This window comes from Pleurodeles waltl, chromosome 4_1, assembly GCF_031143425.1.
Source record: "Pleurodeles waltl isolate 20211129_DDA chromosome 4_1, aPleWal1.hap1.20221129, whole genome shotgun sequence".
NCBI lineage: Eukaryota > Metazoa > Chordata > Amphibia > Caudata > Salamandridae > Pleurodeles > Pleurodeles waltl.
In genome coordinates this window covers 7,744,088-7,816,176 of record NC_090442.1, presented here as the reverse complement: position 1 = coordinate 7,816,176, position 72,089 = coordinate 7,744,088, and the positions used below count along the sequence as shown (strand labels likewise).

The following is a 72,089-nucleotide window of genomic DNA, read 5'->3' as shown; positions in this document are numbered from 1 at the left end:
CCGCCCAATTATGAGCATGGTGGTCTTCTCAACAGAAGCCAGCCAAACTACTGCCAGTACCGCCAGTGTGGTCAAGCCACTACGGACGGTGATAGACACCTTCAGGCTGGTGGGGACCATGTTCTTGCCGGACACATTACGAGATTGCACACCGCCAAGGTTTCCGCTGTGGCAGAACCACCATGAAAACCCTGGTAGAAATCAACTCTATAAAAGGAGACACTCACCTTCAGGAACACATACCAGTCTGGAGCCACCATGAAACCCGGACTGAAAGTCCCCCCCACTGTTCCTGCTCGCACAACGACTCCTGAACCAGCAGCGGCGACAAAGACAACTGTGAGCATACACATCTACCTGAACCTCTAGGGAAAAGCCAAAGTACACACGCATACACAACATACACATCCAGGGCGGCAGACGACGGCGACACACGCATGTAACCACATACCCATGTGCACATACACACACCTACAGACACACACCCACACCCACACAACGCACACCCATACTACACACACCACAGCCAACACACACGTGCAAGACACACAGCAACTCGCAGATACACAGCAACGGCACATTCGTACACAACAGCACCGATTCATACAACAACATCACAACCTAAACTACATGAATGCTTCATCTAGCGCTTTCAGTACACACCTCCACACGACACCACATACATACTACAACACGTAACAACACCTGACATACAATATACACAATCACACAGCCATACAACGAAGCATACATCATATCACGCTAAGAAAACACACAACGCATCTAACATATCCATCACCATACACACACACATGCACACATAACACCCATACAAGAACACACAACAACACCATTACACATCTCAACACAAACAATTTATCTACACACATGCATGTACCAAACACAACCATATCCTACACACAGTACACAGCCATCACATAGTGACAAAAGCCAGGGCCACACACACGCAGGCCAGACACTACAGCTAGCACAACCCACACAAACACACATGTCACACATAAACAAACCAAAGGCGGCAAATTCAATACACCCATGTAGAAAGAAAGGCTATACAAGTATGTTACCATCGAAGACAACACCAAGTTTGGCCAGATGTATTAAAAGCATTTGTATGGCAAGAAAATAAATAACTACGTACAAATATCAGCTCATAGGGCAGTCCAATGTCCAAATTGCCAAAGGCACAAATGGCACCTCTGTGTGACCCTACCTGACTACCGATTGCCAAATGACCTCCACAGGGTAGGGGCATTAAGTGGGCAGGCAGGCACCTCAGAGGTTGGGGGTGTAGAGAAGCAGCCTCTTTCTAGCATGATTACCCACACTTTTTGCCTGTTTGTCAGTGTGTTTCACTGTGTTCACTAGGATCCTGCCGACCAGGACCCCAGTGATTATGCTCTCTCCTTTCTAACTTAGTAACTGTACCTTTTTCTTCCCACAATAGGCATACTGGTACACCCATGAAAGTCCCTAGTATATAGTACCTAGGTACCTAGGGCATTGGGGTTCCAGGGGATCCCTATGGGCTGTAGCAGTTATTCTGCCACCCCTAGGGAGCCCATGAAAAGGGTTCTGCAGGTCTGCTTGAAACAAGTGCCTGCACCCATTTTCACTAGGGGTCACTGAACCAGATCACTATAAGTCACCCCTATGGTAGGCCCTCTCAGCCAAGAGGGCAGGGTGCAGGCACCTGTGTGTGAGGGCATCCCTGCACTAGCAGAGATGCCCCACAAACTCCAGATACATTTTCCTGGACTTTGTGCGTGCAGGGATGCCATTTTACGCGTGTACTCGACAGAGGTTACTACCTATGTCCAGCTACATAATGGTAACTCCGAACCTGGACACGTTTGGTATCAAACATGTCAGAATCATACCCCAATACTATTGCAAGTATTGGAAGTATGATTCCATGCACTCTGTCTTATAGGGTTTTACCGGCAGCCCAAGCTGCTGCCACCCCTCAGACAGGTTTCTACCCAGGAAGGCAAAACAAAGGATTTCTGTGGGAGAGGGCTCTTCCTTTGGAAATAGGTGTGACTGGTTTGGGAGTGGTAGCCTCCCCAAGCCACTGGTATTCTTTGAAGGGCACATTTGGTGTCCTCCATGCATAAACCAGTCTACACTGGTTCAAGGACCCCCAGTCCCTGATCTGGCACGAAACTGGACAATGGAAAAGGGAGTGACCACTACCCTTTCCATCACCACCCCAGGGGTGGTGCTCAGAACTACTCCTGAGGGTCCCTGGGTCCTGCCATCTTGGTTCCAAGGTTGGCAGGGAACTCTGGGAGCATCTGAGTGGCCAGTCCAGACAGGTGACATCAGAGCCCCCTCCTGATAGGTGCTTACCTGGCTAGGTGACCAATCCCCCTTTCAGGGCTATTTAAGGTCTCTCTCTTGGGTGGGTTCTCAGATTCAGCTTGCAAGACTCCAGCAGGATTCCTCTGCAATCTCCACTTAACTTCTGGCCACTGGAACTGCAACTGGACCCTAGAGGAACCGAAAACGCTGCAATGAACGAAGAAGACTCTTCTGCAACTTTGTTTCCACGACTCCTGCCAGCTTTGCAACATTTCCCCAGCCCTGCATCCTCAGAAGGCAGCAACTCTTCAGCCTGCACACGAAGAAGAAGGAATATCCATTGAAGTGAAGGAGTCACTCCCCTGCAACCGCAAGCACCTACAGCAAACAACGACCGGCCGCGTGGATCTCCCCTCATCCTGAGCTGCGTGAATCTTGCATCATGGGTGGTGGGCTGGAGTTGTCCTCTTGGTCCTCTCTGCCAGCTGTCCAACTTTGGTGAAGGTAAGCCTTTCTCATCCCACGCAGGACAGTACCCCTGTGCACCACGTCTTTTGCAGCTGCCAAGGCTTGTTGGCACCTCCTACAAGGGATCTTCAGGCTACGTGCAGCTCCAGCCCCCAGCACTTCTTCCTGCAAAGCCTTCTGCATGGTTCCCCGGCAGTGTGGGATTCGTTTTTATAGTGCTGCGTGGGCTACTTCTGCGACTCCTGTGTCTCCGTCCTGTGGGACTTCTGTGGGTGCTGCCTCTGCTCCTGTGGACTCTCTGCAACGCTGAGGGTCCCCTGTGACTCCCCCTCCTGGGTTCTTTGCCTTTGCCTAGGCTTGTTCGGAATTCCTGAGCTGATACCCGTCTGCAATCTTCACTCCAGCGTTGGAAACCTTCTGCATCCATCAGGAACTCTTCTCTGGCTCCAGGGCTGCAGTGCTGACCTGTTCTTCATCACCATCGACCAACTCCTGCAAGTACAGCTGGACTCCACTGTGACTCTTGGACTTGGTCCCCTCTCGCCACAGGTCTTCTTCCCAAGGAATCCACCGCTGGTTTCTTGCAGTCTTCTCTGGGTGTCTTCTTTTTCTTCTTTTACTCTTTTTGGGTGGTTTGGGGCAATTCCAGTGATTTACTCCTGGTTTCCTGGTCGCTAGGGGGTACTGTATTACTTACCTCTCTGGTTTTCTAGTACTCCTAGCTCCCCGCTACACATTCCACTTACCTAGATGGGGGTCCTGTGTTCGTATTCCATTTTTTTTGTATATGGTTTGGGCTTCCCCTAGGGTCACTATTGGTTATTGCTATTTGCACTGTTTTCTAACCTCTTCTATGTCTATTTCTGATTACTAGTGTATATATTTAGTGTGTTACTTACCTCCTATTGGATGGTTGCCCTTCTAGTATTTTGTGGTATTGTGTTCCAAAAATAAAGTACCTTTATTTTTGTACAACTGAGTGTTTTCTTTCATGTGTGAAAGTGCTGTGTGACTACAGTGGTTTTGCATGAGCTTTGCATGTCTTCTAGATAAGCCTTGGCTGCTCATCCACAGCTACCTCTATAGAACTTGGCCTCTAGACACTGCCTACATTTCACTAAGAGGGGATGCCTGGACCTGGTATAAGGTGTAAGTACCTTAGGTACCCACCACGCACCAGGCCAGCTTCCTATAGGGGGTTAGTGGAGGGGGTTTGGGAGGGGGGTTCTTTGAGTTTGGGCTTGTGAGGGGGTTCCTTGGGCTTGGGAGGGGTCGACTTCTTAGCAGGGGGAGGGGTATGGGTACTAGCAGGGGGTGCAGAGGAGGTGGAAGGGCTGGATTTGGGGAGGGACACAGACCTTTTGGGGGTATCACGGGTGGGAGAGGAGTAGGGAACATGGAAAACTCAGAGAGGAAATGCTTTTTAGTCATACGCAGGCGTTCATGGCAAAAGGGTTTGGGAGTGGAGGGAGAGGGAATGGTTGTAAGAGGGGTTGGTGTGAATGTCTTGGGTGCAAGTGTATTCGATGAATGCTTGTAGGTGGTGGGTGTCTGCTGTGTGGGTGAGTGTGGGCTTTTATATGTTTTGGGAGGAAGGGGAGGAGGTGCTCAGAAATGCAATGCTGGATGTCTGTTGGGGTGGTGACTGCAGGTACGGTAGATGTGCTGTATGTGGGTGTGTCGTGGTTGTGGTGGCTGTAGAAGTGGTGACTAGGGTGGATGTCTGCGGGTCTGCTATTGTGCTGACTGTGGGTAAGATAGGAGTTGTAGCTGGATCTGTCAAAGTTGGTGTGGTGGGTGCAGGTGTGTCTGGTGTTGTGTCTGTGAAGGAGGGGGTGGTGGGGGAGTCTATGCAGGTAGTGGATGTTGGTGTGTCTGCAGGTGGGTGTTGTTTGTGTGCATGCCGGTGGTGGGTCTTGTGGTGCTTGTGTTTCTCAGTGGTACTTTTGGCTGTTGAGGTGGATGCATGCTTGTGTGTCTGTGCGCTTTCGCTGGGTTTATGAAGAGGGGTTTGGGTAGAAGTGGGTGGAGGAGGGACAGTAGATAAAGGGTGACTGACTGCTGTCAGTGTGGAGGCCAGAGCCTGAAAAGATCTCAGTAGGCCAGCGGTGTACCGTGAATGCCCTCCAGGAATGCTCTGCTGTATTTGAGTTGCCAGTCCCTGGATGGCATTCATGATGGTAGACTGACCCAGAGAGATCGACCTCAGGAGATCAATAGCCTCCTCACTGAGGGCAGCAAGGCTGACTGAGGCAGGGGAGAAGTGCCTGCAGCACAGGAGACCGCCACCCTCCTGGGTGAGCGAGCACAGACAACTGGGTGGGGAGCTACAGGGAGGGTGGTGGTAGTAAGGGGGGTGGTGGACAGTGATGTGCTGGGGTGATCCAAGAAGGGTCCACCACGGCCAGGGAGTGTCCACCAGAGGATAAATCTGAAGATGATGTTGATGAACTGGTCTCCCAATGGCACTCCCCTTGCCCTCAGTGCCACTGGGTCCCTCGTTGTCACTGGTAGTAGCACTCTGGGTCCCATGGCCTGCAGCATCCCCACTCACCTGTGCCCCTTCTCCTTTGCCTGCCGATGCTGATACACATGAATAGAAAGAGTAAAAGAGGAAGGGAGAGAGGGTTAACACATAATTCACATACACACTTGTAAGCAAGCACATCTGTGACTATACATATCATGCCTAGGCAACCTCAGGTGCCAATACACATGTCCTAAATCATGTCACAACATGTCACCAATACCCACCCCTGTGTGCTAACCCTCACACCCACATCAACATCCAAGTAAGTTTGCACCACTGGAGTCATCCACATGACCACCACCATAGCCATGTCTGCATGCACATCATGCCCTGGGTAAAGTACAAATGTTTACCTGAATTCACATAAGAGCTCTCCATACTCCTATCACCTATTGGAAGTGCAGCTGAATGAACCTAACACATCAGGCCTGTACGGTTACAACAGCTGATCAGTCCATATCCTTTATGAGATATCCATGACAGTGAATACTACTACACTCACACACCACATAGCATTTGACTGTCACATTACATGGCAGACATAATACTCTGTACAATAATGGTAATTTCTCACTAATGATTGGTTAAGCCACTACAATTTGAACATCCATACAGGTGACGTGATGTGTACATTATAAGTAATGGGTGCAGGCATGTTATTGGTCCAAACCAATCAAAGAGGAATATCTCCAAACACCAATTACCTATCAATCACAACTAACCATACATCTAAGTGCCTCTACAATGGCCCATATTGCACACATAACACATCCATACCCATTCACTGAGTGCAGAGTCACAACTGATGAACATCAGGAACACACATATGACATTATGGTCCACAGACAAAACAAGCACACATGCAGTTTCACCAGTGCTACTTCACAACATCATCATACCACCCACAATCATACCATTCCTGATTAGAGAATACCTGTAACTAAGTCCTGACAACACACATCTCTGACGCTCAATACATGGGTGCAATATGCATACATGGACCAACAGCCCCGCCTTTGTACTGACAATACATCACACTACAACATAGGGCAATCTCAGCAGTGGAAATGCAACATACATCTCACATCAACATATCATTAGTAATACAATATCCAATCCTGTCCTAATCACCCACTTCAGCTAGGCCAAGTCTAGCTGACATGTTCACACTTCATCAGATGTGCCCCCAAGTAACAATTGGGGCATGATGCAGGCGGACAATAAGCTATGTAGCACTGTAACTGCTGGGGCATTTGCATACATGGTATTTACATCACACTTTGTGAATGAAGGGGTCTGTCTAGGCGCTAACCACCTCTAGTACTTTCCCATTGTGTTTAGGGCTTCATCCCTACAAGTCTAGCACTTACCAATGCATGATGTTTGCAATCAGACTGTTTCAAAGCTTCATTACAAATGAGCCTACTTGACTAACCTTCACATATCCAATAGATAGCTGATTACCAATATATGGGGATACAACCGTCAAGCTATTAGTCCAGGCATACACAAGCCATATCTGTGGTGGAAATGTAATGGCTGACTCACATGGAGTCAACACCATTACCAGTGCTATTGTCCTTATGATAAAAGCAGAGTCGCACTGTTGCATATACCGGTGTGCCATACATATGGTGGTGAACTGACACGTTAGAGCCACAAATGCCCAAATGCTAAGGTAAGGAGCAGGTAATACTCAATGGCTATGGGGGTACACAAGCTCACATACATAGTAAAGGCAGGATGGAGTCACACATGTGCCAATCTGATGAGGCCATCTCCACAATGCAGACATGGAGAATACTGGAAATGGGAGAAGTACATCCACTGACAGCAAACCATCAAGACACATCTACAACTAATGCTCAGGCCAGGTGGTTACTACCCATTACCCCTTAGTCTAGTCTTGACTCTATTTACACTATAGCTACAGTGAGGCAGCTAATCCCATAAACTCTATGCAAGTCCCAGGTTATAGCCAGTACTTACCCCTAGTGTCTGCTGTGCTGCCCTCAAACACCCATCCACCTCAGGGTATGCCAATATGCGGGGCATTAGGGGGGTCAGGGTCCGACGGGCACCCCTTCCTTGTTGGGAGGATATCCCCAGCTGGGCCTCTACGGTGTTCCAAGCCCAGCGTCTCAGGTCCTCCAACCTCTTGCAACAATGAGTGCTCCGCCGGCTATGGACCCCCAGGGTCTGCACTTTCTTGGCGATAGCATGTCAGATCCCTTTCTTCTGATGGGCGTTCACCTGCATGGATGACACAAACAAAAGGAGAAAATCATGTACACTGCTACCATACTAACAGGAGAGGCCTATATACTTCAGACTCACCAAGTGCCCACACATACCCATTCTCACTGTCCACATGCCTTCACTTCATGCCCTCTGCAAGCATCTATACTCCCTCACAGGTACACTTACCACATTCACCGTCACACGCACCCCTATCACACATGACTATGGCATTGGGCTCATCTGTTCCTCTGGTTCCCCATATAGTTGTTCATACAGGAGTAGGACCCTGTCCACAAGCTTCTCCAGCTCTTCTGGTGTGAAGGCTGGGGCCCTATCACCTGCGGGACGTGGCATGATGGATCCCAGAGACGGTAGACACCAGCTCAGGTCCTGGAGGTCTTGCTGGCAACAGTGTCAGGAGTCACGTGAGCAAGGCTACAGAAAGTGGCAGTTTCAGCCGCCATGTACAGGACCGTCACCACCGGTGGTCATCGCCATTGGCCCCAATCCCAATGTTAATCAATGACATGTTGCATGGCGGTAGTGACCGCCATGACGACATATACCGGTGACTTAGGGCACTTCCTTCTGTCAGGAACTGCAGGACAGGCGGCTGCCATTTTGTGCACATCTCATGCACTGATGTGCCAATTTATGTGTGCCATATACATATGAGGAAAAACTGGGGAGTAACCCCATGTTGTGCCATCATGGTAGTGCTGATGCATGTGACGTGTCCTAAACAACTTACACGTTCAGCATTGTGGTGCGAGGCTGGTGTCCAGAGAACTTTTGCATGCTAATTTATGTATATTTCTGCAGTGCTATGCATGTCCGACAGTGTTAGGTGTGTACTAATTTTGAAATGTTCAGTTTACATGTGTGAAGTCCTTTTCTCAAAGTACATTCTCTCCTCTTTACCTAGATTTGATGCCATGAGGAGACTGAGACAACCACCAGTGTACCGTCCACTAGTGGACCTTGCAACCCTGGATGACAGGCATATCATACAAACCTATTGTCTGAATTGTCAGACCATCATGGATCTATGTACACAGTTGCAGCCATACGCAATCCCTATTTCATCCCTCCCACAGTTCAAGTTCTGTCAGTGCTGCACTTCCTTGCACAGGCTACTTTCAGAATACAGTTGGTTTGGCAACAGGGATGTCACAGCCAATGTTCAGTCTAGTGTTGAAGGATGTACTGTGTGTATTGTTGAAACACCTGGACAGCTACATCAGGTTCCCCCAACGTGCAGATTTGGCCTATGTGAAGGCAGACTTTTATGATATAGGACACATCCCTCGTGATAGGGGGCATTGATGGCACCCATATAGCTAAGGTTCCTCTCAGTGCCAATGAACAGGTGTAATGGAACAGGAAGAACTACCACTCTCTTAATGTTCAGTTGGTGTGTCTGGCAGACCAGTACATCACACAGGTCACAGCTAAGTTTCCTGGATCTGTACATGACTCCTTCATTTTGAGGAACAGAAATGTCCCACACATGAAGGCACGACAACAGAGAGAGAGAGCCTGACTCCTTGGTATATATCCATTTGAATGTGGTTCACTGTAGTTGCATCTGTCATCATATACTTCTCTGTCGCTGCACCTGTTATGTCACTGGTCCTACAATGAGGCCCATGGGAGGACGAGGTGTGTCACAGACAGGACATTTGGCCTCCTGAAAGCCAGCATCAGGAGTCTGGACCTATATGGAGATGCCCTCCTCTGCGTGCCCTAAAAGGTATGTCAGGTAGTAGTAGCCTGCTGCATGCTCCATAATCTAGCCCTGAGACACCAGATACCATTGCTAGCTGATGAGGGTGAGGCAGCTGGACCAGTGGCTGGTAATGCTGACATGGCAGTGATGAGGAGGCAGAGGAGGTGCAGCTGACTGTAGGACTGAGCTCATCAATCAACCAGTACTTCTGGAATGTCCACATGAAATGCTGACAAAAGTCCTCCAGAGTTGACTCATCAGTGGTGGTGTGATGTGGTCCTATCCCTATGTGTGTGTTGAGGGAGCAGACTTTGTATGGCATTTGCACAGTTACAATTTCTCATATCTAACAAATGTATCCAATGAAGTGTCCTTGATTGTAATCTTCAGTGTACAGACCTGTAATGAGCAATGTGTGCTGCATTCTCCTGTAGTCATGCCATTCCACCTACTGACCGTGTTAGGAATACATGTGTCTCTGCTACCTATGGCTTGGGCGTTTATAATCACTAGCCATAGCTGAATGCTTAGATAATTGAGAGTTGTATATGACAGATGCAGCTACAGTGCTACATGATGAATATTCTGTGACTGGTGTTGTGTAGGTAATCTCTGGGGGACCCTGGTTAGGTGGTAATCTATACTGGGACGACCTATATATGCTGCATATGTGCTTTGTGTGGCTCCATGCCTTCCATCCTGATGGTACTCTCTGTAAATGTCTTTTTGCAGGTGTGCATGCTGACTGTACTCTTATGTGGCTCAGGATTGTGGACTGTCTGACATGTGTCCTGAAACACATCTTATGTAATGGGTCTCCTGCTGAGGATGCCTCCCTCTCCTGCCCATTACTATGCCTGCTGGATATAGGTGTGCATAGCGATCTCATATATGGCAATCAGGACTTTTGTTGCCATTGTAATGAAGACACGTATACAGTAGCTGTGTTCCATTGGTGTTAATTGTGCATATATTGAAATGATACAGCCATAAGTGGTGTAAACATTGTCCATGGTGATGAGTGGGGTCATGGTAGATTAATCAAAGTAGGTGGTACAGCTGTTGGTTGCATAGGCCAGTATCCAAGTGCCAATGGGAAGATAGAGTTATGTCATTGAACATCAACAGGGTGTCTCAGTGACACACAAGGGAGACAAATCAGGTGAGGGCCACTTTCTGGCAGTGGGTGAGGTCTTGCCATCTGCTCCAGCCTGATGTCTGGATGGACATCCACATTTGTGCGGGGTTCATTAGCTACAGAGGAAGGGGGTTCTGAGGCCTGTGGTTCCCCTGGCAGGGCCTCCAGTCCGCTGGCTACCACTGATGTTGATGGGTCTGATGTTAATGGTAGTAGCTGAAGGCCCTTCTGGTGGGTGGTGGAAGCATGCAGGGTGCTATTGATATCCCTCAGCAATGGAGGTTATGGTGGCACTGTGGGCCTGCCACTGCTGCATGACCTCCTGGTGGTATTCCCTCTGCAGCCTTTGGTTCTTCCCCAACATGGTTATGATCTTGTCCTGTCCTGGGACTGTTGGTATGCTCTCAGGACTTGGGAGATGGTAGCCTGATCAGTAGAGTACCTTGGGGACCCCATTCTCTGGCCCAACGTTTCCCTCCCACACCCCCTGGCCCCAGGTGCCTGCGCCCCAGACACAGTGTGCCTACTGCCAGTGCTTCAGGATCTTTATTGTCTGGGGTGTGAGGGGGTCTCTTCAGGTCTGTACTGTGGGGCACACAATAGCTAGCTCTGTCCTTGGGACACAGCTGTTAACCAATGACATGTTGCATGGCGGTAGTGACCGCCATGACGACATACACCGGCGACTTAGGTCACTTCCTTCTGTCCAGTACTGCAGGACAGGCGGCTGCCATTTTGTGCACATCTCATGCACTGATGTGCAAATTTATGTGCGCCATATACATATGAGGACAAACTGGGGAGTAACCCCATGTTGTGCCATCATGGTAGTGCTGACGCATGTGACATGTCCTAAACAACTTACACGTTCAGCATTGTGCTGTGAGGCTGGTGTCCAGAGAATGTTTGCATGCTAATTTATGTATATTTCTGCAGTGCTATGCATGTCCGACAGTGTTAGGTGTGTACTAATTTTGAAATGTTCAGCTTACATGTGTGAAGTCCTTTTCTCAAAGTACAGTCTCTCCTCTCTACCTAGATTTGATGCCATGAGGAGACTGAGACAACCACCAGTGTACCGTCCACTAGTGGACCTTGCAACCCTGGAGGACAGGCATATCATACAAACCTATCGTCTGAATCGTCAGACACAGCTTTGGCGGCACAGAGTAGGCTGTGATGCTCAGGCCACAGGGTTTTGGGGGATTGTTGTGGGCAGGGTGAGGCAGGGAGTGGTAGACTGACCAGGTGTCTCAGATGGGCACGGTAGGTCGTCAGTGTCCAGGCATGTTGTCCTCACTGGGGCCTTCATCCTGTGGAGGGCTGGCAGTCTCTGGTATTCTCTCCATGGTGGCACTGGCAGGGGTACCTGTGGATGGAGTGAGCAAAGAAGTTATATATTGAAGATGTGTTTGGTTCACTCTTTATCATATGCATACAGTGGCTTGACATCATTCCCCGCAATGACAATGACATATGCTGCCCAACATACCATTTGTGCTAGGTAGTGGTGTGTGACATGTGTTTCATACTCCATTTAGGTAGGTGTCATCAGGTTTAGTACATCTGGCTGTGTTGATGGGTACTGGTACAGAGTGATAGTTCACATGACTGTTCTGCACTGATATCTAGTGACTATTCAGCCCTGGTAGTTGTGAGTGGTAGAAGGCTGGACGTAGCAGCATGATGTCCCAGTGGGTGGAGGGTATGGGAATATGCATGGAGTCTGCCATCTGACATACCATATCATAGTGGGTGACTTAATGGGTTGTAGATCATGATTAGTGGCATGTTGGATCAGTCACAGTGCTGCAGTTGTGTTTAGCCTTGTTTGGCATTATGTTGTTCCATTGCATTGCTGTCATAGCCATGTTGTAGTTTTCTGTCATAACATCTAGTTAGTATGGCTAGTCCAATGGGCATTCATGCAAGGGATGTGATCTGATGTGCAGATTCCAGGTATTCAGGTAGATGGGCTTGTGCATTGTGGGAGTCATAGTGTTAGTTTTAGCCCATTCTAGGCGTACCTTTACCAAGGGCTATGTGGGCATTTGGGCTGGGTGGAGGTGTGGCATTCAGGAGAGGGGCATTAGGTGGATAGGTGGGTTGTGTACTGAGACATGCAGTACATTGCGGAGCATTTGGGTGGTGAGAAAACATGAAGTACAAGACAGTTGTGTGGCATGGAGGTTGTGTGCACTTACAGAGAGCAGTCCGCCAGGTATTCCAGTCAGGCCCTCTGGATGCAGGATGTTCAAGACCTTCTCCACCCAAGATGTGAATTGTGTGGGACAAGGTGGGGGCCCACTACCAGTCTTATGCACTGCGATCTGGTGTTGTGATGCCATGGAACGCACCTTCCCCCTGAGGTCATTCCACCTCTTCCGGATGTCCCCCCTTGTGCGTGGATGGTTGTCTACTGAATTGACCCTGTTGACTATTCCCTGCCACAACTCTAGTTTCCCTGCAATCGAGGTTTGCTGGACCTGTGCTCCAAACAGTTGTGGCTCTACCCTGACGATTTCATCCAACATGACCCTCAACTCGTCGTCTGTGAACTGTGAGGTGAGATGTATATCTGTGCCTATGGTGCTATGTGTGTTCTCTCTGTGTATGTGTAAGTTGGTTTTGTAGCAAAGGATTGTGGGTTCTGTTGGAGTGTGTTATATAGTGCTGTGAATAGGTGTGTCTGGTGTGTGTATGTGTGTCAGGTGCGGGATATTCAACCTATCCAATGTGGTGTTGTGTGCTGACTGTGGTGGATACTGAGCGCGGCGGTTCACATTGCCAATGGTTTTCTGCTGTGAAAGAACTGCTGTGCTGATTTGTGGCTCGTAATCTGGTGGGTGGAATTGTGTTGGCGTGGAGGTGCTGGTGGTGGAACCACCTCTCTCCCGCCCTCCAATGTAATGGTGGTGTTGGATCTGTTGCTGTTTTGTGGCAGTACTGCAGGACAGGCGGCTGCCATTTTGTGCACATCTTCATGCACTGATGTGCAAATTTATGTGCGCCATACACATATGAGGACAAACTGGGGAGTAACCCCATGTTGTGCTGTCATGGTAGTGCTGACGCATGTGACATGTGTAGGAGGCTGGCCTGGTTTGTAGTGGGTACCAAGGGGTACTTACACTCTGCACCAGGTGCAGGTATCCCTTATTAGTGTAGAAGAGGTGTCTAGCAGCTTTGGTTGATAGAAAAGCGTAGCTTAGCAGAGAAGCTTAGGCTGAACTAGGAGACATGCAAAGCTCCCACTATACCACTGGTGTCATATGCACAATATCATAAGAAAACAAAATACACAGATATACTAACTTTAAAGGTACTTTATTTTTATGAGAATATGCCAAAAGTATCTCAGTGAGTACCCTCAGTATGAGGATAGCAAATAAACTCAAGATATATGTACACAATACCAAAATTATGCAGTAATAGCAATAGAAAGCAATGCAAGCAATGTACAGTCACAATAGATTGCAATGAGAGCACATAGGTATAGGGGCAACACAAACCATATACTCTAGAAGTGGAATGCGAACCACGAATGGACCCCAAACCTATGTGAGCTTGTAGAGGGTCGCTGGGACTGTAAGAAAACAGTGAGGGTTAAAAAAATAGCCCACCCCAAGACCCTGAAAAGTAGGTGTAAAGTGCACCTAAGTTCCACAGAGAGCACAGAAGTCGTGATAGGGGAATTCTGCAAGGAAGACCAACACCAGCAATGCAACAACAATGGATTTCCAGACGAGAGTACCTGTGGAGCAAGGGGACCAAGTCCAAGAGTCACACTCAAGTCGGGAGTGGGCAGATGCCCAAGAAATACCAGCTGAGGTTGCAAAGAAGCTGCCACCAGATGGTAGAAGCTGTGGATTCTGCAAGAACGAAGAGGACTAGAAACTTCCCCTTTGGAGGATGGATGTCCCACGTCGTGAAGAAACTTGAAGAGGTGTTCCCACGCAGAAAGACCGCAAACAAGCCTTGTTAGCTGCAAGGGTTGCGGTTAGGGTTTTTGGATGCTGCTGTGGCCCAGGAGGGACCAGGATGTCGCCAATTGCGTGAGGAGACAGAGGGGGCGTCCAGCAAGACAAAGAGCCCACTCAGAAGCAAGCAGCACCCGCAGAAGTGCCGGAACAGGCACTACGAAAAAAAGTGAACCGGGACTCACCCGAAGTCACAACAGAAGGTCCCACGACGCCGGAGGACAACTCAGGAGGTCGTGCACTGCAGGTTAGAGTGCCGGGGACCCAGGCTTGGCTGTGAACAAAGGAAATCCTGGAAGGGTGCACAGGATCCGGAGCAGCTGCAAATCACGCGGTACCCAGCAATGCAGTCTAGCGTGGGAAGGCAAGGACTTACCTCCACCAAACTTGGACTGAAGACTCAATGGACTGTGGGAGTCACTGGGACAGAGTTGCTGAGTTCCAGGGACCACGCTTGTTGTGCTGAGAGGGGACCCAGAGGACCGGTGATGCAGTATTTTGGTGCCTGCGGTTGCAGGGGGAAGATTCCGTCGACCCACGGGAGATTTCTTCGGAGCTTCTAGTGCAGAGAGGAGGCAGACTACCCCCACAGCATGCACCACCAGGAAAACAGTTGAGAAGGCACCCAGATCAGCGATACAAGGTTGCAGTAGTCGTCTTTGCTACTTTGTTGCAGTTTTGCAGGCGTCCAGAGCAGTCAGCGGTCGATTCCTTGGCAGAAGGTGAAGAGAGAGATGCAGAGGAACTCTGATGAGCTCTTGCATTCGTTATCTAAAGAATTCCCCAAAGCAGAAACCCTAAATAGCCAGAAAAGGAGGTTTGGCTACTTAGGAAGGAGGATAGGCTAGCAACATAGGTAAGAGCCTATCAGAAGGAGTCTCTGACGTAACCTGCTGGCACTGGCCACTCAGAGCAGTCCAGTGGGCCAGCAACACCTCTGTTTCCAAGATGGCAGAGGTCTGGAGCACTCTGGAGGAGCTCTGGGCACCTCCCAGGAGAGGTGCAGGTCAGGGGAGTGGTCACTCCCCTTTCCTTTGTCCAGTTTCGTGCCAGAGCCGGGCTGGGGGATCCCTGGACCGGTGTAGACTGGCTTATGCAGAGATGGGCACCATCTGTGCCCATCAAAGCATTTCCAGAGGCTGGGGGAGGCTACTCCTCCCCAGCCCTGACACCTTTTTCCAAACGGAGAGGGTGTAACACCCTCTCTCTGAGGAAGTCCTTTGTTCTGCCCTCCTGGGCCAAGCCTGGCTGGACCCCAGGGGGGCAGAAACCTGTCTGAGGGGTTGGCAGCAGCAGCAGCTGCAGTGGAAACCCCGGAAAGGCAGTTTGGCAGTACCCGGGTTCTGTGCTAGAGACCCGGGGATGCATGGAATTGTCCCTCCAATACCAGAATGGCATTGGGTGACAATTCCATGATCCTAGACATGTTACATGGCCATGTTCGGAGTTACCATTGTGACGCCACACATAGGTAGTGACCTATGTGTGGTGCACGCGTGTAATGGTGTCCCCGCACTCACAAAGTCTGGGGAATTTGCCCTGAACAATGTGGGGGCACCTTGGCTAGTGCCAGGGTGCCCACACACTATGGGCCTGATTACAACTTTGGAGGACGGTGTTAATCCATCCCAAATGTGACGGATATACCACCCGCCGTATTAAGAGTCCATTATATCCTATGGAACTCGTAATACGGTGGGGGTAGGATATCCGTCACATTTGGGACGGATTAACACCCTCCTCCAAAGTTGTAATCAGGCCCTATGTAACTTGGCACCAAACCTTCACCAAGTGAGGGTTAGACATATAGGTGACTTATAAGTTACTTATGTGCAGTGAAAAATGGCTGAGAAATAATGTGGATGTTATTTCACTCAGGCTGCAGCGGTAGTCCTGTGTAAGAATTGTCAGAGCTCCCTATGGGTGGCAAAAGAAATGCTGCAGCCCATAGGGATCTCCAGGAACCCCAATACCCTGGGTACCTATGTACCATATGCAAGGGAATTATAAGGGTGTTTCAGTGTGCCAATGAAAATTGGTGAAGATGGTCACTAGCCAGCAGTGACCATTGTGAAAGCAGAGAGAGCATAAACACTGAGGTACTGGTTAGCAGAGCATCAGTAAAACAGTTAGGCACCACACAGGGAACACATATAGGCCACAAACGTATGAGCACTGGGGTCCTGGCTATCAGGATCCCAGTGACACATATCAAACACACTGACAACATAGGGTTTTCACTATGAGCACTTGGCCCTGGCTAGCAGGATCCCAGTGAGACAGTAAAAACACCCTGACATATACTCACAAACAGGCCAAACGTGGGGGTAACAAGGCTAGAAAGAGGCTACCTTCCTACACAACCCCCCCCCAAACGAAGGACAATAAGGCTAACCTTGGCCAGTTGAGTCTGTATTGTCTAAGTGGCGATAAGTGGAGAGTAGCTCTGCAATAGACTGGTTACTCCCTTTATCATCCACTATATGGTTACTTCCCTGTGGGGATGTAAACCACCCTGTTTGAAGTTTTTTAGCTAGCCAACAATGTGAAGCTATATTCTCAGAGTTCCTATTAGTATGTTTAAGTTTAGAGCAGTGGGAATTGTCCACTGGACCTATATCAAGTGATGAGAATGACAGACAGGGATGCTGTCTCAATAAAGCCATAGCTGGGCAAAAACTTTGTCCATATAGCTGTAAGAGAGAACAGGGTTGCTGTTTCTCTTGAGTTGGAGCAGGTCAGGGAGGCTGTCCTATGAGCTCCACACTAGGGCATGGCTGCTGTCCTAAGTGTTGTGAGGCAGTGCAGGGTTGCTGCACTAAAGTTTCTCTGGCAGGGTTGGAGGGATGCTCCATGGTAACTAAAATGCTGCACTTTTTCTCACCAATATTAGTTATCCCACAGAGAGGTACTTCCACCTCAGGGAGTACAGCTGTGCCAGCTGATGGTTCCCTTGGTACAGGTGCCACCCCAGGAGAAGTTTCTCCCACCACAGGAATGGTATCCTGAATGGCAGGGTGGATAGGGAATACTTTGATGCCCTTTTTACCTGTTGTTGGAGAAGGATCCTGAGTTTTCAGGCCTTTTTCTCTCCTTTGCTTTTTCATTTCAGCAGAAATGAGAGGTGTTGGAACATGCTGGAAACATACCCCAATACTTTTGCAAGTATTGGTTGTATGATTCCATGCACTCTGGGGGCTACTTAAAGAACCCCCAGCATTGCTTCCATAGTCTTCAGGGGCTTTCCAGGCAGCCTCAGCTGCTGTTACCTCACAGACAGGTTTCTGCCCTCCTGTTGCTTGAGCAGTTGAAGCCCAGGAAGGCAGAACAAAGGATTTCCTTTGGGAGAGGGGTGTTACAGCCTCTCCCTTTGGAAATAGGTGTTACATGGCCACTGGTATGCTTTTATGGACACATTTGGTGCCCTCTGTGCATAAACCAGTCTACACCAGTTCAGGGACCCCCAGTCCCTGCTCTGGCATGAAACTGGACAATTAAAAGGGGAGTGACCACTCCCCTGTCCATAACCACCCCAGGGGTGGTGCCCAGAGCTCCTACATAGAGTCCCTGGGTTTTGCCAACTTGAATCCATGGTTGGCAGGGAACACTGGGAGCATCTGAGTGGCCAGGATAGCCAGGTGACGTCAGAGCCCCCTCCTGATAGTTGGTCACCCAGCTAGGTGACCAATCACCCTTTCAGGGCTATTTAGGGTCTCTCTTTTGGATGGTTCCTCATATTCAGCTTGCAAGATTCCAGCAGGATTCTTCCGCGTCCCTTACTTCAGCTTCTGACCAAAGAAACTGCATCTGGACTGCCCAGGACCTGACAATCTGCAACAAAGATGAAGACTTCGCCTGCCACATTGTTCCTCCAGCTCCTACCAGCTTCTGCAACATTTCCCTGATTGAGCATCCTCTGAGGACAGACAGTCTTCAGCCTGCACAGGAAAGAGAAGGAATCGCCCTTGGAGTTTGGAGTGAAGGAGTCACCCCCCTGCATCTGCACTGATACAGTTTTTGTCCTGTGTGAGTTCGCTCATGCTGAGACAGACCAGATTTCCAACTGAAGGTTTTCCAGCATTCAGAGCACTCATACCGTCTTTCTCCAGTGTGAGTTCTCTCATGTTTAGTTAGAGTTATTTTCAGACTAAAGCTTTTCCGGCATTCAGAGCACTGATATGGTTTTAGTCCAGTGTGAGTTCTCTCATGTTGAGCTAGACAGGATTTCTGACTGAAGCTTTTCCAGCATTCAGAGCACTGATAAGGTTTTTGCCCAGTGTGAGTTCTCTCATGTTGAATGAGAGTTATTTTCTGACTGAAGGTTTTCTGGTATTCAGAGCACTGAATAGGTTTTTGTACAGTGTGGATTCTCTTCTGTCGAGTGAGACTGCCCTTATGACTGAAGCTTTTTTGACACTCAGAGAACTGATGAGGTTTTTGTCCAGTGTGAGTTCTCTCGTGTTTAGTGAGGCGGGATTGATAACTAAAGCTGTTCTCACATTCATTGCTCTTCCTCAAGATGTATGCATCTCCAAGGTGGGTTGGTTGCTGGATACATGCCATCTTAAGACTGAATCTGATTCCAGAGTCTGTATAAACTCTCACTGTGGAGCCCCTTGTATTTATTAAGATGTCCCTCATGGAGTCGTTTTCTCCAAGTTATGCCCGGTGGAGTTCTCTCAAGAAGAATTATACTCATTTTGTGACTCTAGTTTATCACATTTGATTTAGGAGTTTTAAAAGCACTGATAAGCGCTTTGGGGTTTAGCGCTTAAATGTTAGATAAATGTGTTCATACAAGTAATGAACGGGGATTAGGACATGCCACATTGAGTTTATGAATTATCAATAGCGTGACACTGGGTCCTTTTAAAGCTTCCTATCCCAGTACAAGCTTTTCTTGTTCTGTGGCTAAAGCCAGGTACATGATCGACTTTGGCGGTCTTTGAAACAACTCGATCAACACAAAAAAGAGAGCTGGTGGAGAAAATCTTTCTAGATTAAAAACGATAATCCAGCGATTTTTATTGCAGTGAGAACAAGAAAAGAGTTTTCATAATTGCTTTCTTTTAAACAATGTTTTATTTCCTCCTGAATTACAGGAGATGCAGATGAAAGATTGTTCTTTTAAACTGGGACGATTGGTCGTCTTGACAGTTCTGTCACATTATGTGGGCAGATGCTGTTTTCTTGAGAAGGTGCTCAGGTCTTCAAGGCACTGCTCATAAACGACCAAGCAGAATCTACAGCACTGATTAGTTTGCTCTCAAGTGCGCGGCTTTGATATCAATTGTCGCCAATGTTCTTCGTTCTTACAAACCTTGAAACAGTAAATTCAGTAATTGCTTCTGATCGTTTTACTTTAGGTGCTCGACAACGTATAATGAACAGAAGAAATGTGAGGAATCACTTCGACATTCTGCAGTTTCTTCCGCTCCACGTTCCTCACCATTCCTGGTGCGAAGGGTTTCTTTTTACAGCTCTAGAATGTAGAATATTTTACTTTCTTCAAAATAATCCTTTTCATCTTGTTTCACCAAACAAAGTTTCTTTTTCGGTTAGTGTTTCAGTGACCTGTAGAAATAGAGTTAGAGATAGTAAATTGACACCAAGAAATAATGTTTATGACAGCTTTTTTGCAGAAACAAAGCATTTACAGAAATGAGGAAGGAAACCAGCTTGAGTTGCATTTCTGACAGGGGTGACACAGCTCTCGGACACTGTGCATACAGGGAGCTTGGAACCAGTGAAACCCGAGGTTGTGTGCACAAAAATGAGTGAATACTGAAGAACGAAATGCAAGTTACACATACATTGCAACACGGATTCTCAGAACCATCCAACATCAACAATTTACTCTCCGTGACAATGGCTGATATCACAATAAGACATTTGAACACCTTTAATGAATTATCAGCTATTGTTTACTCTCCTGCCCACTTAGAGGATTCATCGATTTCTAATTTCAGTGATTCCTGAAGAGACATTTTATCGGCCTTGTACTCAGTGCTTTAAATCAGTGTTCCCCAACCCCCGGGCCGCGGACCGGTGCCGGTCCGAGGATCAATCGCACCGGGCCGCCCCACTGTGGCGGGCGGTAAATGTTTGATAATTTTTCCGTGGCCCGCTTGTCACACAATGGGACAAGCGGGCCACGGAAAAATGATCAAACATTTACCGGTCCGCGGCGATAAAAAGGTTGGACAACACTGCTTTAAATGCCGCCGCAGACTGAGGCTGTGTCCAGTTCGCTTGGTGGAATTCACCATTTCAAACTGAGAGAAGATAAGGACTTACTTGGGGGCCCAGAACTCTTCACGCTCCTCCAACAGCACCCGATTACTGCAACACCTGAAAAAGGAGAAAAATCACAACACAAAAGGAAGTACACAAGGGAGAAGAAAAGAAAAGCACATACCAAAGAAACAGAGGAAAGAGAAAAAAAGACAAGCTCCCACTCCCACCACAGAGACTCAGCACAACCCCTGAAGTGGCAGACAGAAAAGGGCTGGATGGGAGGACATGACTAGGCGGAAGTCAGTTCCATGAAGCACGAATGAGGAACAGTCCGAGGGAGGAGAGTGTCACGTGCTGTAGAAGAGGAGACAAATGCGGGGATACTCAAGGAACTGCTGGGCGACACAGGGACAAGTGCTGAAGGCCCAGCGCGTCCAGACTCAAGGAACTGCTGGGCGACACAGGGACAAGTGCTGAAGGCCCAGCGCGTCCAGACCCAAGGAACTGCTGGGCGACACAGTGACAAGTGCTGAAGGCCCAGCGCGTCCAGACTCAAGGAACTGCTGGGTGACACAGGGACATACCCAGGAGGGGACCAGACCTGCACCAGGAGCCCACCAAATTCACATTCCGTGAGGAGTGTGGCTGCATCTGGTGGTGCCAGGGTAAGCAGGCTGTCAGCCACATCAGTGGGACTCGGGGAGGCAGGACACTGCTACAAACCCTACATGGCAACGCGCTTTGCCAGAGAAACCTTAGTATTCGTAACTGCCCTAAAGTGAGAGGCAGAAAGGAGAAAACATCACAGAGATTGTGAAACTGGAGATAGTTACCCTGACCCTGGAGTATACTAACTTGTGGAGGGGAACATTCTCAAAGCAGGTACCATAACAATAAATAAGGAAGAGGACTACATATAAGTCACATATTTGTTTTATTTTATTTCCATTTTTTATTCTCACATGCTCTATAGCTATAGAATAGTCTGGAGGGGGAGTCAAATTCCTAAAGCTGAAGAGATATAAAAAAAGAGAGAGGAAGTCCAGAGAAGAAGTAGGGGTTATGGAGACTGAGGTTTTAGGAAATCTTTACCTGACATTTTTTATGTTCCTCCTAAGGTAGCAGTCCCAGTGCTTGGTCCATCCCAGAACACCTTGAAAACAAGGAAAGAGAAGCTGCAACCTATAGATTATTTGCTGCAAACATGAATCACACAACAGCACATCTCTGTAGGAGGCTGGACTGGCTTGTAGTGAGTACCAAGGGGTACTTGCACCTTGCACCAGGCCCAGTTATCCCTTATTAGTGTATAGGGTGTCTAGCAGCTTAGGCTGATAGATAATGGTAGCTTAGCAGAGCAGCTTAGGCTGAACTAGGAGACGTGTGAAGCTACTACAGTACCACTTAGTGTCATATGCACAATATCATAAGAAAACACAATACACAGTTATACTAAAAATAAAGGTACTTTATTTTTATGACAATATGCCAAAGTATCTTAGAGTGTACCCTCAGTGAGAGGATAGGAAATATACACAAGATATATATACACAATAGCAAAAATATGCAGTATAGTCTTAGAAAACAGTGCAAACCATGTATAGTCACAACAGGATGCAATGGGGAAACATAGGGATAGGGGCAACACAAACCATATACTCCAGAAGTGGAATGCGAACCACGAATGGACCCCAAACCTATGTGACCTTGTAGAGGGTCGCTGGGACTATTAGAAAATAGTGAGAGTTAGCAAAATAACCCTCCCCAAGACCCTGAAAAGTGAGTGCAAAGTGCACCAAAGTTCCCCTAAGGACAAAATAGTCGTGTTAGAGGGAGAATGCAAGGAAAACACAAATCAGCAATGCAACAACGATGGATTCCTGTCTGAAGGTACCTGTGGAACAAGGGGACCAAGTCCAAAAGTCACAAGCAGCTCGGAGATGGGCAGATGCCCAAGAAATGCCAGCGGTTGGTGCAAAGAAGCTCTTACTAGGCTGAAGAACTGTGAATACTGCAGGAACGACAAGGGCTAGAGACTTCCCCTTTGGAGAATGGATCCCCCACGCCTTGGAGAGTCGTGCAGAAGTGTTTTCCCGCCAGATGGACGCCAACAAGCCTTGCTACACGCAAATCAAGCGTTTGGCGTTTTTGGACGCTGCTGGGGCCCAGGAGGGACCAGGAGGTCGCAAATTGGACCTGCAGAGAGAGGGGACGTCGAGCAAGACAAGGAGCCCTCACTGAAGCAGGTAGCACCCGGAGAAGTGCCAGAAACAGGCACTACGAGGATGCGTGAAACGGTGCTCGCCGAAGTTGCACAAAGGAGTCCCACGTCGCCGGAGACCAACTTAGAAAGTCGTGCAATGCAGGTTAGAGTGCCGTGGACCCAGGCTTGGCTGTGCACGAAGGATTTCCGCCGGAAGTGCACAGGGGCCGGAGTAGCTTGCAAAGTCGCGGTTCCCAGCAATGCAGCCCAGCGAGGTGAGGCAAGGACTTACCTCCACCAAACTTGGGCTGAAGAGTCACTGGACTGTGGGGGTCACTTGGACGGTGTCGCTGGATTCGAGGGACCTCGCTCGTCGTGCTGAGAGGAGACCCAAGGGACCGGAAATGCAGCTTTTTGGTGCCTGCGGTTGCAGGGGGAAGATTCCGTCGACCCACGGGAGATTTCTTCGGAGCTTCTGGTGCAGAGAGGAGGCAGACTACCCCCACAGCATGCACAAGCAGGAAAACAGTCGAGAAGGCGGCAGGATCAGCGTTACAGAGTTGCAGTAGTCATCTTTGCTACTATGTTGCAGGTTTGCAGGCTTCCAGCGCGGTCAGCGGTCGATTCCTTATCAGAAGGTGAAGAGGGAGATGCAGAGGAACTCGGCTGAGCTCATGCATTCGTTATCTGAAGTTTCCCCAGAGACAGAGACCCTAAATAGCCAGAAAAGAGGGTTTGGCTACCTAGGAGAGAGGAAAGGCTACTAACACCTGAAGGAGCCTATCACAAGGAGTCTCTGACGTCACCTGGTGGCACTGGCCACTCAGAGCAGTCCAGTGTGCCAGCAGCACCTCTGTTTCCAAGATGGCAGAGGTCTGGAGCACACTGGAGGAGCTCTGGACACCTCCCAGGGGAGGTGCAGGTCAGGGGAGTGGTCACTCCCCTTTCCTTTGTCCAGTTTCGCGCCAGAGCAGGGGCTAAGGGGTCCCTGAACCGGTGTAGACTGGCTTATGCAGAATTGGGCACATCTGTGCCCAACAAAGCATTTCCAGAGGCTGGGGGAGGCTACTCCTCCCCTGCCTTCACACCATTTTCCAAAGGGAGAGGGTGTCACACCCTCTCTCAGAGGAAGTTCTTTGTTCTGCCATCCTGGGCCAGGCCTGGCTGGACCCCAGGAGGGCAGCTGCCTGTCTGAGGGGTTGGCAGCAGCAGCAGCTGCAGTGAAACCCCAGGAAGGGCAGTCTGGCAGTACCAGGGTCTGTGCTACAGACCACTGGGATCATGGAATTGTACCAACAATGCAAGGATGGCATAGAGGGGGCAATTCCATGATCATAGACATGTTACATGGCCATATTCGGAGTTACCATGGTGAAGCTACATATAGGTAGTGACCTATATGTAGTGCACGCGTGTAATGGTGTCCCCGCACTCACAAAGTTCAGTGAATTGGCTCTGAACAATGTGGGGGCACCTTGGCTAGTGCCAGGGTGCCCTCACACTAAGTAACTTTGCACCTAACCTTTACCAGGTAAAGGTTAGACATATAGGTGACTTATAAGTTACTTAAGTGCAGTGTAAAATGGCTGTGAAATAACGTGGACGTTATTTCACTCAGGCTGCAGTGGCAGGCCTGTGTAAGAATTGTCAGAGCTCCCTATGGGTGGCAAAAGAAATGCTGCAGCCCATAGGGATCTCCTGGAACCCCAATACCCTGGGTACCTCAGTACCATATACTAGGGAATTATAAGGGTGTTCCAGTAAGCCAATGTAAATTGGTAAAAATGGTCACTAGCCTGTTAGTGACAATTTGAAAGTAATGAGAGAGCATAACCACTGAGGTTCTGGTTAGCAGAGCCTCAGTGAGACAGTTAGGCACCACACAGGGAACATATACATGCACACCTATGAGCACTGGGGCCCTGTGTGACAGGGTCCCAGTGACACATACATATAGGCCACAAACCTATGAGCACTGGGGTCCTGACTAGCAGGATCCCAGTGACACATAACAACCATACTGAAAACATGGTGTTTTCACTATGAGCACTGAGGCCTGGCTATCAGGATCCCAGTGAGACAGTGAAAACAGTGACAAACACCCTGACATACACTCACAAACAGGCCAAAAGTGGGGGTAACAAGGCTAGAAAGAGGCTACCTTCTCACACAACCCCCCCCCAAACGAAGGACAATAAGGCTAACCTTGGCCAGTTGAGACTTTATTGTCTAAGTGGTGATAAGTAGAGAGTAGCTCTGCAATAGACTGGTTACTCCCTTTATCATCCACTATATGGTTACTTCCCTGTGGGGATGTAAACCACCCTGTTTGAAGTTTTTTAGCTAAGCAACAATGTGAAGATGTATTTTCAGAGTTTCTATCAGTAAGTTTTAGTTTAGAGCAGTGGGAATTGTCCACTGAACCTATTTGTAGTGATGGAAATGCCAGACAGGGATGCTGTCTCAGAAAAGCCATAGCTGGGCAAAAACTTTGTCCATCTGGCTGGAAGAGAGAACAGGGATGCTGTTTCTCTTGAGTTGGAGCAGGGCAGGGATGCTGTCCTATGAGCTCCACACTAGGGCAGGGATGCTGTCCTAAGTGTTGTGAGGTAGTGCAGGGTTTCTGCACTAAAGTTTCTCTGGGAGGGTTGGAGGGATGCTCCATGTTAACTAAAATGGTGCTGTTTTTCTCACCAATGTTAGTTATCCCACAGAGAGGTACTTCCACCTCAGGGAGTCTAGCTTTGCCAGCTGATGATTCCCTTGGAACAGGTGCCACCCCAGGAGAGGTTTCTCCCACCACAGGAATAGTATCCTGAATGGTAGGGTGGTTAGGGGATACTGTGATACCCTTTTTACCTGTTGATGGAGAGGGATCCTGAGTTTTCAGGCCTTCTCTCCTTTGCTTTTTCATTTCACTTGAAATGAGAGGGAACAATTCCTCAGGGATGCCCAGCATGGCTGCATGGGCATAAAACTCTACATCAGCCCAACCTGAGGCCTCTAGGTCATTACCTAAGAGACAGTCTACAGGTAAGCTAGGTGATACCACCACCTGCTTAGGGCCAGTAACTCCACCCCAACTAAACTGAATTATAGCTAAGGGAAGAAACTTAGTGGAGTTATGGACATCAATAATCTTATATTGTTGTCCAATGATGTGTTGTTCAGGAGGCACTAGGTTTTCAGTCACCAAAGTGAAACTGGCACCTGTGTCCCTGTAGGCCAAGGCCTCAACACCATTTATTGAAACTGTCTGCCTGTACTTATCCATTGTAAGGGGACAAGCAGCCAGTGTGGCAAGGCCAATGCCACTAGGTGTGACAGAAACTGTCTTGGGACTGATTACATCAGTTTCCACTATGGACCCATAAGTGAACCCAACTACACCCTTTGCTTGACTGTTGCCAGCAGTCCCACCACTAGTACCACTACTGCTAGGGGCACTAGAGCTTGATGTATTAGTGGTGGTAGGCTCAGGGGGTTTACCTGGACAGGACTTATCCCCTGGCCTATGGCCTCTGTTTTTACACACAAAGCACCAAGGCTTTTTAATGTGTGCAGGTTGGGAAGAAGAGGAAGAATTTGTTTTATCCCCACCCTCTGAAGAGTGTTTAAGATTTGAAGTGGGATCTTTGGTTTTACCCTTATCCCCATGCTTATCTTGAGATTTTTCACCATCTTTCTTTTTATTGCCATCTTTGTCACCCCCTGTATGAACTTTTCTGTTCACCCTTGTTCTGACCCATTTGTCTGCCTTCTTTCCCAATTCTTGGGGAGAGGTCAGATCAGAGTCTACCAGGTACTGGTGCAACAAATCAGACACACAATTATTAAGTATATGCTCTCTCAGGATTGTGTTATACAGGCTTTCATAATCAGTAACTTTACTGCCATGTAACCACCCCTCCAAGGCCTCCACTGAATGGTCAATGAAATCAACCCAGTCTTGTGAAGACTCCTTTTTGGTCTCTCTGAACTTTATCCTGTACTGTTCAGTGGTTAAGCCATAACCATCCAGGAGTGCATTCTTAAGAACTGTAAAATTATTGGCATCATTTTCTTTCACAGTAAGGAGCCTATCCCTACCTTTTCCACTAAATGATAGCCATAGGATAGCAGCCCACTGCCTTTGAGGGACATCCTGTACAACACAGGCCCTCTCAAGTGCAGCAAACCACTTGTTAATGTCATCCCCCTCCTTATAAGGGGGAACTATCTTGTGCAGATTCCTGGAATCATGCTCTTTTGCAGGATGACTATGGGGAATACTGCTGCTGCCACCATGGGTATCTAAACCCAACTTCTGTCTTTCCTTCTCTAATTCTAAAGACTGTCTATCCAAATCCAGCTGTTGCTTCTTGAGCTTCAGTCTGGTTTGTTCCACTCTCAATCTATTGAGCTCCCTTTCTAACAATCTGTCATTAGGGTGGGTGGGAGGGACATTTCTAGATACAGAGGTATGATGGGAATGAACAGAAGGAGACCTGTCCCTTACAGAGGGCACCCTAACAGCTTGGCTACCAGTATAATGTGAGAGCACACCATTAGTATGGTGTGATTCAACCTCTGTACCAACTATGCTAGACTGTCTAGTAATGGGCAGGCTGAGAAGTTTCTTTCCTGAACCTTTTCCTGGGGGAGTCCCTGGATCAGATTGAGAACCATTAGCTACTTTTTCTACAGATTGGGCACTTATGGCCTTATCCTGTACTCTAAGCATATGAATTAACAGTTCTAAAGAAGGATTCTTCCCTACACTCAAACCTCTCTCTATGCAGAGACTCCTTGCTCCTTTCCATCTAAGGTGATCATATGCAAGTTTGGACAGTTCAACATTTTTTCCTGTGCCAGACATTTTTTTGAGAGAGTTAAAGTGATAGAAAAAGAGAAAAAAAAGTTTTCAGAACTTTTTGGAAAGACAGAAAAAACTTTTTAAACTTTTAAGAACTTTTTGAAAGTTTAGAAGTACTTTTCAGCACTTAGAAAAGAGTGAAAAGAGGAAATGCAAAACTTTTTGGCTATGTGTATATACACTGACCTTGTTTTGTATATTTTTCTCTTATGAAAAGTACAATGACAAGAGTGGTAAGTAGTCTCAAGCACTTATCCCACCACTGCACAACCAATGTAGGAGGCTGGACTGGCTTGTAGTGAGTACCAAGGGGTACTTGCACCTTGCACCAGGCCCAGTTATCCCTTATTAGTGTATAGGGTGTCTAGCAGCTTAGGCTGATAGATAATGGTAGCTTAGCAGAGCAGCTTAGGCTGAACTAGGAGACGTGTGAAGCTACTACAGTACCACTTAGTGTCATATGCACAATATCATAAGAAAACACAATACACAGTTATACTAAAAATAAAGGTACTTTATTTTTATGACAATATGCCAAAGTATCTTAGAGTGTACCCTCAGTGAGAGGATAGGAAATATACACAAGATATATATACACAATAGCAAAAATATGCAGTATAGTCTTAGAAAACAGTGCAAACCATGTATAGTCACAACAGGATGCAATGGGGAAACATAGGGATAGGGGCAACACAAACCATATACTCCAGAAGTGGAATGCGAACCACGAATGGACCCCAAACCTATGTGACCTTGTAGAGGGTCGCTGGGACTATTAGAAAATAGTGAGAGTTAGCAAAATAACCCTCCCCAAGACCCTGAAAAGTGAGTGCAAAGTGCACCAAAGTTCCCCTAAGGACAAAATAGTCGTGTTAGAGGGAGAATGCAAGGAAAACACAAATCAGCAATGCAACAACGATGGATTCCTGTCTGAAGGTACCTGTGGAACAAGGGGACCAAGTCCAAAAGTCACAAGCAGCTCGGAGATGGGCAGATGCCCAAGAAATGCCAGCGGTTGGTGCAAAGAAGCTCTTACTAGGCTGAAGAACTGTGAATACTGCAGGAACGACAAGGGCTAGAGACTTCCCCTTTGGAGAATGGATCCCCCACGCCTTGGAGAGTCGTGCAGAAGTGTTTTCCCGCCAGATGGACGCCAACAAGCCTTGCTACACGCAAATCAAGCGTTTGGCGTTTTTGGACGCTGCTGGGGCCCAGGAGGGACCAGGAGGTCGCAAATTGGACCTGCAGAGAGAGGGGACGTCGAGCAAGACAAGGAGCCCTCACTGAAGCAGGTAGCACCCGGAGAAGTGCCAGAAACAGGCACTACGAGGATGCGTGAAACGGTGCTCGCCGAAGTTGCACAAAGGAGTCCCACGTCGCCGGAGACCAACTTAGAAAGTCGTGCAATGCAGGTTAGAGTGCCGTGGACCCAGGCTTGGCTGTGCACGAAGGATTTCCGCCGGAAGTGCACAGGGGCCGGAGTAGCTTGCAAAGTCGCGGTTCCCAGCAATGCAGCCCAGCGAGGTGAGGCAAGGACTTACCTCCACCAAACTTGGGCTGAAGAGTCACTGGACTGTGGGGGTCACTTGGACGGTGTCGCTGGATTCGAGGGACCTCGCTCGTCGTGCTGAGAGGAGACCCAAGGGACCGGAAATGCAGCTTTTTGGTGCCTGCGGTTGCAGGGGGAAGATTCCGTCGACCCACGGGAGATTTCTTCGGAGCTTCTGGTGCAGAGAGGAGGCAGACTACCCCCACAGCATGCACAAGCAGGAAAACAGTCGAGAAGGCGGCAGGATCAGCGTTACAGAGTTGCAGTAGTCATCTTTGCTACTATGTTGCAGGTTTGCAGGCTTCCAGCGCGGTCAGCGGTCGATTCCTTATCAGAAGGTGAAGAGGGAGATGCAGAGGAACTCGGCTGAGCTCATGCATTCGTTATCTGAAGTTTCCCCAGAGACAGAGACCCTAAATAGCCAGAAAAGAGGGTTTGGCTACCTAGGAGAGAGGAAAGGCTACTAACACCTGAAGGAGCCTATCACAAGGAGTCTCTGACGTCACCTGGTGGCACTGGCCACTCAGAGCAGTCCAGTGTGCCAGCAGCACCTCTGTTTCCAAGATGGCAGAGGTCTGGAGCACACTGGAGGAGCTCTGGACACCTCCCAGGGGAGGTGCAGGTCAGGGGAGTGGTCACTCCCCTTTCCTTTGTCCAGTTTCGCGCCAGAGCAGGGGCTAAGGGGTCCCTGAACCGGTGTAGACTGGCTTATGCAGAATTGGGCACATCTGTGCCCAACAAAGCATTTCCAGAGGCTGGGGGAGGCTACTCCTCCCCTGCCTTCACACCATTTTCCAAAGGGAGAGGGTGTCACACCCTCTCTCAGAGGAAGTTCTTTGTTCTGCCATCCTGGGCCAGGCCTGGCTGGACCCCAGGAGGGCAGCTGCCTGTCTGAGGGGTTGGCAGCAGCAGCAGCTGCAGTGAAACCCCAGGAAGGGCAGTCTGGCAGTACCAGGGTCTGTGCTACAGACCACTGGGATCATGGAATTGTACCAACAATGCAAGGATGGCATAGAGGGGGCAATTCCATGATCATAGACATGTTACATGGCCATATTCGGAGTTACCATGGTGAAGCTACATATAGGTAGTGACCTATATGTAGTGCACGCGTGTAATGGTGTCCCCGCACTCACAAAGTTCAGTGAATTGGCTCTGAACAATGTGGGGGCACCTTGGCTAGTGCCAGGGTGCCCTCACACTAAGTAACTTTGCACCTAACCTTTACCAGGTAAAGGTTAGACATATAGGTGACTTATAAGTTACTTAAGTGCAGTGTAAAATGGCTGTGAAATAACGTGGACGTTATTTCACTCAGGCTGCAGTGGCAGGCCTGTGTAAGAATTGTCAGAGCTCCCTATGGGTGGCAAAAGAAATGCTGCAGCCCATAGGGATCTCCTGGAACCCCAATACCCTGGGTACCTCAGTACCATATACTAGGGAATTATAAGGGTGTTCCAGTAAGCCAATGTAAATTGGTAAAAATGGTCACTAGCCTGTTAGTGACAATTTGAAAGTAATGAGAGAGCATAACCACTGAGGTTCTGGTTAGCAGAGCCTCAGTGAGACAGTTAGGCACCACACAGGGAACATATACATGCACACCTATGAGCACTGGGGCCCTGTGTGACAGGGTCCCAGTGACACATACATATAGGCCACAAACCTATGAGCACTGGGGTCCTGACTAGCAGGATCCCAGTGACACATAACAACCATACTGAAAACATGGTGTTTTCACTATGAGCACTGAGGCCTGGCTATCAGGATCCCAGTGAGACAGTGAAAACAGTGACAAACACCCTGACATACACTCACAAACAGGCCAAAAGTGGGGGTAACAAGGCTAGAAAGAGGCTACCTTCTCACAATCTCCCAAACAACCATCCTGTACTAAAAAAACAAAACAAACTCTTATTCTCAGGAAACAATTGTAAAGCACTTTTGGTTTATGAACAATTAGGGCTTTTTTCGGAATACTATTTTATCCTCCCGGTATCTGTGACCAAACCAACAACCCACATCTTTCTTCAAATCCAAACTTCCTGTCTGTCGGGTTATCCCCCTTGTTCATGGTTGAGGGAGCCCATCGTGACTTCACCCCCAAGTAATGCCCGGATACTGATTCCGAACGCCCCGGAGTCCTCAACACATTCTTTGAGGGGTCGGCAGGCTATAGCGCCTAGTGCTGTTCCATACAGAGAGGGGAACTAGGGCCAAAGGTGAAGCGTGATATTAATAATGAGGCGTCCACCTCGCGAGAAAGCTCCTGCTCACATTTCTCACATCGGACTTCATTTGCTTCCCTACGAGCATTTCTTTTTTACTGGCAGCGCTTGCCTACAGTTTCTTCATGCTGTGTATTCCTCGTGTGCTGCGGCTTCGTTGCTCGTAAGTATCACAGAGTTCAGGCTGCGGACTGGCTCGGCTCTTAGAGCCCGTGTACGAGCCGAGCCCTGACAATACTTGCCATGGAAAGCACACAACAAAGAAGCAGAATATGAACACAAAATAGTCTCTTTAGTGAACTAAGAGGCAAGACAGTTATCATGTGAACCATGTGCGTGGCCCAGATTATTATAAAGCAACATTACAGTCGTTAAATTAAGTATAACAGATTTTAATACAATTTCAGTGGTGTGGAATTTATTAAAATATCTACTTGTCCAGGGGACAGGTTGCTTCTCAAATCTACTTGTCCTGTAAAAAGATCTACTTGTCCCTTTGGTGCCATTTAGTGTGGCGACAAATTATGGCAGCAATTAATAGCCTCTCTGATTATGCCAGGGCTACTACCATAGTAGGGCTTGAATACTTGAAGTTTCAATTCCTACTGTAGCAATTTCATTATTTTGCCACCTTTCTGCAGATCTGCATACTGGGGCTGGAGGAAGCAGTAAGCAATAGTTCCAGGGCTGGAATGCCTTTGAGTCTGCAAGCCTACTAACCTGCATGTTTTAAAGATTTTTACCAGCTTCTCTCGAATATTTTCCCATAATAAGAAAGGTTGGACATTTACTCCGGACAATAGCAGAATTATAACTTCTTCCAGAGTTGGGAAGAAAGTGGCTGGAGGGAAAATGAACTTGCAAATGCTCAATAGATTTTCACATGAGCAAATCTACACATCGTATTTACCCATGCTAAAATACAGTTCACAAATATTTTACAGGGGTACGACATATACCCTGGGTGCACTTTTGTGACTTTCTTTAAAAATTTGGGTCCACATGTAGGTAGGTTCAGATTTGTGACCTGCAAATTGCGAGTCGCAAATCCGAATGTAGGATGGTGTCCTTGACACCATCTGTGATTCGCAAGGGCTTCGCAAATGCCCACCTCATGAATAATCATGAAAAAAGAAAGCAGTTATTTTTTGTAATGCAGCCCGTTTTCCTTAAAGGAAAACAAGACGCATAACAAAAATGAAACGTTTTCGTTTCATTTTTTCAGAGCAGGCAGTGGTCCGCAGGACCACTGCCTGCTCTGAAAAAATGTTTACAGTGACATTCACAATGGGGAAGGGGTCCCATGGGGATCCCTTCCCTTTTGCGAAAGTGTTAGCACCCATTTGAAATGGGTGCAAACTGCGATTGGTTTGCGCCCGCGTTCGCGGTCACAAAACAATCCTACATTGCACTGCGAGTCGCAATTAGGAAGGGAACACCCCTTACTAATTGCGAGTCGCAAACCCATTTTGTGATTCGGTAACCAGGTTACTGAATCGCAAAACTGGGTTTGTGCATCGCAATGTGCTTTTCGCATGTCGCAAAAAGCGAAAGTCGCTGTTTGCGACATGCAAAAAGCTACCTACATGTGGGTCTTGGTCCCTAATTAGGTCTGGTGTGAACAAAGACATTTTGTTTTTATTAAACTTCTATTTCTCTCTCTTTCGGCTGGCTTTACTGTGAGTGATCGCATTCTGCTCTTCCACAAGGAGCATATTGCCACACAAAGTAGTTTTGTTCAGTGTCAGGAACTACAGTGGCAATCAGTGACGTAACGAAACTGGAGGGTGCCCCTTTGCAAAGAACATGGAGGAGCCCCCTCTCCAGACTCACTCAGGACAGGTGCTGTGCTGAAGGGGCCCCCTGGAGGGCGGCTGCGGGCCTTTGTTATGCCGCTGGTGGCAACGTGTGCTTTTAGAGTTCAAAAACATTTTGGGGGGGTTTTGCCAGTGTTTGTTACAATGTTGAGGGCCTGGTAGCTCCCACAACAATAAAGTGTTACAAAAGCCATGTCAAAACAAGACACGCATTGATGAAACTAAAAGACTTATAAAAATATGTCAGATCAGTTGGCTTTGTCAGTGTTTGTTTATTTTCATGCTTCCTATAATCGTGTTGAAAATGGTTACTCTGATTTTCCATTAGAAATATTTTTGGGAAATACTAGCATGCATCAACACATTTTACTAAATGACACTTCATTTGCATATAATCAGAGAGCATTCTGGGAGCATTATACTTAGCTTCTTAGCCTAAACTTTTCAAACATGTATGTACACGTATTTTTTTTTGTACTGGAACCAACGTCAGTAGTGAAGTGTGACCTTAAAACATTTAGTTACAGCACTCACTCTAATAATGAAGACTTTCAAATAATGAACCATAAATACAAGTTCGAACAGCATTATCTTTAGGAAACACATTACCTCAACTGCAGAGAGTTCCACGCTCTGTAAACAGACAGCCAAAGGGTTTGTGCTGCAGGGGGTTGGGCCTACTTGTCCCAAGGACAAAACAAACATAAAAACTTGTTGCCCTTGACCCCAAACAAGATGTCCCGTCGGGTGATAGGAATTCCACATCCCTGTAATACAATTGATATTGTGAACTCACATATTCAAAAGTACTTTATATATGCAAATGCCAGATTTTCTGGAACTCAACAAAAGCTCCATTTTTAGAGTGAAGGTGGTGTAAAAGTGAATAGATATCTATTTGTGATCCCTTTTTTAACTTGAGGCTTTGTTTTACTTAGTTGTACATCTTTTTCCAGTTTTGTGTAGCGCCTGCTCACACAGAAGGTTTTGAAGCGCTTCCCATAAGCACCAGTTTACACAAGGTCAGGTTCATTTTTACAGTCACCGGGAAATGAAGTGATTTACTCAGAATCACGGGATAGTCAGCTAGCGCCGAGACTCGAGCCTGGCCACAGCATGTGGAGAGGGAGGGTGTCAGGCAGAAGCCTCTTGCGAACTTGAGGTTTCCACAGCGCCTTGAGCTGAGCCAGAGCCAGGCTTCAGGCCTGAGTTTTCGGGGGCTCCCCCACCTCTGAAAGCTAAGAGGGGCTCAGAGAGGCACCTAGATACTGGCCAGGAGAACCTCAAAGGACAACAATTCACCCCGTGCAAGCGCTGTTCTGAGATAGCAAACAGCGTTAAAGGTAGTGGACGTCACTTAGCGGTCAGTGAACTGCTATGCCTCCGTAAGTGGAACCCTGTCCTGTCTTGAACTCTGACCTCGGTCAGAAGTTCAAGGCCCTCCTCCACCCGCAGGCTTCTGTCTGCGCCTCATCCCTGGTGCCTAGTGGGAGAGTTCTGCTATTCTGCTGGGCTGCCCTATTTTCTCTTTTCCCCTCCTTTTTCTCTAAGTGTGCCTTACGCTTTCAGCACTTTCCTCTTTCTTTGCCTCTTTCCCTTTTCTACTCCTTTTTCTTTTAGTGTGCTGTTTCTGTGCCTTTCATTTTCTGCGCTTTCCTCCTCACTCCTCTCATTCTCACATCTCTCTCTTTCTTCTCTCGCTCACTCCCCCCGCCGCTGCTGCCCCCGCGGCCCGCCCCCTTTTTTTCATGCCGTTTCCCGCTCCTGCCTCCCAGCTGTCCTCTCCTCCCCCCTCCCTACTTAATGGCAGTCACGCCCAGCAGGCGCCCCACTGGCGCGCGTAAGGGAAACCTATCCCTGCCCGTCCGTGTCCCAACCATGACCAGCGCCAGGACCCCTAGACCTCTCACCCACCCCTGCTACATGCCAGCAGCACTAATCGCACTCCACCCAGGACACGGCAACAACTGTAAGCAGGCATCTCCAAGTAACACCAAGGGACCCTTCACCTGTCCCCACCGCAAATTCACCAGCCTCCGTCACTCAGGCCCACCCCTGAGGACCCACAAAGCAGATCACAGCCTCAGATCTTGATCAACACTCGCTCCATCCACAGACACGCCATCGAACTCTGGAACCTCATTGACACCACATCCCCGGACGTCGCCTTCCTCACAGAAACATGGCTCAACCCCTCCTGGGCTTCAGAAATCGCCATCCCAGACAGCTAGAAGATCATCCTCAAAGACCGCACAAACCGCCCGGGGGAGGCATTGCCATCGTCCACAAAGAGTCCCTACGCCTCTCCACCAGCACCAAAGACTCCACAACCAACATGGAGCTCCTCCACTTCCAGATTAAAACCAATCCTAACACCACTCTGCAGGGCACCCTCATCTACAGGGCGCCGGCCCCCCGCCCACTATCCTGCGACACTATCGCTTACCTAGCCATCACCCACGCTCTCACATCTGAGGACTAGATCCTACTGGGGGACCTCAACTTTTACCAACCCCGTACTCAAGCAACTTGTCACCACAGCCACTCACTCGGCCGGTCACACACTCGACCCCATCTTCTCCCCCAGCAACCACGTCTACGTCAGTCACACCACCGAACTCCAATTGACCGACCACTGCTGCATTCACTTCACCTTCAACAAACCCATTGGTCGCCACCACACTACCCAACTTCCCCGCAGAAATTACCAAAGCGTCATCACGCCCCCCCAACCCCCTACACCGACAATGAGACCAGCAACATAATAGCAACCATCCACTCAGGAGCACCCACCGACTCCAGCCCTCACCACATTTTCAACAAAGCCAGTGACATCATCGCACCCAAATCCGGCATACCATCAACCACTCCTTCTAAACCACCACAGAGTCTGAAACACGCAGAGATCAACCCTCTACTGAAGAAACCCAGCGCTGACCCGACAGACCTCAAGAACTACCGGCCCATCTCCCTGCTCCCCTTTCCGGCCAAAGTCATCAAGAAGGCAGTCAACAAACAACTCACCGCCTTCCTGGAAGCCAATATTATCCTGGACCCCTCTCACTCAGGATTCAGAGGCAACCATAGCACCGAGACCACCCTCCTCGCCGCCACTGACGACATCCGCACCGTCCTGGACCGAGGCGAGACCGTCGCCCTCATCCTCCTGGACCTTTCTTCTGGCTGCGATACAGTCTCACACGACACACTACGCATCTGTCTCCACGAAGCCGGCATCCAAGACTCAGCACTGCAATGGTTCTCCTCGTTCCTCACTGGCAGAACACTGAAGGACCAACTCCCCCCTTTCTCTCCGAAGCCATCAAAATCAGCTGCGGCATCCCCCAAGTATCCTCACAGAGTCCCACCCTCTCAACCTCTACATGACCCCACTGGCCTCCATTGTCAGAAGCCACGCACTCAACATCATCTCCTATGCGGACAACACCCAATTGATAGTCTCCCTCACCAACAACTCGACCACCGCCAAGAACAATTTCCACAAAGGAATGGAAACAGTCGCCGCCTGGATGAAAGATAGTTGCCTCAAACTGAACTTGGACAAAACAGAAGTCCTCATCCTCGACTCAACAACGTCCACCTGGAATGATTCCTGGTGGCCCACCTCCCTCGGAAATGCCCCCACCGACCACGCCCGCAACCTCAGCATCATCTTAGAGTCATCGCTCTCAATGGACCGACAGGTGAGTGCCGTCTTATCTGGCTGCTTCCACACCCTGCGCATGCTTAGAAAAATCTACAAGTGGATCCCTACTGAAGCCAGAAAGACAGTGACCCAGGTCCTCGGCAGGGCCTCCTCGACTACGCCAATGCACTCTACGCCGGAACCACCGCCAAGACCCAGAAAAGACTACAGCGCATCCAGAATGCCTCCACACATCTCATCAAGAATGCCCCATGACACAGCCACACCTCCGCCCTTCTGAGAGACCTACACTGTCTGCCTATCGACAGGAGAATCACCTTCAAGCTCTTGTCCCAAACGTACAAGGCACTACATGATGCCGGACCAGCCTACCTCAACCACAGACTCTCCTTCTACACTCCCGAAAGACAACTCCGCTCCGCTGAACAGGCCCTTGCCAACATCCACCGCATCCGGAAAACCACAGCCAGAGGAAGATCCTTCTCCCACATCGCCACCAAGACCTGGAACACCCTCCCCATTCACCTCAGGCAGTCCCCAACCCTGTCACAGTTCAGGAAGGACCTCAAGACCAGGCCCTTTGACTGATCCTCAGCACCCCCGCACCTCCCCCAGTGCATTGAGACCCTCACGGGTGAGTAGCTGCGCTCTACAAATCCCTGATTGATTGATTGATTGATAGCGCTGGATTGTCACTTCTCAGTGCTGTAGCCACAGAAAGCGCTTTGTGAAATGGGGAATAACTTGAAGGGACAAGTGGGGTCTTCTGGTCTCCAAGAGCAGAACCTGGACCCGAAGGTACTGGAAAGGTTTACATGAGTAGTAGGTGCAATGCACCAGAACACAAGTACTTGTGCTACTTACATGAGCAGTAGGTGCAGTGCACCAGGACACAAGTACTGGTAATACTTACTTGAGCAGCAGGTGCAGTGCACCTGGACACAACTGCTGGTGCTACTTACAGCCCCCATGAACATGCCACATCTTCTGTAGTGAAGCACGAGCACACATCCCTTTCACTTAACTCTGGCTGGGAGGTCAGAAGGGGCTGGGGCGGAGGTCACCCAAGAGCCGGAGCTCCTGAGATACACAGGGGCCGGGCAACGACCAACAGCTGACAGCTGGTGCAAGTCCGAGGGCCAGGAGCACATGTGGCGTCAGGGATGTCTCCTCCCTCAATCACGGGGCCCCACTGGGGGTCACAGATCAGTCCAAGTAAAGAGGAGGAAGCGAGGGTGACCCCAAAAAATAAAGGGCACAAAGGGGAGGGGCCGAAAAACAGTTGACACTCTCTGCATTGACACATGGATCTGACCACCATTGGGTCAAGGAACTAAGATGAAGGTCAGCAGTGTTAGGGGGAGGTCAGGGTCAATGCAGGGCCCTCACAACATCAAAGCAGGTCAAGGACCAATGCAGGACCCTCACAGCATCAAAGAGCATCAAAGCAGGTCAGTGGTCAATGCGGGACCCACATAGCATCAAAGCAGGTCAAGGCCAATGCAGGACCCTCATAGCACCAAAGGAGGTCAGGGGTCAGTGCAGGACCCTCATAACAAGGAGGTAATTACACCGCATACTGCGCCTCTAACTCCAGAGGTGTTATTGTAGGAGGCTGGACTGGCTTGTAGTGAGTACCAAGGGGTACTTGCACCTTGCACCAGGCCCATTTATCCCTTATTAGTGTATAGGGTGTCTAGCAGCTTAGGCTGATAGATAATGGTAGCTTAGCAGAGCAGCTTAGGCTGAACTAGGAGACGTGTGAAGCTACTACAGTACCACTTAGTGTCATATGCACAATATCATAAGAAAACACAATACAGAGTTATACTAAAAAATAAAGGTACTTTATTTTTATGACAATATGCCAAAGTATCTTAGAGTGTACCCTCAGTGAGAGGATAGGAAATATACACCAGATATATATACAGAATAGCAAAAATATGCAGTATAGTCTTAGAAAACAGTGCAAACAATGTATAGTTACAATAGGATGCAATGGGGAAACATAGGGATAGGGGCAACACAAACCATATACTCCAAAAGTGGAATGCGAACCACGAATGGACCCCAAACCTATGTGACCTTGTAGAGGGTCGCTGGGACTATTAGAAAATAGTGAGAGTTAGAAAAATAACCCTCCCCAAGACCCTGAAAAGTGAGTGCAAAGTGCACTAAAGTTCCCCTAAGGACAAAGAAGTCGTGTTAGAGGAATAATGCAGGAAAGACACAAACCAACAATGCAACAACTGTGGATTTCCAATCTAGGGTACCTGTGGAACAAGGGGACCAAGTCCAAAATTCACAAGCAAGTCGGAGATGGGCAAATGCCAAGGAAATGCCAGCTGCGGGTGCAAAGAAGCTTCTACTGGACAGAAGAAGCTGAGGTTTCTGCAGGAACGAAAAGGGCTAGAGACTTCCCCTTTGGTGGACGCATCCCTCTCGCCGTGGAGAGTTGTGCAGAAGTGTTTTCCCGCCGAAAGAACGCCAACAAGCCTTGCTAGCTGCAAATCGTGCGGTTAGCGTTTTTGGACGCTGCTGTGGCCCTGGAGGGACCAGGAGGTCGCAAATTGGACCAGGAGAGAGAGGGGACGTCGAGCAAGACAAGGAGCCCTCTCAGCAGCAGGTAGCACCCGGAGAAGTGCCAGAAATAAGCACTACGAGGATGTGTAAAACAGTGCTCACCCGAAGTCACACAAAGGAGTCCCACGTCGCCGGAGACCAACTTAGAAAGTCGTGCAATGCAGGTTAGAGTGCCGTGGACCCAGGCTTGGCTGTGCACAAAGGATTTCCACCGGAAGTGCACAGGGGACGGAGTAGCTGCAAAAGTCGCGGTTCCAAGCAATGCAGCCCAGCGAGGTGAGGCAAGGACTTACCTCCACCAAACTTGGACTGAAGAGTCACTGGACTGTGGGGGTCACTTGGACAGAGTTGCTGGATTCGAGGGACCTCGCTCGTCGTGCTGAGAGGAGACCCAAGGGACCGGTAATGCAGCTTTTTGGTGCCTGCGGTTGCAGGGGGAAGATTCCGTCGACCCACGGGAGATTTCTTCGGAGCTTCTGGTGCAGAGAGGAGGCAGACTACCCCCACAGCATGCACAAGCAGGAAAACAGTCGAGAAGGCGGCAGGATCAGCGTTACAGAGTTGCAGTAGTCGTCTTTGCTACTATGTTGCAGGTTTGCAGGCTTCCAGCGCGGTCAGCAGTCGATTCCTTGGCAGAAGGTGAAGAGAGAGATGCAGAGGAACTCGGATGAGCTCTTGCATTCGTTATCTAAAGTTTCCCCAGAGACAGAGACCCTAAATAGCCAGAAAAGAGGGGTTGGCTACCTAGGAGAGAGGATAGGCTACTAACACCTGAAGGAGCCTATCAGAAGGAGTCTCTGACGTCACCTGGTGGCACTGGCCACTCAGAGCAGTCCAGTGTGCCAGCAGCACCTCTGTTTCCAAGATGGCAGAGGTCTGGAGCACACTGGAGGAGCTCTGGACACCTCCCAGGGGAGGTGCAGGTCAGGGGAGTGGTCACTCCCCTTTCCTTTGTCCAGTTTCGCGCCAGAGCAGGGCTAAGGGGTCCCCTGAACCGGTGTAGACTGGCTTATGCAGAATTGGGCACATCTGTGCCCAACAAAGCATTTCCAGAGGCTGGGGGAGGCTACTCCTCCCCTGCCTTCACACCATTTTCCAAAGGGAGAGGGTGTCACACCCTCTCTCAGAGGAAGTTCTTTGTTCTGCCATCCTGGGCCAGGCCTGGCTGGACCCCAGGAGGGCAGATGCCTGTCTGAGGGGTTGGCAGCAGCTGCAGTGAAACCCCAGGAAGGGCAGTTTGGCAGTACCAGGGTCTGTGCTACAGACCACTGGGATCATGGGATTGTGCCAACTATGCCAGGATGGCATAGAGGGGGCAATTCCATGATCATAGACATTTTACATGGCCATATTCGGAGTTACCATTGTGAAGCTACATATAGGTAGTGACCTATATGTAGTGCACGCGTGTAATGGTGTCCCCGCACTCACAAAGTTCAGGGAATTGGCTCTGAACAATGTGGGGGCACCTTGGCTAGTGCCAGGGTGCCCTCACACTAAGTAACTTTGCACCTAACCTTTACCAGGTAAAGGTTAGACATATAGGTGACTTATAAGTTACTTAAGTGCAGTGTAAAATGGCTGTGAAATAACGTGGACGTTATTTCACTCAGGCTGCAGTGGCAGGCCTGTGTAAGAATTGTCAGAGCTCCCTATGGGTGGCAAAAGAAATGCTGCAGCCCATAGGGATCTCCTGGAACCCCAATACCCTGGGTACCTCAGTACCATATACTAGGGAATTATAAGGGTGTTCCAGTATGCCAATGTGAATTGGTAAAATTGGTCACTAGCCTGTTAGTGACAATTTGTACAGAGAGAGCATAACCACTGAGGTTCTGGTTAGCAGAGCCTCAGTGAGACAGTTAGGCACCACACAGGGAACACATACATATAGGCCACAAACTTATGAGCACTGGGGTCCTGACTAGCAGGGTCCCAGTGACACATAACAAACATACTGAAAACATAGGGTTTTCACTATGAGCACTGGGCCCTGGCTAGCAGGATCCCAGTGAGACAGTGAAAACACCCTGACATACACTCACAAACAGGCCTAAAGTGGGGGTAACAAGGCTAGAAAGAGGCTACTTTCTCACAGTTATTCACAGGCCCGGAAGAAAGACACTGCTCGCCTGGACCTGCCCAGAGGTGCCAGATGCAGGACTGTGGCTCGAGGCGCTTTAATACCACCCATCTAATCTAGACGCTACAACCAGACACGTACTAATCACTCAGAATATGTAAATGACAGAAATGTCCGGATCCATTTTGCATCTTTCAGCCCCAGTACCTGGACAGGCCTCACCTCCTCTGCACCCCCATGGACAAGCCTCACCTCCTCTGAACTCCCATCTCCTTGACAGGCCTCACCACCTCTGCACCACTCCTGCATAGGCCTCACCTCCTCTGCTCCCCCTCTAGACAGGCCTCATCTCTGCCGCACCCCCCAGTAGACAGGCCTCACCTCCTCTGCACTCCCGGACAGGACAGGCCTCACCTTCTCTGCACTCCCGGACAGGACAGGCCTCACCTTCTCTGTGCCCCCTTGACAGGACAGGCCTCACCTCCTCTGCACTTCTCTGGACAGGCCTGTCTGTACGCCCCCTCCCCCCCCCCAGAAAGGCCACTCCTCCTCTGCACCCCCAGACAGGCCTCACTGTCTCTACACCCCCTGGACAGACCTTACTACCTCGGAGACCCCCCTCCCGGACAGGCCTCACCTCTTGTGCCCCCCCCTCCCCCGGACAGCCCTCACCTCCTCTGCACCCCCTGGACTGACCTCACATTCCCTGCACCCCCATGGACAGGCCTCATCTCCTTTGCACCCCCTGGACAGGCCCCACATCCTCTGGATAGGCCTCACCTCCTCTGGACCCCTCAGGACAGGCCTCACCTCCTCTGCACTCCCCTGGACAGGCCTCACCTCCCCTGCACTCCCCTGAACAGGCCTCACCTCCTCTGCACCCCCCTGGACAGGCCTCACCTCCTGTACAGCCCCTGGACAGACCTCACCTCCTCTGAACCCCCTTGTCTGCCCTCACCTCAACTGCACCCCTGGACATGCCTCACCTCCCCTGCACTCCCCTAGACAGGCCTCATCTCCTCTGCACCCCCTGGACAGGTCCTACCTCCTCTGGACAGGCCTCACCTCCTCTGGACCCCTCTAGACAGGCCTCGCTTCCTCTGCACCCACCTGGATAAGCCTTAATTCCTCTGCACCCCGCTGGACAGGCCTCACTGCCTGTACACTCACTGGACAGGCCTCACCTCCGCGGCACACCCATGGACAGACCTCACCTCCTCCGCACCCCGGGACAGGCCTCACCTCCTCTGCACCCCTGTGCAGGCCTGACCACCTCTGCACCCCCATAGGCAGGCCTCACCTCCTCTGCACGCCCGTACAGGCCTCATCGCCTCTGCACCCCCGGACAGGCCTCACCTCCCCTGACCCCCTGGACAGGCCTCACCTCCTCTGCACCCCCTGGACAGGCCTCACCTCCCCTGGACCCCTTCTGGACAGGCCTCAGCTCCTCTGCACCCCCTGGACAAGCCTCACCTCCCCTGCACTCGCTGGACAGGGCTCACCTCCCCTGCACTCCCCCTGGACAGGCCTCAGCCCATCTGCACCCCCCTGGACAAGCCTCACCTTCTCTGCACCCCCTGAACAGGGCTCACCTCGCCTGGACACCTGGACAGGCCTCACCTCCCCTGCACCCCCTGGACAGGCCTCACCTCCCCTGCACCCCCCTGGACAAGCCTCACCTCCTCTGCACCCCCTGGACAGGCCTCACCTCCCCTGCACCCCCTGGACAGGCCTCACCTCCCCTGCACCCCCCTGGACAAGCCTCACCTCCTCTGCACCCCTATAGACAGGCCTCACCTCCTCTGCACGCCCGTACAGGCCTCACCTCCTCTGCACCCCCTGGACAGGCCTCACCTCCCCTGGACCCCTTCTGGACAGGCCTCAGCTTCTCTGCACCCCCTGGACAAGCCTCACCTCCCCTGCACTCGCTGGACAGGGCTCACCTCCCCTGCACTCCCCCTGGACAGGCCTCAGCCCATCTGCACCCCCCTGGACAAGCCTCACCTTCTCTGCACCCCCTGAACAGGGCTCACCTCGCCTGGACACCTGGACAGGCCTCACCTCCCCTGCACCCCCTGGACAGGCCTCACCTCCCCTGCACCCCCCTGGACAAGCCTCACCTCCCCTGCACCCCCTGGACAGGCCTCACCTCCCCTGCACCCCCCTGGACAGGCCTCAGCTCCTCTGCACCCCCTGGACAAGCCTCACCTCCTCTGCACCCCCTGGACAGGGCTCACCTCGCCTGGACCCCCTGGACATGCCTCACCTCCTCTACACCCCCTGGACAGGCCTTACCTCCTCTGCACCCCACTGGACAGGCCTCACCTCTTCTGCACCCCTTGGACAAGCCTGTCCTGTGCACCCATCTGGACAGGCCTCACTTCCTCTGCACCCCCTGGACAGGCTTCGCCTCCTCTGCATCTGGTGCTGCACTGACTTCTCACAGGATCTCTCAGTGAAGGATTCTTTTTAAGAACAGAAGAGCCCAGATTTAGTTACACCCCGTAAAGTGCCTCGAGGCGCTATGCACAGGCCCCGAAGAGAGACGCTGCTCCCCTAGACCTGCCCATACGCGCCGGATGCAGGACTGTCTCTCGGATAGGAGGCGCTTTAATACCACACACCAGACACTAGGCGCTACACATGGGGCACGTGTTAATCACTCAGAATAAGGGAAATTAAAGAAATGTCCGGATCCATTTTGCATCTTTCAGCCCCGGAATGGGGGGGGGGGGGGGAGGAGGTTGAGAGGGAGGAGAGAAGGGGACAGAGACAGTGGAAGAAGGGACTGAGAAAGTCGGGAGAGGGGAAGAGAGGGAGGAGAGAAGGGAAGTGAGAGATGGTAGAGAGAGAAAAAGCGGGATGAGAGAAGGTTAGAGAGAAAGAGATCAGGGGAAGGGGATGGATGGATACATGGATGGATGGACAGACTGATGGATGGATTGACTGATAGATGGAATGATGGATGGATGGAAGGATGGGTGGATGGATGGACAGATAGACCGATGGATGGATGGACAGATGGACCGATGGATGGAAGGATGGGTGGATGGTTGGACAGATGGATGGAAGGATGGGTGGATGGATACATGGAAGGATGGATGGATGGACAGAAGGATGGATGGATAGAGACTGCACGAGGAGGTGAATGGAGTGGGGCTAGTTTGAACATTGTTGCCAGGGCTGCTCTTGGGTCTCAGTCGGGCCCTGGTAACAAGGACCGCGCGGAGGCAGGAGCCGCGGGTACCACAGAGTCCTATATTACTACCACTGGAGCGGGGGCGCGTCACTCCTGTCCTAATAATCCCCCTCCTTCCTGCCCTCCTCCTAGAAGTAATGTCCAGGTGTCCGGGGATGGGTCACTCTCTGTGTCTTCAGTGTCCTGCTGTCCTGCGCTGTACACAACATCCAGTGCTTAATTTGTAAAAGAACACGTGCCGGGCCCAGAGGTGTGCTCAGAAGCCCACCGCCGGCGCTACTGAATGTCAGGTGCTGAATACGAAGGCTGCGTAGTCTTGATTCCACCTCGTGGCTCTTTAATCCACCACCAGACACTCTCTGCCCCTTCATCTCTCTCTTGTAGGCTCCTGCCTTCTGCTTTTGTCACTTTTTTCCGTCTTTGTCTTCCTCCTTCTTCTTCGTGTGTTTTTCACTCTCTCGTTATGGGTCAAAGTTTGATGAAGAAATATAAGTGCCGGTCCCCAAAAATGAGTGCTGACGAGCCCCGCCTGCAACCACCAGCTCAAATGAAGCACTAATTAGCTTCTTACCCTTTGGGTGACAAATGAATAACTCAGGCCTTTGGGTATGGTGGGGGGGGGAGTAAAAACAGAGGCAGGAAAGAGAAGAATAAAGAAATGAGGAAAAAAGAGCACTAGAGGAAGAGAATACACGTGAGGAGCTCCACGACCACATCTCTCCTCTCCATCACTGTGGACTTCTGATGCAGTGACACAGTCGTCAGTGTCACCCCCCTCCTTCTACCTCTCAGGGTGGAGCTTCTGCACCTCTCCTTGTACCACCCACTCCATATGCCTCTCAGGGTGCACCTCCTGTGCCTCTCTTGTACTACCCCCTACCTCTGTCTCTCAGGGTGGAGCTTCTCCACCTTTCCTTGTACCACCCACTCCATCTGCCTCTCAGGGTGGAGTTTCTTTACCTCTCCTTGTGCCACCCCTTCCATCTGCCTCTCAGGGTGAACCTTCTGTACCTCTCCTTGTACCACCCGCTCCTTCTACCTCTCAGAGTGGAGCTTCTGCACCTCTCCTTGTACCACCCATTCCATATGCCTCTCAGGGTGGAGCTTCTGCGCCTCTCCTTGTACCACCTGCTCCATATGCCTCTCAGGGTGCACCTTCTGTGCCTCTCTTGTACCACTCGCTCCATCTGCCTCTCAGGGTAGAGCTTCTGTGCCTCTCCTTGTACCACCTGCTCCATCTGCCTCTCAGGGTGGAGTTTCTGCGCCTCTCCTTGTACCACTTGCTCCATCTACCTCTCAGGGAGGAGCTTCTGCGCCTCTCCTTGTACCACCCGCTCCTTCTGCCTCTCAGGGTGGAGCTTCTGCGCCTCTTCTTGTACCACCCACTTTATCTGCCTCTCAAGGTGTGCGTTCTGCACCTCTCCTTGTACCACCTGCTCCATCTACCTCTAAGGGAGGAGCTTCTGCACCTCTCCTTGTACCACCTGCTCCATCTGCCTCTAAGGGTAGACCTTCTGCACCTCTCCTTGTACCACCTGCTCCATCTGCCTCTAAGGGTGGACCTTCTGCACCTCTCCTTGTACCACCTGCTCCATCTGCCTCTCAGGGTGGACATTCTGTGCCTCTCCTTGTACCACCTGCCCCACCTGCCTCTCAGGGTGCACCTTCTGCAGCTCTCCTTGTGCCACCTGCTCCTTCTGCCTCTCAGGGTGCACCTTCTGCGCCTCTTCTTGTACCACCCACTTTATCTGCCTCTCAAGGTGTGCGTTCTGCACCTCTCCTTGTACCACCTGCTCCATCTACCTCTCAGGGTGGGCTTTCTGCGTCTCTCCTTGTGCCACCCACTCCATCTGGCTCTCAGGGTAGAGCTTCTGCGTCTCTCCTTGTACCACCCGCTCCATCTGCCTCTCAGGGTGGAGCTTCTGTGCCTTTCCTTGTACCACCCACTCCATCTGTCTCTCAGGAAGGAGCTTCTGCACCTTTCCTTGTACCACCCACTCCATCTGTCTCTCAGGAAGGAGCTTCTGCACCTCTCCTTGTACCACCTGCTCCATCTACCTCTCAGGATGCACCTTCTGTGCCTCTCCTTGTACCACTAGCTCCATCTGTTTCTCAGGGGGCACCTTCAGCGCCTCTTCTTGTACCACATGCTCCATCGGCCTCTCAAGGTGCACCTTCTGCACCTCTCCTTGTGCCACCTGCTCCTTCTGCCTCTCAGGGTGGACCTTCTGCACCTCTTCTTGTACCACCTGCTCCATCTGCCTCTCAGGGTCGACCTTCTGTACCTCTCCTTGTACCACCCGCTCCTTCTACTTCTCAGGGTGTACCTTCTGCACCTCTCTTTGTGCCACCAACTCCATCTGCCTCTCAGGGTGCACTTTCTGAGCCTTCACTTGTGCCACCCATTCCATATGCCTCTCAGGGTGGACCTTCTGTGTCCCTCCTTGTACCACCCGCTCCATCTGCCTCTCGGGGTGCACCTTTTGTGCCTCTCCTTGTGCCACCTGCTCCTTCTGCCTCTCAGGGTGGAGCTTCTGCACCTCTCCATGTACCACCCACTTCTTCTGCCTCTCAGGGTGGAGCTTCTGTGCCTCTCCTTGTACCACTCACTCGATCTGCCTCTCAGTGTGGACCTTCTGCACCTCTCCTTGTGCCACCTGCTCCTTCTACCTCTAAGGGTGGTCCTTCTGCACTTCTCCTGGTACCATCTGCTCCATCTGCCTCTCAGGGTGGAGGTTCTGCACCTCACTTTGTACCACCCACTCCAACTACCTCTTAGGGAGGAGCTCCTGCACCCTTCCTTATGCCACCCACTCCATCTTCCACTCAGGGTGGACATTCTGCACCTCTCCTTGTACCATGCACTCCATCTGCCTCTAAGGGTACATCTTCTATTCCTCTTCTTGGATCACACGCTTCATCTGCCTCTCAGGGTGCACCTTCTGTGCCTCTTCTTGTACCACCGGCTCCATCTGCCTCTCAGGGTGGACCTTCTGTGTCTCTTCTTGTACCACCCGCTCCATCTGCCTCTCAGGGTGGAGCTTCTGAGCCTCTCCTTGTACTACCTGCTACATCTGCCTCTCAGGGTGGAGCTTCTACGCCTCTCCTTGTACGACCCGCTCGATCTGCCTTTCAGGGTGGTTCTTCTGCACCTCTCCTTGTACCACCCGCACCATCTGCCTCTCAGGGTGCACCTTCTGTACCTCGCCTTTCACCACCTGCTGCATCTGCCTCTCAGAAAGCACCTTCTGTCCCCAGCCGTTCAGAGCCTCTAGCTTCATGCCTGGAGATTGAGAGGGCATCACCATCATGTGAGAAAAATCTAGGAGCAGCTGTACTCAACAAGCATTGGCAAAGTCAACAGGTCTCACAACTATGCAAGTGTTATTGGCTTTGCCAGTGTGTTTTAGTCATGTTGAATACCAGGGCAGCTGCTTTTTAACATGGCTAAAGGTTAGTGGCATAGAGGAGAGTGTCGTGGAGTGGAACAGTGAAGAGTGGAGCACAGTGTCGTAGAGAGGAGTAGTACTGAGTATTGCTTGTAGGAGAGGTACAAGGTGGAGTTGTGTAGTGTGGAGTTCAGTAGACTGGTGTAGAGTGCACTGGTGTAGTGTTGCAGAGTAAAGTGGTGTAGAGTGCAGTGGCACAGAGTGCAACTAGTGACCAGTGTACCTTAACCACCATATGAATGTCCACCTTCCCGCCAGACACCTGCGCTCCGCCTCCCGCTACTTCACCCACACCCTCTGCATCTGCCACAGCAACAGTGGAGATTCCTCCTTATCCTTCCTTGGTGCGAAGTACCGGAACAACCTCCACATCACCTACAAACCTCACCATCTCAGCTGGAATTCAGAAAAGGACTTAAGACCTGCATGTTCAACTGCACTCTCTGCAGCATTACTCCCAGCACCTGAATACCCTCATGGGTGCTTAGCTGCACAATACAAATCCCGATTGACTGAGTCATGTAGCATGGTGTACAGTGGAGCAGAGTAGAGTGGACTGGTGTAGAATGAACTGGTGTAGAGTGTTGCAAAGTAAAGTGGTGTAGAGTGCAGTGCACAGAGTGCAGCAGTATAGAATTCAGTGGTGTACAAGGCAGCATCGTAGAATTGTAGAATGCAGTGGTGTAGATTAGAGTGTTGCATCGTAAAGTGCAGTAATGCAGAGCAGAGTGTCATAGCCAAAGTACCTTGGTTCAGTCTGTAAAATGAAATACTAAAATGTGTATTCTGTTTGAATATTTGAAGGGATTATTTTAATGAAGAGGTAGCGTGGGAGTGGGGTGGGGGTGATTCTCAGGTGAGTGACTCCCCGGGAAATTGGCTGTGCAGCAGCTCCGGTATATTGCTTTCCATGTTTTTAGAGCCTTGGAGCACTGAGACATGTGCACTCTGTTGTCAAAAGAGAGAACCGTGGGTACATCTAATGGTGAATAGTACATGTGAAACCACAATATGCATTTTATTTCCATGTACGGCGTCTACAAGTGAAGTACTACATTGGGGTTCTAGTGGGAGGATGAGTGTGCTCTAATGACAAACCACTCAGATCTAGTTGCAATCATCCCCCCAGTCTTCAAAACAATGAGAGTACCCCCAGAACAACCTGAAATATGTACACAAAAGCAACACTCTCACTTTAGAGAGGAGAATCCAACAGGACCAGCAGGCTGCTGCTCCTGTAGACAGTTTGGATGGCACCGAGCCGTGCCACCCTTTCACTTTCAGTATAGAGAGGACAAGGCAGCCAGACCAGCAGGCTGCTGCTCCTGTAGACAGTTTGGATGGCACCAACCCATGCCACGCTTTCACTTTCAGTATAGAGAGGACAAGGCAGCCAGACCAGCAGGCGGCTGCTCCTGTAGACAGTTTGGGTGGCACCGAGCCATGCCACGCTTTCACTTTCAGTATAGAGAGGACAAGGCAGCCAGACCAGCAGGCTGCTGCTCCTGTAGACAGCTTGGGTGGCACCGAGCCGTGCCACGCTTTCACTTTCAGTATAGAGAGGACAAGGCAGTCAGACCAGCAGGCGGCTACTCCTGTAGACAGTTTGGGGGGCACCGACCCAGGCCACGCTTTCACTTTCAGTATAGAGAGGACAAGGCAGCCAGACCAGCAGGCTGCTGCTCCTGTAGACAGTGTGGGTGGCACCGAGCCGTGCCACGCGTTCACTTTCAGTATAGAGAGGACAAGGCAGCCAGACCAGCAGGCTGCTGCTCCTGCAGACAGCTTGGGTGGCACCGAGCCGTGCCACACTTTCACTTTCAGTATAGAGAGGACAAGGCAGCCAGACCAGCAGGCTGCTGCTCCTGCAGACAGCTTGGGTGGCACCGAGCCGTGCCACGCTTTCACTTTCAGTATAGAGAGGACAAGGCAGTCAGACCAGCAGGCGGCTACTCCTGTAGACAGTTTGGGGGGCACCGACCCAGGCCACGCTTTCACTTTCAGTAAAGAGAGGACAAGGCAGCCAGCACTATGCACAGGCCCCGAAGAGAGACGCTGCTCCCCTAGACCTGCCCATACGGGCCGGATGCAGGACTGTCTCTCGGATAGGAGGCGCTTTAATACCACACACCAGACACTAGGCGCTACACATGGGGCACGTGTTAATCACTCAGAATAACGGAAATTAAAGAAATGTCCGGATCCATTTTGCATCTTTCAGCCCCGGAATGGGGGAAGGGGAGGTTGGGAGGGAGGAGAGAAGGAGACAGAGACAGTGGAAGAAGGGACTGAGAAAGTCGGGAGAGGGGAAGAGAGGGAGGAGAGAAGGGAAGTGAGAGATGGTAGAGAGAGAAAAAGTGGGATGAGAGAAGGTTAGAGAGAAAGAGATCAGGGGAAGGGGATGGATGGATACATGGATGGATGGACAGACTGATGGATGGATTGACTGATAGATGGAATGATGGATGGATGGAAGGATGGGTGGATGGATGGAAAGATGGACCGAAGGATGGAAGGATGGGTGGATGGTTGGACAGATGGATGGAAGGATGGGTGGATGGATGCTTGGAAGGATGGATGGACAGAAGGATGGATGGATAGAGACTGCACGAGGAGGTGAAGGGAGCGGGGCTGGTTTGAACATTGTTGCCAGGGCTGCTCTTGGGTCCCAGTCCGGCCCTGGTAAAAAGGACCATGTGGAGGCAGGAGCCGCGGGTACCACAGAGTCCTATATTACTACCACTGGAGCGGGGGCGCGTCACTCCTGTCCTAATAATCCCCCTCCTTCCTGCCCTCCTCATAGAAGTAATGTCCAGGTGTCCGGGCAGGGGTCACTCTCTGTGGCTTCAGGGTCCCGCTGTCCTTCGCTGTACACAACATCCAGTGCTTAATTTGTAAAAGAACACGTGCCGGGCCAAGAGTTGTGCTCAGAAGCCCACCGCCGGCGCTACTGAATGTCAGGTGCTGAATACGAAGGCTGCGTAGTCTTGATTCCACCTCGTGGCTCTTTAGTCCACCACCAGACACTCTCTGCCCCTTCATCTCTCTCTTGTAGGCTCCTGCCTTCTGCTTTTGTCACTTTTTTCCGTCTTTGTCTTCCTCCTTCTTCTTCGTGTGTTTTTCACTCTCTCGTTATGGGTCAAAGTTTGATGAGGAAATATAAGTGCCGGTCCCCAAAAATGAGTGCCGACGAGCCCCACCTGCAACCACCAGCTCAAATGAAGCACTAATCGGCTTCTTACCCTTTGGGTGACAAATGAATAACTCAGGCCATTGGGTATGGTGGAGGGGGGAGTAAAAACAGAGACAGGAAAGAGAAGAATAAAGAAATGAGGAAAAAAGAGCACTAGAGGAAGAGAATACACGCGAGGAGCTCCACGACCACATCCCTCCTCTCCATCACTGTGGACTTCTGATGCAGTGACAGTCGTCAGTGTCACCCACTCCATATGCCTCTCAGGGTGGAGCTTCTGCACCTCTCCTTGTACCACCCACTCTATATGCCTCTCAGGGTGCACCTCCTGTGCCTCTCTTGTACTACCCCCTACCTCTGTCTCTCAGGGTGGAGCTTCTCCACCTTTCCTTGTACCACCCACTCCATCTGCCTCTCAGGGTGGAGTTTCTTTACCTCTCCTTGTGCCACCCCCCCCATCTGCCTCTCAGGGTGAACCTTCTGTACCTCTCCTTGTACCACCCGCTCCTTCTACCTCTCAGAGTGGAGCTTCTGCACCTCTCCTTGTACCACCCATTCCATATGCCTCTCAGGGTGGAGCTTCTGCGCCTCTCCTTGTACCACCTGCTCCATATGCCTCTCAGGGTGCACTTTCTGTGCCTCTCTTGTACCACTCGCTCCATCTGCCTCTCAGGGTAGAGCTTCTGTGCCTCTCCTTGTACCACCTGCTCCATCTGCCTCTCAGGGTGGAGTTTCTGCGCCTCTCCTTGTACCATTTGCTCCATCTACCTCTCAGGGAGGAGCTTCTGCACCTCTCCTTGTACCACCTGCTCCATCTGCCTCTAAGGGTGGACCTTCTGCACCTCTCCTTGTACCACCTGCTCCATCTGCCTCTCAGGGTGGACATTCTGTGCCTCTCCTTGTACCACCTGCCCCACCTGCCTCTCAGGGTGCAACTTCTGCAGCTCTCCTTGTGCCACCTGCTCCTTCTGCCTCTCAGGGTGCACCTTCTGCGCCTCTTCTTGTACCACCCACTTTATCTGCCTCTCAAGGTGTGCGTTCTGCACCTCTCCTTGTACCACCTGCTCCCTCTACCTCTAAGGGAGGAGCTTCTGCACCTCTCCTTGTACCACCTGCTCCATCTGCCTCTAAGGGTGGACCTTCTGCACCTCTCCTTGTACCACCTGCTCCATCTGCCTCTAAGGGTGGACCTTCTGCACCTCTCCTTGTACCACCTGCTCTATCTGCCTCTCAGGGTGGACATTCTGTGCCTCTCCTTGTACCTCCTGCCCCACTTGCCTCTCAGGGTGCACCTTCTGCAGCTCTCCTTGTGCCACCTGCTCCTTCTGCCTCTCAGGGTGCACCTTCTGCGCCTCTTCTTGTACCACCCACTTTATCTGCCTCTCAAGGTGTGCGTTCTGCACCTCTCCTTGTACCACCTGCTCCATCTACCTCTCAGGGTGGGCCTTCTGCGCCTCTCCTTGTGCCACCCACTCCATCTGCCTCTCAGGGTAGAGCTTCTGCGTCTCTCCTTGTACCACCCACTCCATCTGCCTCTCAGGGTGGAGCTTTTGTGCCTTTCCTTGTACCACCCACTCCATTTGTCTCTCAGGAAGGAGCTTCTGCACCTTTCCTTGTACCACCCACTCCATCTGTCTCTCAGGAAGGAGCTTCTGCACCTCTCCTTGTACCACCTGCTCCATCTACCTCTCAGGGTGCACCTTCTGTGCCTCTCCTTGTACCACTAGCTCCATCTACTTCTCAGGGGGCACCTTCAGCGCCTCTTCTTGTACCACGTGCTCCATCGGCCTCTCAGGGTGCACCTTCTGCACCTCTCCTTGTGCCACCTGCTCCTTCTGCCTCTCAGGGTGGACCTTCTGCACCTCTTCTTGTACCACCTGCTCCATCTGCCTCTCTGGGTCGACCTTCTGTACCTCTCCTTGTACCACCCGCTCCTTCTACTTCTCAGGGTGTACCTTCTGCACCTCTCTTTGTGCCACCAACTCCATCTGCCTCTCAGGGTGCACTTTCTGAGCCTTCACTTGTGCCACCCATTCCATATGCCTCTCAGGGTGGACCTTCTGTGTCTCTCCTTGTATCACCCGCTCCATCTGCCTCTCGGGGTGCACCTTCTGTGCCTCTCCTTGTGCCACCTGCTCCTTCTGCCTCTCAGGGTGGAGCTTCTGCACCTCTCCATGTACCACCCACTTCTTCTGCCTCTCAGGGTGGAGCTTCTGTGCCTCTCCTTGTACCACCCACTCGATCTGCCTCTCAGTGTGGACCTTCTGCACCTCTCCTTGTACCACCTGCTCCTTCTACCTCTAAGGGTGGTCCTTCTGCACTTCTCCTGGTACCATCTGCTCCATCTGCCTCTCAGGGTGGAGGTTCTGCACCTCACTTTGTACCACCCACTCCAACTACCTCTTAGGGAGGAGCTCCTGCACCCTTCCTTATGCCACCCACTCCATCTTCCACTCAGGGTGGACATTCTGCACCTCTCCTTGTACCATGCACTCCATCTGCCTCTAAGGGTACATCTTCTATTCCTCTTCTTGGATCACACGCTTCATCTGCCTCTCAGGGTGCACCTTCTGTGCCTCTTCTTGTACCACCGGCTCCATCTGCCTCTCAGGGTGGACCTTCTGTGTCTCTTCTTGTACCACCCGTTCCATCTGCCTCTCAGGGTGGAGCTTCTGAGCCTCTCCTTGTACTACCTGCTACATCTGCCTCTCAGGGTGGAGCTTCTACGCCTCTCCTTGTACGACCCGCTCGATCTGCCTTTCAGGGTGGTTCTTCTGCACCTCTCCTTGTACCACCCGCACCATCTGCCTCTCAGGGTGCACCTTCTGTACCTCGCCTTTCACCACCTGCTGCATCTGCCTCTCAGAAAGCACCTTCTGTCCCCAGCCGTTCAGAGCCTCTAGCTTCATGCCTGGAGATTGAGAGGGCATCACCATCATGTGAGAAAAATCTAGGAGCAGCTGTACTCAACAAGCATTGGCAAAGTCAACAGGTCTCACAACTATGCAAGTGTTATTGGCTTTGCCAGTGTGTTTTAGTCATGTTGAATACCAGGGCAGCTGCTTTTTAACATGGCTAAAGGTTAGTGGCATAGAGGAGAGTGTCATGGAGTGGAACAGTGAAGAGTGGAGCACAGTGTCGTAGAGAGGAGTAGTACTGAGTATTGCTTGTAGGAGAGGTACAAGGTGGAGTTGTGTAGTGTGGAGTTCAGTAGACTGGTGTAGAGTGCACTGGTGTAGTGTTGCAGAGTAAAGTGGTGTAGAGTGCAGTGGCACAGAGTGCAACTAGTGACCAGTGTACCTTAACCACCATATGAATGTCCACCTTCCCGCCAGACACCTGCGCTCCGCCTCCCGCTACTTCACCCACACCCTCTGCATCTGCCACAGCAACAGTGGAGATTCCTCCTTATCCTTCCTTGGTGCGAAGTACCGGAACAACCTCCACATCACCTACAAACCTCACCATCTCAGCTGGAATTCAGAAAAGGACTTAAGACCTGCATGTTCAACTGCGCTCTCTGCAGCAGTACTCCCAGCACCTGAATACCCTCATGGGTGCTTAGCTGCACAATACAAATCCCGATTGACTGAGTCATGTAGCATGGTGTACAGTGGAGCAGAGTAGAGTGGACTGGTGTAGAATGAACTGGTGTAGAGTGTTGCAAAGTAAAGTGGTGTAGAGTGCAGCAGTATAGAATTCAGTGGTGTACAATGCAGCATCGTAGAATTGTAGAATGCAGTGGTGTAGATTAGAGTATTGCATTGTAAAGTGCAGTAATGCAGAGCAGAGTGTCATAGCCAAAGTACCTTGGTTCAGTCTGTAAAATGAAATACTAAAATGTGTATTCTGTTTGAATATTTGAAGGGATTATTTTAATGAAGAGGTAGCGTGGGAGTGGGGTGGGGGTGATTCTCAGGTGAGTGACTCCCCGGGAAATTGGCTGTGCAGCAGCTCCGGTATATTGCTTTCCACGCTTTTAGAGCCTTGGAGCACTGAGACATGTGCACTCTGTTGTCAAAAGAGAGAACCGTGGGTACATCTAATGGTGAATAGTACATGTGAAACCACAATATGCATTTTATTTCCACGTATGGCATCTACAAGTGAAGTACTACATTGGGGTTCTAGTGGGAGGATGAGTGTGCTCTAATGACAAACCACTCAGATCTAGTTGCAATCATCCCCCCAGTCTTCAAAACAATGAGAGTACCCCCAGAACAACCTGAAATATGTACACAAAAGCAACACTCTCACTTTAGAGAGGAGAATCCAACAGGACCAGCAGGCTGCTGCTCCTGTAGACAGTTTGGATGGCACCGAGCCGTGCCACGCTTTCACTTTCAGTATAGAGAGGACAAGGCCGCCAGACCAGCAGGCTGCTGCTCCTGTAGACAGTTTGGGTGGCACCCACCCATGCCACGCTTTCACAAGTTAAGTTACAGGAAACTTTTTAAAGAAGCTGAGTCGTGCCTTGATTGGCTTAAAGTAACCAAGTAGTATAATTCATCACCTTAAAGTAATTCACACATGCTGTTTTTGTTGCACGTAATGCATGTGTTTCTGATTGTACGTGAATGTTCCTAATTGTGTCTAAAAATTAAATAGGCACAGGGTGATGAACTGATTTGGTGAGGATCCCTCACTTTGTTATGCAGGGAAGCTGAAATTCATATGTTAATGTATTAAAATTTTAGACCTCATTTTCACATTTGTTCACTGCCTCTGGCGGACTCTCAAGGCCAATTTACACCATTTTCAGATGTTGTCGAGGAGCAGAAAAAAGGATACAATGAGCAGGCAGCTGTTTAAACTTATAGGATTTTAGTTTGTGCTGTAATTTTGCTATATTTTGCCCCATGCTTTTCAAGATTTTCTTGGGCGGAACCCCTGCCTCAGAAGTCCTGCTTGCCAAACATGGTGCACTTTCTCTGTTTACCTTGGCACAAGCGTTTACCCACCCCCCCACACACTTTAACATTTCACCAGCTGCCACTGATGCACATGCACAATGCACAGGATGTCATGTTTCAGATTTCAGGGTCATTGTGAACTGCAGAACTTTAGTTGAATGGGCCAGTAGGCGAGCATTCACACTGTCAGGTAAAAGGCCTATCCGCCTAATTCACTAACACGGTACGCTGCCACCACCTGAAACCCTAGGCATGGATGGTAGTCCTCTGTCACTATCAGTGCACACTTGGGGCATCATTTACAAGGTCCGTGGCACAGGGCGGCGCAGCAAGTGCCTTGTTGTGCCACCCTGCGCTGTTGGGAAAGGGCACAAATGCACCATATCTACAAGATATAGGCCCTCATTATATGATTGGTGGTAAATGCCGCCTACCACCGTGGCAACAGCTGCCAAAAGACCGTTGCCGCGGCCAACATCCGTCTGCCAAATTATGACCTCAGCCGGATTTCGGCCGCAAGCAGGGCGGAAATCCGGCTGTGGCCATACTGGCGGATGATGTTAAGGTGATGCTGCTACAACCAGCAGTGCCACGTCAGTAGACCGTTGCCAGCCGTATTATGACAAGTAATACGGCCTGACGGTGTTCTGCTGGCAGGTGCTGCTGGCGGTAGCAGTGCCACGTCCCATCCCCTGCCGGAAGACCCCCTGGATGCAGGTAAGTCGGGTTTCCTACAGGGGAAGGGGTTGGGGGTGTTGTGTGTGTGTGTGGTTGTGTGCATGAATGTGTAGTGTGTGCGTGAATGCGAATGTGTGTGTAGTGTTGTATGCGTGTGTGTATGCATGTGTGAGAATGCGTGTATGAATGTAAATGTGAATGTGTGTGCTTGTCAGTGTGAATGTGTGTACAGATGTGTGCGAGAATGAATGGATGCATGCGTAAATGAATGCGTGTATGCCTGTGTGAGTGAGTGTGTGTATGCGTGGTGCGAGTCTGCCAGTGCGCATGAATAGGGGCGTGGGGGATCGCAACGGGGGATTGGATGGAAGGGGTCTGTGGGGTGTCTGGGGAGTGTTTGGGGCAGTGGGTGGGCATCCTACCAGTGACAGGGAAGGAATTCCCTGTCACTAGTAGGGCCTACCACCATGGTTTTTGTGGCATTACGAACGCCATGAAAACCATGGCGGATGGCAGGGTCAAAATGCTGCCGGCGGTACAATAGCAGCCACTGGACTGGAGATTTTATCCGGTTAGAGTGGTATATTGGCGGGTTGGCTGGCAGCCAACCCGCCAATGTCATAATGTGACAGTATATACCGCCAGCCTGTTGGTGGTACTATTGCCACATTATCACCGACCGCCGGGGTCATAATGACCCCCATAGTGCATTTCTGTCCTTTCCCCCTGAGTTGGTGCACAACAAATTGCTGCCATGAGCCAACACAGGTACCCCTGCACCATAGTGCAAGGCTGCCTGCATTGTGGGGATGATTGTTTTTGTGCAGAAGGGATGGCGTCCTGCATAAAAACAATCAATGGAGGCGATGTCCTCCTCCTATGTGTGCTGCATAATGCAACACACATACAAAGAGGAAAAAACTGGGAGAAATAAATATATTTTTCCCTGTTGTGTCACTCTTACGCCACCACTGAGGTGGTGTAAGAATCTGATGCATTCCCAGGCTTGCAAATCTGTGAATGTGTCAGCTTCCATTGGGTCCCATGAGTGTTGTGTGGGAACACCCCAAGCAACACCCATGAAAGGCCCTTTCACGCAGTCTGGCTTTGAGTGGCCTTGTAAATATGGGCTGGCACACTGCGCCACCAGAGCGTAAAAACAAATGATGCTCCGGGCGCAGTGTGCCGCTAGGGCCTTGGTGTGTCCCTCCCTGTTCCAGACTGGGTCCAGATCAAGCATTGTCGAAGCTTGGGCCTAGGTCAATGCACACCCATGGGATTAGTGTGTGGCATGACCAAAAATAAAAAAAATAGGATCATGGATATGCAACAATCATTCCTGTGAGACTCACAGGATTATTTATAAGTGAGTTCCAGACTCTCCTCCCCACATGGGTGACCACGCAGTAGAAATCCACACTGTGGCCCTCATTCTGATCTTGGCGGGCGGCGGAGGCCGCCCGCCAAAGTCCCGCCGTCAGATTACCGTTCCGCGGTCGAAAGACCGCGGCGGTAATTCTGACTTTCCCGCTGGGCTGGCGGGCGGTCGCCTTCAGACCGCCCGCCAGCCCAGCGGGAAAGGGGCTTCCACGATGAAGCCGGCTCGGAATCGAGCCGGCGGAGTGGAAGCTGTGCGACGGGTGCAGTTGCACCCGTCGCGTATTTCACTGTCTGCGCAGCAGACAGTGAAATACATGTAGGGGCCCTCTTACGGGGGCCCCTGCAATGCCTATGCCAGTGGCATGGGCACTGCAGGGGCCCCCAGGGGCCCCGCGACTCCCCCTACCGCCATCCGGATCCCAGCGGTCGGACCGCCGGGATCTGGACGGCGGTAGGGGGGGTCGGAATCCCCGCGGCGGTGCAGCAAGCTGCGCCGCCGTGGAGGATTCAATGGGGCGGCGGTACACTGGCGGGAGCCCGCCAGTGGTGCCGGTCCGACCGCGGCTTTACCGCCGCGGTCGGAATCCCCATTGGAGCACCGCCGGCCTGTCGGCGGTGCTCCCGCGGTCCTCCGCCCTGGCGGTCAAAGACCGCCAGGGTCAGAATGAGGGCCTGTATATTTTAGAAAGCTTTAATGAAAATGAACGCCCTGCAGATAATGCGTATACTTGTAATTGGGATACACAGAACAAGTATGAAGATATGAGCAATAAAGCAGTACATTAGAAAAAATGGGAAAGTGGTTGGTGGCTTTCGATTGCTAAACAATGAATGATGGACCTCCCCCCCACGGCCGTAGGTCAGTTAAACCCATTCAGCATCAAAGGTGCCGGCATGAAGTTCTCAGAAGGCCCTGACATGCACACTTTACAAGATGTTGTCTCGATCAGCGTTGCGCATGCGATTTGTGATGTAAAATGCACTAATTGTCATATGACCTCTGTATGCTTGAGCCATCCAGCAAGAACGGAACCACCTGCACCTATCAGCCTCCCCGCAGGTGTTCGAATCAGAACTCTTATCTGTTTTTAATGCTGAATCCTCAATGCGATCGGGTGCTCTTTGTCACTCCCTTCTGCATTTTCTCTTCTCCACTTCCTTTCGTTCCTGCCCTCATTATGTTCTCGTCCCAGCATGCACTTCTCATGACATATATTGCAATGAGGCTCAGAGTTGACATTTTCCTAATTGTGAAAAGTCTTTGTACTTCCCAAACACCTTTCTGTGCACATTCTCTGTCCCTCTCAGGCACAGATATGAACAAGCACCTTCCTCTGGTTGTATTTCCCAGACACAGATAGAGAAAGGAACAGGCACTTACCTATGCATCTCTTATGTGTGTACCTCAGAGGCAGTGACCTTTTCATCTCCGCCCAGGCACAGAAAAGAGCAAACAGCTTCATGTGCACCTCGTCTGTGCCCCCAGATCTGCATCCCATTTATCCTTCAGCACAGCCAGTGGCACATCAATGTCTTTCCTAAGGGCTCGCTAGAGGCCCAAAACAACTGACGTCCCTGGTGGAGGTACAGAAAAAGTTACAATTATGCGTCCGAGGTTCTCCCTCATCACCCAGCCATTTCCACCAAAGCACCTGGGCCTGAAGGAGCATCCAGCCAACCTGCTCCATCCAATCCTGGCCCTTCTCTCATGCTGTTTAATAGCATGAGAGCAGCATCTGGATTGGATAGGGGAGCTCTTCCACTCATGCCACTGCAAACTGCAGATTCAGAACAACGAGGAGGATATGCAGCCATGGGTAAGCACCATTTATTCCTATTTTATTTAAAGTTAGTGTAATTGTTTTATTTTGGACTTTTGGAGGGAGTGGTTGTCTATTGTGGGGTTTTGGAGAGGGGTGTTTTATTTAGTTTTTTGGGAAGTGGTGGGGCACTTGGCTCACCTCACCACATTCAAATGTTACCAGCTGCGCCTGGTGGTGCATTCATATCTGCCCGTAAATAAGCCGGTTTTCTGCTAGTTCACCCGCAGGACTGAAATACCCCCAAACAGGTACAGGAGCTTTGTAGCATTGCTGGAGTCAGAACACCTGTTCAGAAGAAAAAGTAACAAATCATCCGGATATAATGTGATAGAGCAGTCCGTACTAATAATTTACCTGCATTCGGACGCTCTTTAGGCCGATGAATCTTTTGACTAAGTGGGACTCTCCGTACTCTATATCGATCAATTTCATCAAATCAATAATCAATAACGAACATAAGCAATACCTTGATCAACATAACACTTAATAATTAATCCAGAATACATTTCGGCGAACCCTGACCTTTCAGTCAGGAATAACCACACCAGTTTATTCAAAGTTAGTGAATTTATTTCCCTATATTAACAAAGCTAGCACAATATAGATGTGTCTCAACACCAAATGATAAACATAAATGAACATTAATAGCTGTCCATAACGGCGAAACAAGTGCAATCTATGAAGCATTTGAATCACGAGGCATTCGATAATAGCAATGCAAAGCACTAATACGATAATCTGTAATGAACTAATGGCATACATTTAGTCAGCATAACAAGATCTCCAATTGCATCGTGCGACATATGGAATCCTCGTCTAACCTCAAATTAGCATCGGCATGTGGGGCTTCATGCGAAAACAATTTAGCAACATAAATTTGGAAAACTCCTAACTAGGGATCTTATCAAAATCAGCAGTTGGTTACCTAAAAGAAACACAATGCAATTGTACAATTTCCTTTCATATTTACCAATTACGATCAGCATACAAGGAAGTCTTCGTCTCACAGGTACCGTTTCTCGATCAGCATGGGTACCGTTTCGATCGGCATGGGACGGGGAAAAGGGGCAGGGGTGGACGGGCAATTGCCTCACGGCGGCAAGGTGAAACTATTACTTCATGCAAGGGATCAAATCAAAGTTAAAGTCTCTAGGGCAAGAATCATTTAAACTCTCTTTCTCTCGATTAGAGAAAGCATCCAAGTCTCTTCCAAAATGGCGTCGCAGCAAAGTGGGCCATAATAGCTACGAAGTCTGCAAAATGACGGGTATCGAGCTGGTAATGGCTACCTTCTTCTCGTGCACCTGATTTTTATAGACAACAGTTCAAATCCAGTAGGGTCTTCCATTGGAGGGTTCATAGGTTAGCTTCAAATTGTCCAATCAAAAACGACAGTTCTCAAGCTTTTACTTAAGCATACATTATCCTTGGAGATGGGTACGCACGTTGCAACATTTTATACCAATTAACTCACTTTCAGAGCCTCCATTGTCCGCACCTGCAGATCGACCTTGGAGTAAAGAGAAAAAATGCCAGGCTGGCACGAAACCTTAAGATAAGCATGTGAACGATCTCAGTGGAAAAGTACAGCTTCAAGCAGAAATACACGTTTATTAGCACATTGGAAAAATACGAGCATCTAAACCGTGAGACCAGGCAACTAGGCCAAAGCCTCCGCTAAAGTAATGCTAAGCTAATACATTTCAAGCAAGTAAATCATAGCACACGTTTACGATTATGTCAGATTAGTGCAATTCTAATACATCACGTTATATAAAGCACGCGTATAAATGTTGGCAAACTACTCTAAGGGCACATTTTGTCCCCGTACAATCTTTATTAGTTCGGTTAAAGTCACACATGATTATTGCAGCACTACGTTTAAGCGTAAATAAATCAAAACCTTCATTTTCTGCTTCATCAAATGTAATATGATGCATGCTGCCACAACTTGCCAGCCATCATAATGCCTACTCGTTCAGCGACGTTCACCAATAGCGCCATTGCCAGAGCAAACAACAAGAGAGAGAGAGGACAGCCTTGTCTTGTGCCCCTCTCCATCTGATAGGCATCCAAAATCAGCCCCTCCCTCCAAGCCCAAACTCAAGCCATGGGGTTAGTATACAACATCTGCATCCATTTGTGGAAATCCCAGGCCCATCCGTTCTATCACAGCGTATAGGTAGCGCCAATCCAGACTGTCAAATGCTTTCTCAATGTCAACAGACCAATGCCTCAGGCACAATATCTGGAGCATTCAGCAGTCAGAAGATTAGCTGCCATACATTAAGCACCGTATTCCAGCCCAGTATTAATCCTGCCTGGTCAGTATGGATCAGTTGGGTCATATACGGCAGAAGCTGCACCACCAATATCCCACTTAATATTTTATAATCAAAGTTCATCATCAAACTCGTATTCTCAGACACCACTCTGATCCCGCCAGGGTTTAACCAGGGGTATTATGATCACCTCCCTAGTGGTCAAGGGGAGTGTGCCAGTAAGCCTAGCCTACCTATAACCATCCTCCAGTCAGGGGGCCAGCACCACTATGTAGGCAGCATAGAACTCCATCAGGATCCCATCACTACTGGGAACCTTAACCCTGGCCATACCATGTACAGCTGCCTTGATTTTCGGCAGGGGTATGTCACTGCCCAGGTCCCCTCCCTCCTCAGGAGAAAGTGGCAGCAGGGGTAGGTCACGGAGAAAGGCCTTAACAGCACACTGGTTGTCCTGCACCTCCCCCCTCTATAATTCAACATAACAACGCTGGAGCCCTTCATTAATATGATCTGGCCCAAACACTCGCGTCCCCTAAGCTGTATGCAATTATAGGACTCGAGAGCCACGTCTATGGGGATCAGTTAACCATGCTAACAGCATCCCGGCCTTATCCCTCTCAGCGTGGGTAGTCACCATAAACCGCTAGTATCATAACAGCGGAAATGCTCCACCTGTTCCGCCATCTTCTTCTTCTCTCCTAGTAATGCTCCCTGTCCCCCTTTCTATACTCCCCAATACTCTCTCCTGCACGTCCACCTTTTCTAGCAACGTCCGGCGAAGCCCCCCCACCATCACAATGCACCGTCCCCTGATCACAGTTTTAAATGTGTCCTATTCCATCTAGGCCGTCGTAGCTGTCCCAGTCTTATCCACAATATATAGCTGAATACCCTCCCCTATAGTAAAAGACCTGGAACTCCAGGTTCACAACCCGCAACCTCCAATAGGGAATAGCTGTCCTCACCTTAAACCATGCCAGGGAGATAACCAGAGAATTATGGTCAAATGCCATTCTGGCTAAATATTCGGAATGGCCTATCACCGCCTGGAGATCCGGCATACAGAGGAAGGCATCCAGTCTAACATGTAGTTCATGAAGTGCCGAAAAAAGGTATAATCGCAAACTTTTTTGCCAGCCAGACCGCCGGAGCACCAGGTAGTGGAGGATGCGAATGGTCAAGTAGGGAGCACACCACCCCTTTGAAATCCCCTCCAACCAGCACCGCCCCAGGCATATAGGGAGCCAATACTCACAAGTGTCCATTTAGGAACTGTTCCTAATCAGTATTGAGGGCATATTGACTAACCTGAGGTCCCTACCACAAAAACACCCCCTGATGACAATATAGCACCCCATTATATCCACAAGTTGGTGCGTAACCTGAAACGGAACCCTGGGGCACACCAACATAAGGACCCCGCCAGGCAAAAGCACATATGGTATAGTATGTTTGCCCTCTCCAGTGCTTATTGAGAGCCACCCCTTCATCCACAATCAAATGTGTCTCCAGCAGTAGACCCCTACGGATCTTGCATTTGATCATGCTACTGAGCCCCCGCACATTGTAGGAGATTATCTTATAACTCACCTGGATCCCCGCTATCAGGACATGTAACAGAACACAGCCACCCCAGTATTAACACAGCCTGCCACCAGACTCACCAGCACCCCCCAATTATTAGTTAGATGCAGCAATAATGCACCACACCAAGCCCCAAAGAGTAAAAATCCCAACTCGCATATCCCATGACAGAACGGCAACATCCGCGTCCAAACTAGGAATAAACAATCATGCCAACAACAGACACATGCAAAGTGATTGGATGGTGGTGTAAAGTAACCCAAGCGACCCCCAGCACCGCAACAAACCATCCAGTAATGACAATTAAAAAAGAAGAAACATTGGCCCTGCCGCCCTAATCCTGATCTGAAGGGTACCATCTCTCACCAAGGAGCAGGCCATTCACCAGTGCATGGACCTTTATTGTATCTTTGCAATTCAAATGGCACCGTGATACCCAGCACAGTTCTTACCAAATCACCTGCAGAATGCGGGGTCATTCAGGGCCCAGTCGACCCCAAAGCTGTATTCACTGTTGAGTCAGAATCCAGGTCAGATTCAGTAGACCATCTTGCTCCGCAGCCTGCTCCTGGCCCACCACCTTCAGGCCCACCACTGCTGTACTCATCTTGCCCAAGTTCAGCTGTTGTCCAGTAGGGAATCTGCCCCCGCAGAGCCAGGCCAATGGTCCTGCCTGTGTGCCCTGCGTTGCAGTTGCAGGATAAGCAGCCCCTCCAGGGTTGCTGCCTGCGTGTTCAGCCAATCCCAAGCCTCCCTCGGATCTGTGAAGAAGTGAGCCCTTGCTGTCATTATAATGTTCATCCTAGTGGGACAGCGCATTGCATATTGAAGGTCCATCTGTCTGAGCCTTTACTTGACTTCTGTAAATGAAGGTCTCTGTTTTTGTACAAGCATTGCAAAATCAGGTAAAATCATGATCATGCAATTATCAAGCACCAGTTCCCCACTCTCCCAAGCTTTGGCTAGGGTATGAACCCTGTCCATGTAATGGAGAAATTTCAACACCACCTGCGGCAGTAGAACACCGGGCAGAGGTGGCCTCCCCGGCACCAAATAAACACTTTCCAATGCAAAGAAGGGGGAGAGGCCCTCAGGCACCATGTTCGAAGCCAGGACTACAGGAAAGCAACCATGTCCATACCCTCCACTCTCTCAGGTAGGCCAACAAGACAGATATTATTATGTTGTTCCCTTCCCTCAGGATCCTTAGCCCAGCGGCCCAGCACCCGGGCCTTTCCTTCCAGCCCTTGTTGCTGGTCCCACAGGTTGCATGTCAGGAGTTCTAGGTCAGCCAGTGTCCGTTCATTGTGCTTGAGCCTGTCAGCCATTTTGCACTGATCATCCTACAGGAGGGCATAGCAGCTACCACATCTCCATGTCTCCATTTTCCATATCAAGGCTTCACTAGTGTCTTGGATGGCTAGGGTGATGGGTTCAAGTGAAGTGGACTGCTGAACACTCAACATCTGAGATGGGCTCCGCGACCAAACTCCTTCCTTCGCAGTCAGCCCCTGCTCTCCCAGCTCTCAGGACCTCTCCACTTTGAGTGCCTCCCCATCTCTCTGCAGCCCTATGGGGCACGCAACAGTCCACTGTGGCCCAGTAGCAAGGCTGACCTATACGCAGCCTACCAGGTGTCCTCCAGGTAACACAGCCAAGGCAGGTCTGCTCAACAGAATGCCCACACCAAGCCGTGGAATGTCCCAGGCAATCCTTGCTGATAGTCAGACGCAGTCCATTCCGCTCTGCTCAGGGGCCCAGCAACGCAGTCTCCTGAGCCCCACTGGAATCAGTAAGGCTCCCAAGGCAGCACTCTTACAGAGTAATCCCGTGGGTAGCAAACCACAACTGTCAGGGTGCTGCAGCCGCCTTTTTGGGCTGCGGCTCCCGTGCACGCCAAAACAAACTTTTGGGACTACAAGGGTCCCCTGGGCCCCAAAATGTGCCTCACAGTGTCCCTCCGCCCTTCAGCGAGGGTCAGGGTGGTCAGAGGGGCAGGAGGGGGCAGCAGGGAGTCCTGGATGTCACCGGAGGACGGCACAACACCAGGAGCACCGAATCGTGCATTCTACTTCATCAGTGCCTAGCCACACATCCCCCAATCCAGAAAACACCTTGTGCGCAAAATAGTTGAACTGCACATGAAAAAGATAATTGAACCAGTGAGCCTGGAGATGTGGAAAGTTACAAACTACAATAATGCTTTGCACAAGAAGCGTGAAGATGCAAGAGGCTACAGCTTGATGAGAAAGGCCCGACTTGTGACCTGCTGGAATCTGAGAGATCGTCCCTGTGCAAAATAAACCTGCAAAGTATCCAGGTGCAGTGATCGAGAGCTGGAAGAAGTGCTGACCAGAGCAGATGAACACACTCTCCAGGACATTCCACCTGGGTACTCTCAGCAGGATCTGTCCGGTACAGGAGCTGGAAGAACTGTGACCAGAGCAGATGAACACTCTCCAGGACATTCCACCTGGGTACTCTCAGCAGGATCCGTCAGGTTCAGGAGCTGGAAGAAGTGCTGACCAGAGCAGATGAACACACTCTCCGGGACACTCCACCTGGGTACTCTCAGCAGGATCCGTCAGGTTCAGGAGCTGGAAGAAGTGCCGACCAGAGCAGATGAACGCACTCTCCAGGACACTCCACCTAGATACTCTCAGCAGGATCTGTCAGGTGAAGGAGCTGGAAGAAGTGCCGACCAGAGCAGATGAACACACTCTCCGGGACACTCCACCTAGATACTCTCAGCAGGATCCGTCAGGTTCAGGAGCTGGAAGAAGTGCCGACCAGAGCAGATGAACGCACTCTCCAGGACACTCCACCTAGATACTCTCAGCAGGATCTGTCAGGTTCAGGAGCTGGAAGAAGTGCCGACCAGAGCAGATGAACGCACTCTCCAGGACATTCCACCTGGGAACTCTCAGCAGGATCCGTCAGGTACAAGAGCTAGAGAGGGCATTTCTTTGGGTCATGGGGCAGTTAGTGGGTATGCATCAGTAATACAGGCAGGCACAGTGTTTACCAGGGACACCAATGCTATAGAACTCCATCAGAATAACCAAGTTATTTCTTTACGTAAATGACTCTTAAGGGGCAGAGAAGTAGTAAGGACAAGCAGTCAAGGCAAGCTCTGGCGGGGGATGGGAATCAGACACAGCACAATACAGTAACACACACAATAAGACCAATGTCCAACCAGTGATACAACGTCAAAGACGAATAGAACTTTTATCAACAGGTACAAAAAGGAGCAGCTAAGATATACAAGAGATGGCACTCTCTTGGGCTGAGATATAAAACCAAAAATGTCTACAGGTTATTCTGTTTATGCACAGAGCGGAGTTTAAAATAACTTTGAGCCTCATGTCCAATGTTAACCTCAGGGATAGCGCTTGGAGGCTCCCAACAGTCTATAGGACTCAGTAGCTCTTCCTGCAATGTTCGTGAACAAAACTTATCATTGAGAAAGTTGTGGCAAATAGAGACGGGAAACTCATTGGGTCTGTGTCCTATACACTGTGTTTTGAGTTAGAAATCTAAAAACGCCTCTTTGCACAAACAACTACTTTTAAGTAACACAAGGGTCTCACCCAAGTAGTTACTGTAAGTTTTAGGGCACCAAGAATCTCAATGCCCAGCCACAAATCTGGTTACTGCCGTAAATCTGTGTCAGTTTGTGAATGACCACTAGCTTGTTAGTATATGAGAACTCACAAACTATAATCTAACCCTTCCCCACTGTGGAAATGGTTAGAGTTTTATTCCAGCAAAATGCTTCCATTTCGCCAGTGGAAAAATAGTGAAATTGTAATACGCAGTAGGAAAATGTTTGTTAACTAAAATGTGACATGACATTTCCAATTCACATATAATTTTACACTTTTTTGCTTTTTGGACCCTCTGTGCCCAGTTAATCAAGACCCAGTTTAGTATCACATCAAGAGACCTTCAGAATTAGATTACTTAAAACCCCAATTGGTCTTGTAGTTTCTAGGTACTCAAAGGAAGAAAGAAGCAATGCTGAGTCAATGCCCTCTATAGAGCCCTCACGACAAGGTTTTGCTGCCAGTGTCTTCAGCGCATCCAGTACCAGTTCTGTGCGGGGTCAGTTTTGAGATTGCTTCACCCCCAGACAAAACTCGGATTTAGGTACAACAGCAACTTCCAAATTCTTCTTCAGAACTGAGAATTTCAACCTAGGGTAAGTGGATCATTATTTTCATTACAGTCTGTCACAACCACATTTCACCTGGAGGTTACAGACAGAAAAAGGACATTACACTGTACACCCTGAATACAGCCAGTGGCGTAATGCCGTTTCTCTGACAGTCTCTACTCTGTTGGGCCGTCAGAGGAAGCTTTCTGCAGACAGAGTCAACGGGGGCTCCATTAATAGGATGGGTTAAGTAGACAGGGTACTGGGTCATGTTTGCAAAGGAGGACACTGTTCGCCAAACTCTATATCAGGAGCTAAAGTTCTAGAGGACCCTGCTTTTGTTTGGGTAACACCCAGAACCCCAGCCTTGCCACTGCATGGGGCAGTTGTTCAGTCTTCCTGGATGAGCTTTGAATGACTCAAGATGATGACCTTCAAGCCGGTCTCCTTCTTCTAGACCTGACGGCCACTTTAGATGCTGTTGAGCATTAATTTCTGGTTGACCGTCCGTCGGTGGAGGCATTGTGGGCTGGCTCACACGTCATTCTGCTCCCATCCGTGTGGGTGTTCTCAGGCTATTGTTCTTCCACCCTCTACACTGAGAGGCGATAGGGGATAGTTTTGTGGGATTAAGACACTGGATGACGTATACGAAGGAGATAAGCCCTAACGGCTTGAGATTTTATATACTGACTTTGGTCTACCATACTCACAACAATGGAGGTACAGACAATTACCGCACTTTCTGAGAAGCAGACTTGGCCCAGCCCTATAACACTATTTACACGGCTTACAACTAAGGCCTACTGGCAAATGTGCTTTAACATAGATTATGCTGACGACAGGTCAGGCTTAATGGAGATTGTGGAAAGTACACTCTTTTTGGCATAGTTACCCCCACTTTTTGCTTGCTGTCAGAATGTTTTGACTGGGTTCACTGGGATCCTGCTAACCAAGACCCCAGTGACAGTGCTGTCTCCCTCTAAATATGGTTGCTCCTGACTTAGTACACCCCACAATTGGCATACTGGTGTCCCCATGTAAGTCCCTAGTATATGGGACCTAGGTAACCAGGGCATTGGGGCACCAGGGGTTCCCCATGGGCTGCAGCATGTATTCTGCCACCCATGGGAGCCCATGCAAAATGTGTCCGCAGGCCTACCATTGCAGCCTGCATGAAAAGGCACATGCACCCTTTCACTTCAGGTCACTGTACGTCACCCCTATGGCAGGGCCTCCTAGCCCAGAGGGCAGAGTGCAAATATCTGTGTGTGAGGACACCCCTGCATGAGCAGAGGTGCCTCTATGAACTCCAGCTCAATATTCCTGGACTTCGTGAGTGCGGGGACGCCATTACCCGTGTACTGGACATAGGTCACTACATGTGTCCAGCTACATAATGGTAACTCCGAACCTGGGCATGTTTGGTATCAAACATGTCAGACTCATATCCCAATACTGTTGCCAGTATTGGTTGTACGATTCCATGCACTTGGGGGCTCCTTAGAGGACCCCCAACATTGCTCCTATCAGTTTTCTGGGGTTTTCCGGGCAGCCCATTACTGCTGCTACCCCACAGACAGGTTTCTGCTCTCCTGCTGCTTGACCAGCTCAAGCCCAGGAAGGCAGAACAAAGGATTTCGTTTGGGAGAGACAGGCAGCACCCTCTCCCTTTGGAAATAGGTGTTACATGGCTTGGGAGGGGTAGCTTCCCCAAGAAACTGGTATGCTGTGAAGGGCACATTTGGTGTCCTGCTTGCATAAACCGGTTTGCACCCCCGGTCCCTGCTCTGGCACGAAACTGGACAATGGAAAGGGGAGTGACCACTCCCCTGTCCATCACCACCCCAGAGGTGGTGCCCAGAGCGCCTCCAGGTGGCCCCTTGATTCTGCCATAATGAATTCAAGGTGAGCAGAGGCCCCTGGGAGCATCTGAATCTGAGTGACCAGGTCAGGCAGGTGACTTCACAGCCCCTCCTGATAGGTGGTCACCCTGCTAGGTGACCAATCGCCCTTCCTGGGTTATTAGGGTCTCCCTCCAGGGTGGGTCTTCAGATCCAACTTGCAAGATTCCAGAAGGACTCCTCTGCATCATTTACTTCATCTTCTGGCCACAAGGGCTGCAACTGGACCCTCCAGGAACCAACAATCTGCAACTCCATCAATGACTCTGCTTTGCAACAGCTCCTTAAAGCAACTGCAACATTTCCCTGGCTGTGCATCCTCTGAGGATGATGAGTCTTCAGTCTGCACAAGAAGCAAGAGGGAATCTCCCTTGGAGTGAAGGAGTCACTCCCCTGCATCTGCAGGCACCAACTTCAACGATGTCTGGCAGCGTGGATCTTCTCTGCTGCAAAACTGTGTGGATCCTGCAACACAGGTCGTGGTACCCTCGGTCCTCTCTACCAGCTTTCCAAATTGGGAGATGGTAAGCCCTTGCAGGGCAGTACCCCTGTGCACCGCAACCCTTGCAGCTACCAAGGCTTGTTGGCTGTTCTTCCAAGGGATCTTGAGGCTCCGTGTAGCCCTGGCCTCTAGCACTCTTCCCTGCAAAGAACAGTCTCCTGCCTGTTGCTCCAGCAACATGGGACTCCTCTCCAGGTGTGCTCAGTTGGCCTCACTGCAACTCTTGTGCCTGCTGCCTATGAGTTGCCTATGGAGGCTGCATCCTTGTCTTCCAACTCTCCTCACCACTGAGGGTCACCTGGGTCAACCCTCCTTGGGTTGAGTCCCCCTGGACCTTTCTAGTACCCAGCAGCTCTGCAACTCTTCATCTGCGACTCTTGCCTTTGCCAACGCTTGTTGGTGGATTTTCCACACCACTGATTGACTGCAACTCTTCTTCCGACATAGGACATCGTCTGCATCACTCCTGGAACTCTTCTCCTGCTCCTGTGTTGCATAGCTGACTCCATGTCTTCACCGCCGACCTGGTCCTGCAACTCCAGAAGGGTGGGTTGTGGCTCCTGCCCCAACTGGACACTCTAACTAGAACTGGACTTAGTCCCCTTCATTTGCACATCCTCTTCTGTCAGGATCCTCCTTTGGTTTCCTCCAATCTTGCTTGGGTCGTGCACAGTCCTTTTCCAAAGTTTACCTGTGGGTCTGGGGAAAAAACAGGTACTTACCTCTTTTCTCCTGGAAGCTGGGGGGCACCCTGGTACGTACATTTTGGGGTTCCTAGTTCCTCCAGCTCCCCTCTACAGATTCCACTTTCTTGGGTGGGGGACTGACTTTCACATTCCACTTACTTGGTATATGGTTTGGTCTCCCCCCAGGGTCTCCATGAAATTCTGCTATTTCACGGTTTTCTATTGTTTTCTATGCCAATTCCTGATTTCTAGTGTGTATATAATAGTGTGTTTACTCACCTGCTAGTGGAGTATTGCCTATACAGTATTTTAGTATCTGTTTCACAATAATAAAGTACCTATATTTTTGTAACACTTTGTGGTTCTTTTATGTGTCTAAGTGGTGTGTGACTATAGTGGTGTTGTATGAGCTTTGCATGTCTCCTATATAAGTCTTGGCTGCTCATCCACAGTTAACTCTAGAAAGCCAGGCTTCCTAGACACTGCCTACACCTCCTTAATAGAGGATACCTTAACCTAATATAAGGTGATAACACCATAGGTGCTCACCACACACCAGGTCAGCTTCCTACAGAGACACATGAGTGAGACCTTAGGGAAGCCAGACTCAAATTTAAATTTTTTAAAATACTAAACAATTGGTACTGGTCCCCATATGAACTTTAAAAAGCACGACTCATCCCAGATGACGAATGCTGGGAATG

General features: G+C 50.1%; 1 long non-coding RNA gene across 2 annotated transcripts; it reads right to left on the bottom strand.

The window, feature by feature from the left end:
• Nucleotides 1-18,007: 18,007 nt before the first annotated feature.
• On the bottom strand, nucleotides 18,008-44,141 carry LOC138287231 (uncharacterized). Of its 2 annotated transcripts, none has more exons than XR_011202175.1 (4): nucleotides 43,926-44,141; nucleotides 21,738-21,798; nucleotides 20,706-20,759; nucleotides 18,008-19,982 (listed from the first exon to the last, which is right to left on the bottom strand). It is a non-coding gene; the product is annotated as an uncharacterized lncRNA (long non-coding RNA). The 2 variants fall into 2 exon arrangements; XR_011202174.1 differs by having other exon boundaries at nucleotides 18,009-19,982; nucleotides 43,956-44,141.
• Between the last annotated feature and the right edge of the window lie 27,948 nt (nucleotides 44,142-72,089).